The 71,906-nt window shown below is 43.9% G+C and overlaps 5 protein-coding genes and 2 long non-coding RNA genes across 8 annotated transcripts; 4 read left to right on the top strand and 3 right to left on the bottom strand.

The window, feature by feature from the left end:
* Positions 1-5,003: 5,003 nt before the first annotated feature.
* adamts15b (ADAM metallopeptidase with thrombospondin type 1 motif, 15b) lies at positions 5,004-13,479 on the bottom strand. Its single transcript, XM_076975892.1, has 9 exons — positions 13,355-13,479; positions 10,821-12,086; positions 10,216-10,348; positions 9,518-9,685; positions 8,014-8,297; positions 7,491-7,668; positions 7,167-7,342; positions 6,544-6,719; positions 5,004-6,441 (listed from the first exon to the last, which is right to left on the bottom strand). Exons 2-9 carry the CDS (start codon positions 11,757-11,759, stop codon positions 5,667-5,669), a joined length of 2,829 nt encoding a protein of 942 aa, XP_076832007.1. The 5' UTR covers positions 11,760-12,086; positions 13,355-13,479; the 3' UTR covers positions 5,004-5,666.
* Positions 13,480-13,703: 224 nt separating this feature from the next.
* Positions 13,704-20,840, top strand: LOC143477322 (A disintegrin and metalloproteinase with thrombospondin motifs 8). The gene is made up of 9 exons (XM_076975893.1): positions 13,704-14,378; positions 15,061-15,300; positions 15,685-15,817; positions 15,991-16,158; positions 16,571-16,863; positions 17,855-18,041; positions 18,378-18,550; positions 18,699-18,874; positions 18,995-20,840. The coding sequence occupies exons 1-9, from the start codon at positions 13,704-13,706 to the stop codon at positions 19,707-19,709; spliced, it is 2,760 nt and encodes a 919-aa protein (XP_076832008.1). The 3' UTR covers positions 19,710-20,840.
* A 7,224-nt stretch (positions 20,841-28,064) lies between these two features.
* pou2af2 (POU class 2 homeobox associating factor 2) lies at positions 28,065-38,253 on the top strand. Its single transcript, XM_076977164.1, has 5 exons — positions 28,065-28,217; positions 30,330-30,430; positions 35,925-35,964; positions 36,219-36,508; positions 36,902-38,253. The coding sequence occupies exons 1-5, from the start codon at positions 28,208-28,210 to the stop codon at positions 37,295-37,297; spliced, it is 837 nt and encodes a 278-aa protein (XP_076833279.1). The 5' UTR covers positions 28,065-28,207; the 3' UTR covers positions 37,298-38,253.
* Positions 38,254-40,842: 2,589 nt separating this feature from the next.
* LOC143477302 (uncharacterized) lies at positions 40,843-44,254 on the bottom strand. Its single transcript, XR_013121540.1, has 3 exons — positions 44,105-44,254; positions 43,707-43,865; positions 40,843-41,695 (listed from the first exon to the last, which is right to left on the bottom strand). It is a non-coding gene; the product is annotated as an uncharacterized LOC143477302 (long non-coding RNA).
* A 68-nt stretch (positions 44,255-44,322) lies between these two features.
* Positions 44,323-45,297, top strand: linc.pou2af1 (lnc RNA pou2af1). The gene is made up of 2 exons (XM_076975867.1): positions 44,323-44,570; positions 44,732-45,297. The coding sequence occupies exons 1-2, from the start codon at positions 44,427-44,429 to the stop codon at positions 45,053-45,055; spliced, it is 468 nt and encodes a 155-aa protein (XP_076831982.1). The 5' UTR covers positions 44,323-44,426; the 3' UTR covers positions 45,056-45,297.
* A 284-nt stretch (positions 45,298-45,581) lies between these two features.
* On the top strand, positions 45,582-59,682 carry LOC143477303 (uncharacterized). Its single transcript, XR_013121541.1, has 3 exons — positions 45,582-45,661; positions 57,960-58,046; positions 59,396-59,682. It is a non-coding gene; the product is annotated as an uncharacterized LOC143477303 (long non-coding RNA).
* Positions 58,063-68,715, bottom strand: pou2af1 (POU class 2 homeobox associating factor 1). Of its 2 annotated transcripts, none has more exons than XM_076975865.1 (5): positions 68,556-68,715; positions 64,903-65,037; positions 59,259-59,295; positions 58,870-59,159; positions 58,063-58,755 (listed from the first exon to the last, which is right to left on the bottom strand). In XM_076975865.1, exons 2-5 carry the CDS (start codon positions 65,032-65,034, stop codon positions 58,435-58,437), a joined length of 780 nt encoding a protein of 259 aa, XP_076831980.1. In that variant the 5' UTR covers positions 65,035-65,037; positions 68,556-68,715; the 3' UTR covers positions 58,063-58,434. The 2 variants fall into 2 exon arrangements, with proteins under 2 accessions (XP_076831980.1, XP_076831981.1); XM_076975866.1 differs by having other exon boundaries at positions 64,903-65,018; positions 68,556-68,705.
* Positions 68,716-71,906: the final 3,191 nt, after the last annotated feature.

The raw sequence follows: 71,906 nt of genomic DNA, 5'->3' as shown, positions 1-71,906 counted from the left end.
CAGACCACAGAGCTTCTGGTGACATCTTCATGTCAGCCTTTCGCTTGGTCTCAAGGTTCTTACCCACTGGGCATCTCATCTACTTTGAGACGTTCCCCTGCTCAACCTTAACCTGCTTCTTGGGGAGTCTACAGGCTTCATTATTATGGGAGACCTTTTTAACACAAGTGACCCTTCCAGCAGCTCTGCCTGGGGCCGTAAGACTGGCCCCTCTGAGCTGCCCTTCAGAACACTACACCTGGTGCTGCCATCCAGAATAAAGAGAATCATCTTTCTTCTCTACCATCTCCAAGACTATGGAGAGCCATCTTCATGCTTGGCTTTTGAATTCCATGGTGGTCTAGACAAAGAATTAGGGGATGACAAAGAGGTGAGAGGCTGCCCTCCCTACACGGGGGCCACGTGAAGTCTCCTGCAGCTTCAGAGGGGCGGGTGGAGTTCAGTGTGGGGGGCTTCAGTCTCCACAGCAACACAGCATTGAGGAAAAGTTACAAAAACGAATTAGTTTCTAATAGTATATGTGAAAATTAAGCATTCTGAGTTAATACACAAACTTGTATAAGTGAACATATTGTTCTTATAGTGGGCCGGTATGAGTAGGGCAGTGCATCCAAAACATGTCCTTAATTTACACAAAAGACACACACACACACACACACACACACACACACACACACACACACACACACACACACACACACACACACACACACATCAATCAAAATGTATTTAAACGTCCTTTGGTTCTTCTGATAGCACTGTGGTCGTTACGCCAGTCATCTTGATGTTTTGTTGGGGTGTCTGACTAAAGAGAGGACTGGGTCAGTATTGGAGCACAATGGGTTTGAAGCCCCAGAAAAAAATGCAGTGAGCAGGGTTGGACCCCCATGTGCCTGCTGGGGGGAGAGAGTGGGCGTGTCCTTCTGCTGGGGGGAGAGAGTGGGCGTGTCCTTCACAAAGGCTGAGAGGAGGTGAACCGGCTTATGTGGCTCTCAGTGGCCGTCCGGATTTATAACAGAGGAGAAAAGGTTGATGGGGTTTCCAGGTTATAAGCCACTATTCATTTTATTCAGTCTACCTTGTGTGTTGCTTCACATCTTTAGTAATGAACACTTTTACAAGACTGATTAGGACAAGAACATTCAACCATGGTGTCCGCAGTGGGACTCGTATGTCCAAGTGTTCATTCCATATTTTAAATGATTGAGTTATTGTTTGAATGTTCTCATGCAATCAAAATATTGGATGCTTCATCTGTGTTGCAGTCATAGCCTCATCCTGTGTGTGGTGTGTGGTTTGAGTTAACAGAGCTGACCTCATCCTGTGTGTGGTTTGTGGTTTGAGTTAACAGAGCTGACCTCATCCTGTGTGTGGTGTGTGGTTTGAGTTAACAGAGCTGACCTCATCCTGTGTGTGGTGTGTGGTTTGAGTTAACAGAGCTGACTTCATCCTGTGTGTGGTGTGTGGTTTGAGTTAACAGAGCTGACCTCATCCTGTGTGTGGTGTGTGGTTTGAGTTAACAGAGCTGACTTCATCCTGTGTGTGGTGTGGGGTTTGAGTTAACAGAGCTGAACTCGTCCTGTGTGTGGTGTGTTGTTTGAGTTAACAGAGCTGACCTCATCCTGTGTGTGGTGTGTGGTTTGAGTTAACAGAGCTGACCTCATCCTGTGTGTGGTGTGTGGTTTGAGTTAACAGAGCTGACTTCATCCTGTGTGTGGTGTGTGGTTTGAGTTAACAGAGCTGACCTCATCCTGTGTGTGGTGTGTGGTTTGAGTTAACAGAGCTGACCTCATCCTGTGTGTGTGGTGTGTGGTTTGAGTTAACAGAGCTGACTTCATCCTGTGTGTGGTGTGTGGTTTAAGTTAACAGAGCTGACCTCATCCTGTGTGTGGTATGTGGTTTGAGTTAACAGAGCTGACTTCATCCTGTGTGTGGTGTGTGGTTTGAGTTAACAGAGCTGACCTCATCCTGTGTGTGGTGTGTGGTTTGAGTTAACAGAGCTGACCTCATCCTGTGTGTGGTTTGAGTTAACAGAGCTGACCTCATCCTGTGTGTGGTGTGTGGTTTGAGTTAACAGAGCTTACGTCATCCTGTGTGTGGTTTGAGTTAACAGAGCTGACCTCATCCTGTGTGTGGTGTGTGGTTTGAGTTAACAGAGCTGACCTCATCCTGTGTGTGGTGTGTGGTTTGAGTTAACAGAGCTGACTTCATCCTGTGTGTGGTGTGTGGTTTGAGTTAACAGAGCTGACTTCATCCTGTGTGTGGTTTGAGTTAACAGAGCTGACTTCATCCTGTGTGTGGTGTGTGGTTTGAGTTAACAGAGCTGACTTCATCCTGTGTGTGGTGTGTGGTTTGAGTTAACAGAGCTGACTTCATCCTGTGTGTGGTTTGAGTTAACAGAGCTGACTTCATCCTGTGTGTGGTGTGTGGTTTGAGTTAACAGAGCTGACCTCATCCTGTGTGTGGTTTGAGTTAACAGAGCTGACCTCATCCTGTGTGTAGTGTGTGGTTTGAGTTAACAGAGCTGACCTCATCCTGTGTGTGGTTTGAGTTAACAGAGCTGACCTCATCCTGTGTGTGGTTTGAGTTAACAGAGCTGACCTCATCCTGTGTGTGGTGTGTGGTTTGAGTTAACAGAGCTGACCTCATCCTGTGTGTGGTTTGAGTTAACAGAGCTGACCTCATCCTGTGTGTGGTGTGTGGTTTGAGTTAACAGAGCTGACCTCATCCTGTGTGTGGTGGCGATGACCCAACGAATGCCCTGCCCTTTCCCAGTGCTGTGCCAGTTTAATGTCACCAGACAAGAGTTTTGTTACCATGCACTCGAATGATCAGAATTCAGAGTTTGCGGCTGTGGTTTACATTGCATCTTGTATTCTTGTAAAAATGTTACTTTAGAAAGACCAGCATTTTGCACTGGGATTTTGTCGATTATTTTAACTTGGTAAATTGGACAACTGACGTTGGACCTCCTAAAGCACAGAATTAACAGGCGGCTTAAAACTGTCAGAAGGAAACTTTATTAGAAAAGTACTGAGTCTCCTACCGACAGGGTTGTGTGGAGATCTGGATCACTACCACACCCGCCACCACTCTGAAGAGATGATATGCCTTAAAAAGCTTTATGTGAAAACCCTAAATATCTCAGAACAGAGTCCTTAACACTTTCCCATCTAGTATGTGTCTAAAAATGTGTTTTCTGTTTTGGTTTTGTAATTATTTATGACTGCGTATCTTCTGATTTCTGAATGCATGTGCTGATTTTTAAGTACTAGGAAGGGTCCAGCTCTCCTGGACAATACGAAGGTCATACAGCGTGCGGTAGACAGCCGCACCTAACCCTAACCCTATTAGGGCAGACAGAATGGTTGTGTCAGCAGAACTGTAGTGTGACTAGCTGAGGTCTCTTCTGATTGTCAAGGGGTTTCGTGCCCTCTGGTCAGACTCATGACCTAATCCTAGACAGCCACTGGGACACACGGCACCTTACGTTCAAGTTCTATGATTTAAATGTCCGTTTATTTATGTGCAGTGAGGTGAATGTATACACAGTATACAAAGGAAATCAGCAACAAAGCTTAAGTGCATCTTGCTGTATGAACGAGACAGACTGAAAAGACAGATTATTAGCAGAAGTGATGACTAAGTCTTAACTAAGCTAGACAGCAAATATCATGTCATCTACAGCAGAGGACCGCTCCTGCACACACACAACAGACACACTACTCAGTGATAGAAAGACTCTCTGACTTGGCAAACCACCTCATCATGAGTGTAGCTACTGTGAGATTGGGTCAAATAAAGAAAATTATAAACATATGTAATGTTTGAAAAAATGTCTATACAATATTGTTTTGCCATGTAGTCGTATAGAGGAGATATACAGTCACAGGATAGAGAATAAAGAATAGAGAATAAAGACAATTCTGCCTCTTAACTTCACTCAATTTCATTGTGATGAGGAGCAACACTCACCAGAACTCCTGTCACCTGTCAGCCCCACACCTGTCAGCCCCACACCACACCTGTCAGTCCCACACCTGTCAGCCCCACACCACACCTGTCAGTCCCACACCACACCTGTCAGCCCCACACCACACCTGTCAGCCCCACACCTGTCAGTCCCACACCTGTCAGCCCCACACCTGTCAGCCCCACACCACACCTGTCAGCCCCACACCTGTCAGCTCCACACCTGTCAGCCCCACACCACACCTGTCAGCCCCACACCTGTCAGTCCCACACCTGTCAGCTCCACACCTGTCAGCCCCACACCACACCTGTCAGCCCCACACCTGTCAGCTCCACACCTGTCAGCCCCACACCACACCTGTCAGCCCCACATCACACCTGTCAGCTCCACACCTGTCAGCCCCACACCACACCTGTCAGCCCCACACCTGTCAGCCCCACATCACACCTGTCAGTCCCACACCACACCTGTCAGCCCCACACCTGTCAGCCCCACATCACACCTGTCAGCCCCACACCTGTCAGCCCCACACCTGTCAGCCCCACACCACACCTGTCAGTCCCACACCACACCTGTCAGCCCCACACCTGTCAGCCCCACATCACACCTGTCAGCCCCACATCACACCTGTCAGCCCCACACCTGTCAGCCCCACACCACACCTGTTTTAGCTGCTTCTAAGTGGTGTAAGAGCTCGATGGTGACTCACAGGGAGAGGGATCATGGTACACAACTTATCACATCTATTTTTTCATAGCCAACTTTGAATGTCAGGGAGTCAATGAGAATTATAATGTGTGCTTTTAAATTTCAGTAAGCTTAAATATAATAACAAATATTTCTTTTTTTGCTTGAAAAAAAAGAAGGTACAACCATATAATTATGTGAAACTAATGTTGCTTTGAAAATACAAAAATATTCTGTAGTGCAAGTACAATACCCTATATTTGACATACCATTGGCTTCACATTTATTTGATAGAAATTACATGAATTCAAATCTATATATATATCTAACCCTTCACCAACCCTAAAGAAGATAACGTATGTGTAATATGGATTTCTGTATTGTTTTTTTTTCAGTAAAATGGTATTTTTATCACATGAACTATGTTGCTTTAATTTTAGCATATCTTGAATACTGAAGTTGAGTTATTTTTGAGGTAGCCTGTGTGTGACTTCAACTAATCACATAAATCATACCAGACCAGTTCCTCTGATTCTCCAATCACATCCCTAGACCAGTTCCTCTGATTCTCCAATCATATCCCTAGATCAGTTCCTCTGATTCTCCAATCATATCCCTAGACCAGTTCCTCTGATTCTCCAATCATATCCCTAGATCAGCTCCTCTGATTCTCCAATCATATCCCTAGACCAGTTCCTCTGATTCTCCAATCACATCCCTAGACCAGTTCCTCTGATTCTCCAATCACATCCCTAGACCAGTTCCTCTGATTCTCCAATCACATCCCTAGACCAGTTCCTCTGATTCTCCAATCACATCCCTAGACCAGTTCCTCTGATTCTCCAATCACATGCTTGTCCTGACCCATTTGTCACTTGGCTTGTGTTGTGAAGATGAGGCACTTTGAGTCACCCATGCAAATCAAGATCGAGTTTCAACTGGAAAAAACGGGTCCCATCATATGTGTCTGCAACACCTGAAGGTTTTCCTAGAGAGTCACACCAAATCACCAGCAGGGCTGGACGTGGCAGAGGTCTAGTTCCTGGGGCTTCCTCCTGCCAGAGCACTGATGTCTGGGAAGGAGCAGGCCACTGGTGGAGACACAGCGCAGAAGCCTTCTTCTGAAGCCCTTACCGCAGCTTTTTGAACAAGCAGACCACTCGCCAGTGCTCCACACGGGGCAGGGGTCGCCACACACCCTAACCACACTGGGCTTCTGAACACGGTCACAGTATGTGGAGACCCTCCCTTCTGAATCCAGGCAGTGGATGAGTCTTTTCTGGAAGCCGTTTCCACAGCTCACAGAACACTCTTCCCAGTCACCGGTCACCCACTGACAGGAGGGCTTCTGATAGGCTGGTTTCTTTGGCTCCATCTTTCTCCCTCCTACCAGGATGCTGTTCTGATCATGGATCCTCTCTGCCTTCTTCTGGACCTTCTCCTCCTTGCTGTTCTTGGTCAGGTAGTAGAAGTAGCGTACACGAGGAGGTGTCATTTTGCCCACGGACAGAACTTCGACCGTCAGGGGCTCCTGCAGTGGCCGGGCAGCCTGAAGGATCTCCACCGCGGTGGACGACCCACTGTAGCGGAGTAGACCACCCTTCACCACGATGTCTCTCTCCACAGCTGACACCACGTAGTTCCCGTTGAGGAGATACTCTCCATGGGCATTCTTAACGGCTAGGTAATTGTCGTCATTTACCAAACCCCGGTAGCCACGCTGTCTGATGTCCATATTTGAGGCTCCAACAGGTAAGCTCACCACAAAGTTGTATCCATGTCTGAAAAACAACATTTCAGGTCAGAAATAAAGTATCTATATTTTATTTTTCAGTTGAATCCTTCAAAACTCTCACTGCAGCGATGCCAAGAATGGTACTTACATGGGTTTAGTGAACACCCCAGAGACCTTCTTGCAGTTCTGGTTGTCTCCTCCACAGACTCCACATTTGTCAAACTTCATGTTGGACCTCAGCTTGCTATCACAGCCTGCCTTGACGCATTTTCCCTGAACGCAGATGGCTGAAGTGTCGGGTGAACAAAGTGTTCCATCCACAACCTGTTCACCCAGATAAAACACAGTGTCACGCACTCTCAACTACAGTCTCTAATGGACTTACAGCTCACCAGCTGAGAGCAGCCTAGCAGTCACATACACAACTAAAAGCTGTTTAGTTATACAAAGCAATTTTTTTTCTGAAGGTAGTAGCTCGAACATAACACACCAACTACTCAACTTGACTGCATTTCAAAGCTACTATCACAGCCTGTGATTGGTACATTCTGAGCTGGTTGTATAAACACTTGCGTCTGATGAACTACAGCTGTGTAAAACTCCCCCTCTCTCCTCCACAGTCCTGATGTCCTCCAGCTTGGCTTCATGTCTGATCCACACATTCATGTCTGATCCACACTGACATCTCACTGCAGTCACTCATTTCCTGTGAAACATGGTTGGTTTCTATGTCATTTCAGGCAGAGTGCACAGACATTGTGGATTCCACACCTTCGGCGCAAGCATGTAGAAGTATCCAGTGCCATTGGCTCTGCAGATAAGCTTGCACCTGTCCTTCAGGGAGATGCCGGAGTATTTAGGTACCCAGGTCACCGAGGAACTGAGCCTGTTGGTGTTGAGACTGATGCCGTTGAAACGCTCACACTGCTCCTCGCGAAAGCTTTTTCCTGCCAACAGTGGTACAACTTCACATATGCACACATTCAAACTCCCTGTCACGAATCTGAACTCACATGAAGTCATTAGCCCTCTGTCATGTGACGTGTCTGTCATGTGACGTGTCTGTCATGTGACAGAGGTCTAGGGTCAGCTGACCTGAGGCCGTGCAGGAGTCCAGGTGACAGGAGCGAAACTTCACGCGCTGCCCTCCGCAGTAATTACCCCCGTTCTCAGGGGCAGGGCTGTTGCACTCCCGTTTGGCCAGCTGAACTCCCCCTCCACATGTTCGTGAACACGAGCCATATGCCCCCCACTTACCCCACTGGCCATCTATCTGTGAAAACACAGGAAATCACAGCCAGCTCATCCTGTCTGGTCTAAAACCGTTCATGCTGTTGAGAACAGACATTAGCTGATCCGTATCGCTGCAATACTTCATTGCTTACACTCTTTACCTTTTTATTTGATTTGATAATGTTTGATTTATTGATGTATTTAACAATATATATATATATATATATATATATATATATATATATATATATATATATATATATATATATATATATATATATATATATATGTATATATGTATATGCAGAGTTCAGCAAGTACACTTTTGGGTGTATAAGAGGCCCATATTGAGTTGCAGGCACTCAGGTGACATTATCTCTCTCACCTTGGCTGTGCTGATGATGCTTCTGTCCACACAAGTCCCTCGATGACATGTCTTCTTGTTGGAACAGCTGGTGCCATCGGCCCAGGGGAAGTGGCGGGTCTGGCACACCAGGTGTCCTCTGGCCTGCCCTGTGCACCACAGCTTGGCGCAGGCCTGCATATAAGGGCAGGGCTTGGACCCCGAGCCGAAGGCCAGCTGGCATTGCCGGCTGAGGCTGTACACCGATCCTGGAGGGTCTTTTGGTAGAGCCAGCAGCTTCTGGGGCTCGTCCAACAGACAGTCACCTTATAGAAATAAACCAGGTTGTGTTATTACATATTACATTATAGTTATCACATATAAGAAACTCTGCCTTTTAGTGAATGACAATAAACTCTGTCTTTGATAGTGGATACTATCTCTGCCTGGGGTTTTATTCTGCGGGAGTATCTGATCTTTAGTTTTTAGGGGCAGTCATGGTCTGGCACTTAGGGAACTGTTCTTGTGACCGCAGGGTCGCGGGTTTGATTCCCAGAGCCCAGGTCATGACTGCTCCCTGTGCATCGGCTCTAGGGCTGCCTGGTGTGTCACGTTCACTAGTGTGTGTGTGTGTGTGTGTGTGTGTGTGTGTGTGTGTGTGTGTGTGTGTGTGTGTGTGTGTGTGTGTGTGTGTGTTCTCACTGCACAGATGGGTAAATGCAGAGGACAAATTCTGATTGTGAGTCACAATTGCCAATACTGGCAAATTAACTAAACTAATTTAGTCTTTTAGGCATGAATTTGCACACATGATGTAACATTCACAAGCTATTGTAGATTGTAGTGTTTGATTGTATATTGTAATGTTTGATTATAGATTGTAGTGTTTGATTATAGATTGTAATGTTTCATTATAGATTGTAGTGTTTGACTATAGATTGTAATGTTTGATTATAGATTGTAGTGTTTGACTGTAGATTGTAATGTTTGATTATAGATTGTAGTGTTTGATTATAGATTGTAATGTTTGATTATAGATTGTAGTGTTTGACTGTAGATTGTAATGTTTGATTATAGATTGTAGTGTTTGATTGTAGATTATAATGTTTGATTATAGATTGTAGTGTTTGACTGTAGATTGTAATGTTTGATTATAGATTGTAGTGTTTGATTGTAGATTGTAATGTTTGATTATAGGTTATAGTGTTTGATTGTAGCCATTGATTGTTTCCCAGTGGAATAACTACACATCGGTCTCCAATAGCAACAGTGCACATATGCTGTATAGGTCCATGGTTGAGTGTGGCATTCAGAAATAGTTTTGATGAAAACAATTATCAAAACGCAGCACCCTCGTCATGCACTCCTGGGGAGTGTTTCAGGGCAGATGCACTCCTGGGGAGTGTTTCAGGACAGATACACTCCTGGGAAGTGTGTCAGGCCAGATACACTCCTGGGGAGTGTTTCAGGACAGCTTGCATGTCAACACAGACACCCACGACCCGTGTGGTGGGATTTCTGATAACGGTAGGTTGTCCACACTGACCGTGGCCGCTGTCCAGGAAGTCTGTGATGATGGCAGCACTACACACAGACCAGGGACTGGTGCGGTCCACCTGGACGAGGGTGGGGGACATCATGTGATTGTCCTTCAGTTTCCCGAACACCTCTTCACACGCCTTCACATTGTCATGTGGCATGTTGAGGACATGGCCTGGACAAGAGACAAGAGACAAGAGACCATCTTTGGGATGAGTGAAGTCTTGATAGTCTTTCTGTTTTCTGTGTTGACTTTTCTTTTCAGGAAGATGTTTGTATGTTTATATATGCTGTAGTTAAGACAGAACTTTGAGAACGACTGTTATTGTTTTTGTCATTACCAACAAGCCCTTGACCGTGCATGTTTCTGTAGCTACTGGGACCTTGTTTGAGAAACCAGCATTTAACAGATCAAATCAGTGGCAGTGAGTTCAAGAATGAAGATGACACTGCTTCACTGATTCAGAAGATCTCCCATTCAGAAGATCTCCCATTCCTCCAGAACGTTTTATTTTACTGCATCAAGTTTAGGGGGTCTGAGAGCTCAAAGATCAATTTAAGGTCAAGATTTGTCACTTCTACCCATGTGGTCGATGTATGGGATATTTCACCTCCATCCCTATCAGCAGTTAGAAACCATGGGTCTCATTCCATCTCTGCTCATATGAGTGTGTTAAAGTCGCTCTTATACGGCAGTAAGCTCACCTAGCTCATGTGCCGTGGTGAAGGCTGAGGGTAGACCATCATCCTCGATGACCGAACAGCTTCTTCTGGGATCACACACGGTCCCAACATCTGCCATGCCCAGAGTTTCACAGGTGGTGGCTCCACACAGGTCCTGGAGGGTAAGAGCTGGACCGTAAACTCTGAGACAGGCAGTAAGAAGGGTCTCTCTGCTGATGGTTAGTGACAGGAATCTTCATCATATTATTAAAGAAAACCTTATTTGGTGGATATGATCAAAGTTTGCAACCACCAACGCATATATGAGGTTATGTTTCTAACTTTTAAAAATATCTTTCTTATTTTGAGAGGATCGTAAACTGACTTGTTTTTTAGACCAAGCAAACTCTTACTTATGTTTAGATTTTATTTATTTGATGGTATGTTAAAGTGTGTTTATTTTTATGTGTATAATTTAGAGATTATTTGTCGTTTTCATTGCTAATTCCTTATCGAGATGCTGGTATGACTGGCCAGTGCACCTGACATACAAGTTGTGGACTTGTATGGGAATGCAATCTCCTCACTCATGGAAACAGATAACAGTAAAGAGACATCTCAGACTACAGTGTCATAACCCTCCTTACCTGTTTAGTGAATAAAATAGCTGTATCCCAGTGTTCGGGGTGTTTGTCGGTGATTTTATTTAATTTCTTTTGCCATGCGCAGAAGGTACGCAGTGTCAGCGCGGCGTTGCTGGAGATTTTCGGACCTTCTTCGGGTTCATCGATCACCAGGATCTTCACCACCACAATGTGCATGATGTTCAGGATGCTGGGGTGTTTGTACAGCTGTGCAGCTATGGACATAAGAGTCAGAAGGTAATGCTCGAGGTCGTCACCATGGAACTTCACCATGGATCCGTCGGCAACGATCAAGACCTCAATATATCTTGGCAAAGACGCAAATCTTTTAGGTCTCGTGTTGACGTTCAGCGCACGCTGTGTCTGTCGTTTTGTGTGTCCCGTCAGATGCGGGTGTTTCTCCAGGGACTCTACAGCACCGCGGTTAACATCGGAAGATACTCCGCATCGGGAAACTGAGTTCTCGGGATGAATTACGTGCCTTCGCCGACGTATGATGTGCGTCTTTTCTGCACTCGTCTTAAGTCCCTCTGCCGTTTCGTTCCCTCTGTGCCAGAAAAGATAATCCGTCCCGCTGTGAAAGAAGGCTCCTTGGACCCCCCTGCACAGGCTGATGGTTGCATAGGACGACGCGTCGGAATTCACGTCCCCAGAGTAAAAGCATCGTCGTAGATCAGAGCCTGAAGTAGTTGTTGTGGAGAAGTGGTTTACATGTATAACATCAGGTGCAAGAAAACCGGAGTCAGGTAAGACATTTAAGTAGAAGTCCTGATTAAAAGCGCTTATTCTAAATACAACGCGATCTGGTCTGGAGCCCCAACTCTGATATGGCGCGTTTTCATCGTCAAGTTGCACAGGTTTACAAAAATCTATTTCCATGCAGAGGTATAAATGAGTAAAAAGCGGGAGATTCAAAAGGAAAAACATAAAACCGACGGACATTGTTATTCCTTCAGAGCGCTACTCCAAAATTATAAATGAAAATGTAGTAATAATACGCATTACTTTATAGCCGTGCACAGATGTTGCAGCTCCATAAATAATCCATGGTGTATTAACCCGTGAAGACACGTCCGTCCTCTGTCAATGTTATTCTTCTGTGCCATATCTAAACATTGCAAATAGTAATGGGAGTTTTGGGAGCTGGACGCTCATTGGATGTAGCTCGTGGTCCATTTGAAGCTGTGGCCGCTTGTCGCGTCCCGAACATCAAGCCCGTGTTCGCTGGAGCATCAGGGTGAGGTGTTCAGGTCATGGGAGTGGCGATGACTAAAAACATTAAAACATGTATTATCGGTGTGTGTGTGTGTGTGAGAGAGAGAGAGAGAGAGAGAGAGAGAGAGAGAGAGAGAGAGAGAGAGAGAGAGAGAGAGAGAGAGAGAGGGGGGGGCTGTCGGATTCAGTAAACCAAAATTCAAATCACTTTACCAAATTTGCAGAAAACATTTGGTATGATATAGTTCATAATCTTGATAAATTGTTGCGAATCAATGCGTGTGACTCATTTAAACTCCTCAAACGCTCATTCTCAAAGTCTTGACGTATCAGGAATGATCCAAAGTGCGTTAGGCAGCCTCACACATTCACACAAGTGTCACCTGGTGTTTGACATGTGTTGCGGTTCTAGATATGAAATGGGTAAAAACATTACATTAAAATAGTTTATTTGTTTAATTGATAAATTGTAACTAAAGTTACCAGGTAAATTAGGGCTAATTAGAAACAATCGAAACAGCAGCTTTAAATCACTTAAGCTGGGCGTACACTGTGCGATTTTTGGCCCATTTTCAGCCGATTTTTCACTCGTGCGACTCTTTTTCGATCGGGCCGAGTTTCGGCTCAATCGCGTGTCTTGCATCGTATAGTTTACACAGGTAAACGAGGAGCGATTCACACTTCACGACCAACTCCCGATCAGAAATCGCAGCGTCGCAAGAATATCAAACATGTTTGAAATTCAAATCGCTCCTCGTGAGATCGCATGAGAGCGTCGGGTCGTATAGTGTGAGTATATGAATCGTGAGCTGTGAATTTTTAAACCCTGCGATTTAGTCGTACAGTTTGAGCTGGAGCTGAGTACACGATTTAAAATATCGTACAGTGTACGCCTAGCTTTAAGTTGAATACTGCGCTCAAAATTGTGCAGTGGGTGAGCTGTAAAACACAATACTGCCACCTTGTGGAGGTCTGTTACTTCTGCACGAATTGCACTGCCCATTTTAAACCTCCAGCTTAAATTCCAGGATGATCCGTACGAATCTGCAGTTCCTTTTGACTATGATTTTACATATAGACTATTCAATGTACACATGAGCTGACTGTAATGCATCTGAGTCGCTCCATCTAGTGGGAGGCCTAGTAATATTATCCAAGCAGATAGCGGCTTTGAACAACACTGAAACATTGCTGTTGAAGAGTAACTTCTAGACGGCCTAATAATAGCTCCTCCACTTGCCAAATGATGGCTGTTTTGGAAGAGGGAATGCCCCCGCTTTTCATTGGACCAGCGGGATCCAGATACTTTTTTCATCACTTACAAGTGGGAGGAGAGACAAAATAGCGCAAAGCCCTCAATGCTCAGGAGTCCGAAGGTATAAATACCGCCGTCGTCGTCGTCAGACTGTAATATCGCAGCGTTTGAAGAGCGTGAAGGTTGCCACAGATCTTGGGGTTTATCTTCACCTGCACGCGCAGTAACCCGAAGACACGTGCACGGAGGTGCAGGGCGCGCGTGCGGTGACGAGGGCGCGCGCTGCGTGACTTTATTCTCTTCAGCTTCGTCGTGCCGAATTCATCGCGACTGGCAAACCGTTAAAACCCCCCGCTGGATTATATTATTCTCATTCACAAAGTGGATCCGTAATAAATATATACTTGAAGATAAAAATGTGCTCGTGGTTGAGTTTTGTGTTAGCTGGGTGTCTGTTCAACGTGTGTGTGTCTCGGGTGTTTGAAGCGGAGGAAGTTGTGCCCGTTCGGGTGTCGAAGGGCGGCAGATATTTACGCGTCAGTCTCACGGCCTTCGGTCGGGATTTTACCCTGAATGTAAGTCCAGACAGCAGCTTCATCTCTCCCACCCTGAAAGTGTATCGCATCAAGGCGGAGGACGTGTCCACCACGGACGGACAGGTGTCCACCAGCGACCCGACAGAGCTCCACAACACCGCCAATAAACCCGCACGGGGCTGCTTCTTTACCGGAACCGTTGGGTCCAGAAAGGACTCGGTCGTCGCTCTCAGCCTGTGTCATGGCATTTGGGGATCATTTATTTTAGACGGTGAAGAGTTTCAGATTGAACCAAAACGTCTCGGCTCGGAAATAAACGATAGTGCCACCGACCAGCTGCATCTCGTCAAAAGAAAAACGATGAAAAAAACACTTATAGAAACAAAGAAGTCGTTTGGGCGAACAGAGGATGCAACTTCCCAGTTCTCCGGTAACGGGGAGCGGCTGAGCCCAGCGGGCCGCCGGCACCGCCGCTTCGTGTCCGCGCCGAGATTCGTGGAGACGCTGGTGGTCGCGGACGCGTCCATGGCGAGAGTCCACGGAGACGAGATCAAGGCGAGTGGAGGACGTTCAAATAGTTTGTAATAAGACAAACGGCCAGTGGATATAAACACTTATTTTCTTAAATAAGTGCGATTGAATTGTATGATGAAGGTTAAGAGATATTTGGTATCACTTTATGAATGTGCAGGACAGTTCAGTCCGTCCAGATTTACACACGGACCTTGTGGTTTATAACGGAACACGAATAATAGGCGTGCGCGTGCAAACACGCCACATTTGGACAGAGGAAAACAAGTTGTTTTTCTGGTTTTCTGTGAACTGGCAGTCACAGAAATGCATGTACTAATGTCCTCCCCGTTGTGTATTGTCCAACAGTAATCTGCTATAACGTTAGTGTGGGACAAATCTGACCTCACGTGTCACTGACAGTCTAGCTGCAACGCTTGGCTCGCGCAGTGTGGCTCGCTTAGGGGGTTACAGGAATTCAGCAAACAACTCCCCAGTGTAATTAATGCATCTGGTTATTGTAACAGGTCCAACTCTGGATGGCTTTGTCTGGGTTTTATTTTGTTCTGAAATAGCTATCGTGTTTTCATAATTATGTCAGCTATGCAGCTAATAATCTGAACTTCAGTATAATGGCTCTTTAGGGGTTTACATGGTAGGGGATTTTGGACCAAACTGGGCCGTCTAAGAGTAATAATAATACGTATGATCTGTTCCCTTCCACCAGGTGTACGTGTTGACCTTGATGTCTGTGGCTGCTCAGATTTTCAAACACTCCAGCATCAAGAACTCTCTGAACTTGGTGGTGGTGAAGATGCTGATTATTGAGGAAGACGAGCTGGGACCATCTGTCTCCAGCAATGGACACTTGTCTCTACGCAACTTCTGCTCCTGGCAACAGCTCTTTAACCCGGCCAGCCAGCGGCACCCAGAGCATTACGACACCGCTCTGCTCCTCACCCGACAGGTGAGGGGGCAAATGTGCCTGTTTCTACCCTGGACTAGAGGTCCTTCAGCAGAAATGCTCTCTGTGTAGAATTGCAGCTGTGATGGTCTCACATAAGGTGCACACGCACGAGTGTGATTCATTATACGCACCTTGTCCAGCTTATGATCTAAATCATGTGGGGCCGAATGTCTCCTGACATCTGTGAGCTGTGCAAGAGGGCGAAAGGCATGTTGTTCATACGCCACTGTTAAACTACATCACTCCATATGCCTGCTGTCTTCCAGACATATTTATTTGCTGCAGTTTATGGCAGAAACACTGACTAAGTTATCTCACTCTCTTCATTATGTGGACGGACAACAGCTCCTAACAGGTCCAGTGTTTGTTTATCTCTGCTCCAAGGACATCTGTGTCCATCAGAGCTGTGACACGTTAGGAGTGGCGGACGTGGGTACGATGTGTGACCCCAGAAGGAGTTGCTCCGTAATCGAGGACAACGGACTGCAGGCGTCCTTCACGATTGCCCATGAGCTAGGTGTGTGCGCGCTCACACACTTCCTGCTAACAGATGTGCCGTGCTTGCGTTCACCCGTCTGCTGTGTCGCACTAACGCGGTGTCGCACTAACGCGGTGTCGCACTAACGCGGTGTCGCACTAACGCGGTGTCGCACTAACGCGGTGTCGCACTAACGCGGTGTCGTTTGACAGGTCACGTGTTGAGTATGCCTCACGACGACTCCAAGAACTGCAACAGGCACGTGGGACACGGACATCAGCACCACATCATGGCTCCTGTGTTTGCCGGCTTCAATAAGTCCTCCCCCTGGTCCCCCTGCAGTGCTTACTTCATCACAGAGTTCTTGGACAGCGGGCATGGTACACTCCCCATTCCCACGACACCCTGCAGCAGGAAACTGCACATGTTAAACTATCTCAAATACCTTCTGTGCAAAGTAGTTGAAAAGTTCACTTTTCTTTGCAAGAACAGTTCCTTCTGTTTTTAGCATATGACCATCAGCATAATAAACCATGCTAGTGGAAATCTGTTATATAATTATTGACTTAAAATAATAAAACAAATGCCTTAGTAGTGCTGATTTGATACGTTTCCCACTTTAAGTCCTGTAGTGTTTGTGGCCCACGTGCCTCAGGATTTCGTTTGGATTTCACCTCTCAGCTCACTTGCACAGATGTGCATTCCTGCAGGCCTCCCGAAAGCGGCCAGAACGGCTCAACACTCCCCGTCTCACAGTACCGACCTCCCCATCTTCTCTCTCTCATACACCAGGAGACTGTCTGCTGGATGCCCCTGAGAACGCGCTGCCCTTGCCCGTGGACTCGCCCGGTCTGACGTACAGCCTGGACCACCAGTGCCAGCAGGCCTTCGGGGAGGTCTTCACGTCCTGCACCAACCACTCCGCCGAGGAGGTGTGTGCCCAGCTGTGGTGTCAGCGGTCAGATCAGGCCGTGTGCACCACCAGGAACGGAAGTCTGCCCTGGGCGGACGGTACGCCCTGCGGCCCGGACCGCACCTGCCTGAGCGGTGTGTGCACCGCGTCTGATGAGGTCATGAAGCTTAAGGTGAAATGATCACATTGGAAATTACACAGAACATCATTTAATCAGCATATTTATCATTTACTGGTTAGTCCAATACATTTCTGTTCTTAGTATAGAGACTAGCAGTACCTTATATCTTGTATTGTATGGCTGGTCAATACTGCTTTGACATTTTTTGTGAAAGCTACTGATGAAAACAAATCAATAGGATGCTGCATACAGCAGGACAGTAATAATCACGTCCCAGTTTAACCAGACTGTAATAATCACGTCCCAGTTTAACCAGACTGTAATAATCACGTCCCAGTTTAACCAGTACAGTAATAATCACATCCCAGTTTAACCAGACTGTAATAATCACGTCACAGTTTAACCAGACTGTAATAATCATGTCCCAGTTAAACCAGTACAGTAATAATCACGTCCCAGTTTAACCAGACTGTAATAATCACATCACAGTTTAACCAGACTGTAATAATCATGTCCCAGTTTAACCAGTACAGTAATAATCACGTCCCAGTTTAACCAGACTGTAATAATCACGTCCCAGTTTAACCAGACTGTAATAATCACGTCCCAATTTAACCAGACTGTAATAATCACGTCCCAGTTTAACCAGACTGTAATAATCACGTCCCAATTTAACCAGACTTTAATAATCACGTCCCAGTTTAAGCAGACTGTAATAATCACGTCCCAGCTTAACCAGACTGTAATAATCGAGCCCCAGTTTAAGCAGACTGTAATAATCACGTCCCAGTTTAAGCAGACTGTAATAATCACGTCCCAGTTTAACCAGACTGTAATAATCGAGCCCCAGTTTAACCAGACTGTAATAATCATGCCCCAGCTTAACCAGACTGTAATAATCGAGCCCCAGTTTAACCAGACTGTAATAATCATGTCCCAGTTTAACCAGACTGTAATAATCGAGCCCCAGTTTAACTAGGACTGTAATAATAATTTCCCAGTTTAACCAGTTTAACATTGTTCTGGATCTCTGCCTCCACAGGTGCCTGTGGATGGAGGGTGGGGGGAGTGGGGGGCGTGGCAGGGCTGCTCTCGCTCCTGTGGAGGAGGTGTGATGTTCTCCTACAGGGAGTGTGATCGGCCAGCTCCTCACAGCGGAGGGCGGTACTGTGAGGGACAGAGGGTGCAGTACCAATCCTGCAACACACAGGACTGTGAGAGTAGCCACGGTGAGGTACTACACACAGCAGGGTTTCCCAGTGGTGGGTTCCCCTGAACACGGGCCTGCAGAACCCCAGCAGGATGCTTACACTAAGAGTAGATGTAGTGTTTCACCGCACTCAACACACAAGACTCACCTCATCACCTAAATAAAGTCCTGAACTTAAAATGGATGTATTAGAGAACAGAAAACAGCACAGGGAGATTTTCAATGGGGGGGGGGAAAGAACATTAGAACTGTTACTGAACTCTGACCTGGTTTATTATCACAGCTTTGACCGTCACAGTTTTGCTGTTCATGTTGGACTCTTCTCATTTCTACATCATCTACTGGCTGGTTACAGGGAAGAGCTTCAGAGAAGAACAGTGTGAAAAGTATAACAACCCCAATCATCATGATATCCATGGAAAAGTCAAGCAGTGGATACCAAAATATGCTGGAGTGTCTCCTCGGGACAGGTGCAGACTCTTCTGCAGGGCAAGAGGGAGCAGTGAATTTAAAGTATTTCAAGCTAAGGTAAACTTTCAGTTATTAACTATAGCTAAGCTTTCAGTTAATAGTTTCATGACACCTGAAAATTACTTGACAGATACTAATAAATAAAGGCGTTTTTGATGTTGGCCTCAGGTCTTGGATTGATTTTAAATGTGCGTATCTACTGTAGGTAATTGATGGGACAAGATGCAGTCCAGATACCACGTCAGTGTGTGTCCAAGGACAGTGCATCAAAGCTGGCTGTGACCAGCAGATCGGCTCCAGCAAGAAACGTGATAAGTGTGGTGTGTGTGACGGGGATGGCCTGACCTGTAGGAAGATATCTGGGTCCTACAACAAAGTCATGTGAGTCTCCATAATGACATTCAATGGAAAAACTTTTATTTCTGTGCCAGAAATTGGTGTTATTACAAGTCAGAATATGTTCAGGCTTTAATGACTGTGATATTAAACCTTCTTCTTCAGACAAGGATACAGTGATGTTGTCACCATTCCTGTTGGTGCCACCAACATCGACATCAAGCAGCGGAGTCACAGGGCCATGAGACATGATGGAAACTACCTGGCCGTCAAAAGGGAGAACGGCGAATATCTACTGAACGGGAACTTCTCCGTGTCCACAGTGGAGCACGACGTTCCGGTGCGGGGCGCCGTGCTGAAGTACAGCGGCTCCGACACCAGCCTGGAGAGGGTCCAGAGCTTCCAGGGTCTCGGTGAAGCCATCACGGTCCAGCTGCTGTCTACGGCCGGAGAAACCAGCCCGCCCAAGGTCAAGTACACCTTCTTCATCCCCAAAGGGGTTTCCTTCGGGAAACCCAAAGACAGCAAGGCGTGGGTCCACGCGATCCACCCTTTCGGCGTGCCACGGTGGGTCCTGGGGGACTGGTCGGAGTGTTCGAGGAGCTGTGGCTCGGGCTGGTCCAGGAGGAGTGTGGATTGCAGGGACGATGCGGGCTTCTACTCGAACACCTGCGACAAGGGCCTGCGGCCGACGGACATCAGGGCCTGTGCCGACCTGCCGTGCCCGGTGTGGCAGACGGGCCCCTGGTCCTCTGGGGGGCAGCGCCACACCCCCCTCTGCACTGATTATACTGGGAAGGTGGTTGAAGAAGAAAAATGTGACCCTACCAAACGGCCCAAGCCGCTGTCTGATGAATGTACGCACCAAGAGTGCCCGTAAGCTCTTCAAAAACATGAACAAGAAACATCCAGTAATGAGCTACTAACCGTCCTGACAGAGCTTTAAAGTAAAGCAAAATGAACTCAGTTTTAGGATTAAACTAACCCAGTCTGAGTGGCATGGCTTGGGTCTGTTTAAATGAAGCTTTGTCTTCCAAAGTGATCTAACCAGCATGTATTTATAACCACTATCTGTGTTTCTAGTATAAATCTACCTCAAATAGGGATATCATCTTTACATCAGCCACACCATCTGTTCAGTTCAGTGAAGCTGTCGGTCAAAAACTCATGAACAATTCATTTACTCATCTGATGTTTTTAAACTGCAGGCATTACTGTACTTGAGATGCATAATACATAACTCAATTTTTACAGTATCTTTAAATGAAATGTATACATGCATACGATTCCATAATTCTAAATATTATTATTTTATTCATAAGAAAAAAATATTTATTTTATATAAACTTATATCATTCCATGTTACAGAATGAATTCACATTTCCCCTTAATGTCAAGGTGCTAATGATTTCATTATGGATGTACTGATATTTTGCATTTCGTCACTTGTACACTTTATGATACAAATTCTTCCAGTTTTTGGTCGTTATTACAGGGGGCAACTTTCATTTACTGTACTGCCTGGTTTCATTTGTGACCCCACCGTGCGTAAACATAGTTTAGCTAGTAAGACTATTGCGACTTGCTGTGAAAATAGTGAGAAAATAGTGAGAAAGAAAAATAAACCGGCCTGGTTGGACTCGGGCTCCTTTGAGATCTATTTGAGACATGATGCATTTCCTGAGCATCTGAATAATTGTAGATGTAAACATAATCAGCTCTTTAAAAACCCACATGAGACAAAACTGGCGAACACCTTCAGCATATGACGTAACCATGTGTTCTCATTCCACACATCTACATCACATGTACATGTATCACATGTACAGTATAACATCACAGGCCACCCACGATATCCCTTCAGTGAAGGACCATTCTGTTCCTTTCTAATAGCTTCTAATAAAAATATTTATTTTTTTAAGGTTTATATATTTAGAACAGACATGAAAGGTTTTCAGACGCTGCTGTTCTTGGATTTGTCTTTTTTGTCCTAAGCGATGTGGACTGAAACGCTGAGTGTCATGGGGGGGGGGGGGGGGGGGGTACGTGGGGGGGGGCCTCTGGATTCATGCTCACTGGAACTTCCACTTCTGTAGTAGTTTGAAGTTGCTTGTTGTTCAGTGCCGGAGTCTGTTTGGTGTTTAATGTTTGGATATGTTCCTGTATATGTGGCTATGGACCCTAGGATGACTGTGTCTGCCTGTGTTTTGACTCTGCTGGTTGTAATGATTTCAATGGAAAATGCCCAAATAAAGCTTACTCATAGACAGGCAGCGTCTCTTCTCTGGGCCCGCTCACACCACACAGATAACATCCGTCTCTTTAAGAGTGGACTTCTGTTATGCTTTCAGTTTTTGGGAAATGCGAAGTGTGTAAAAGCTGTTGTATGATGGAAAGTTGCACGTCTCTGTGGAACCGTGGCTGAGAGACAGATGTACTCCATCCTGGGGGGGGGGGGGGGGGGGGGGGGAGGGGGGGGTTGAATCATTTGGCCCTCGCTGAGATGCATCTGTAAAGACTTATATAACGTGTTACTTTATTTTATGTCCTAGTCATTGTTTCTTAAGAAGGATATTTTTCATATAATACCTTGTGCTGGGGAGCTATTGAAGGCATGCAAGAGACATGCACGAGATGTTTGAGACAGTGCACCACTGTTAAAATGAGGGGCCCCTTTTTGTGATGTTTCCATTTAAGTCCAGTTTGAAGTGCTCATGGGTAGCCATGGACGTCCTGAACTCTAAGATTTATTCTGTGCTAAATGCTAAACTGGCACATGTTGTATAAAAGCCCCACAGAGATGATGAGTCATTGAAAACTTTTAAAGCTCAAAACTCAAATGTCTTTGCTCACACTTTTATCATTACTGATTTTTTATATATATGCAAGATTCCAGAAGTCCTAACGGATAATGGATGGATTATTAATAATGAATAATTAATCAAATATTTTGAAGTAGCAAATTCAGAATTACAGGTCTAAAAATGCTTTTCTAAAGGTCAGATTCACACACTAATATTAACTGGGTCTGTAGATATTAATTTATTTCAAAACTGCCGTTAAAGGTGGAGAAGGCAAACACAGATATTCACACATTAAATGTTTGGCTTCAGTGATCAGCTCAAAGCGTAGGAACACAGGACTGGTCATCTGCTGAAGATTACAAATGTCTTCCTCTTCTCTGTGAATGTCTAGCTCTCGTACCTCTTGGATCTTTGGTGATACTGTATTCACTAATGCTGTAGTGATCAGATCTTTGGTGGTGCTGTATTCACTAATGCTGTAGTGATCAGATCTTTGGTGGTGCTGTATTCACTAATGCTGTAGTGATCAGATCTTTGGTGGTGCTGTATTCACTAATGCTGTAGTGATCAGATCTTTGGTGGTGCTGTATTCACTAATGCTGTAGTGATCAGATCTTTGGTGGTGCTGTATTCACTAATGCTGTAGTGATCAGATCTTTGGTGGTGCTGTATTCACTAATGCTGTAGTGATCAGATCTTTGGTGATACTGTATTTACTAATGCTGTAGTGATCAGATCTTTGGTGGTACTGTATTCACTAATGCTGTAGTGATCAGATCTTTGGTGGTGCTGTATTCACTAATGCTGTAGTGATCAGATCTTTGGTGGTGCTGTATTCACTAATGCTGTAGTGATCAGATATTTAGTGGTGCTGTATTCACCCCACTCTGTTGTAGGTGGCTAGTGCCTCTTCTGGTGTAGCAGTAACTAACATGAGCACTGAGGTAAGGTATAATGAAGTATAATGAGGTATAATGAGGTATAATGAGGTAAGGTATAATGAGGTATAATGATGTATAATGAGGTATAATGAAGTAAGGTATAATGAGGTAAGGTATAATGAGGTATAATGAGGTATAATGAGGTAAGGTATAATGAGGTAAGGTATAATGAAGTAAGGTATAGTGAGGTAAGGTATAATAAGGTATAATGAGGTATAATGAAGTAAGGTATAATGAGGTAAGGTATAATGAAATAAGGTATAATGAGGTATAATGAGGTAAGGTATAATGAACTAAGGTATAGTGAGGTAAGGTATAATGAGGTATAATGAGGTAAGGTATAATGAGTTATAATGAGGTATAATGAGGTAAGGTATAATGAGGTATAATGAAGTATAATGAGGTAAGGTATAATGAAGTATAATGAGGTATAATGAGGTAAGGTATAATGAGGTATAATGAGGTAAGGTATAATGAGGTATAATGAGGTACGGTATGAGGTATAATGAGGTAAGGTATAATGAGGTATAATGAGGTATAATGAAGTATAATGAGGTATAATGAGGTAAGGTATAATGAGGTAAGGTATAGTGAGGTAAGGTATAATGAGGTATAATGAGGTAAGGTATAGTGAGGTAAGGTAAGCACTCTATTGCCTGGGGAGGAACACATGTATCTTTGTGTCGTACAGCGATGTGGAATCTGCAATGAGGTTGTCTTTGGATTTCAGCACAAAACAGCTATGAAACAAAACTGATCCCAGACCCAACATGTATTCTGTAATCACAGATCTAGAGTTTGTTCCATTCTGTCATAGCAGACATTTTCCAAGGCACCAACTGGAAACTGGAAAATTCAACTCTGTACCAATGACATTAAAAACACTGACAACTGTGATGTTGTCCTGGTTCGTGTGTCAGACAATTTGCATCAAATTATTCTAGCAAGCTGGTGTGAAGATATTCCTATTCCCTCAGGGATAAGATTCTGAAAGAGAAATGTGTATTTATGTAACTGTGTATTTTAGTGTGGCAGTTTATAATAAGCTGTGTTTTCTCTAAAACACGGAACAGACGGCTGGACGTGTCTGGAAACCTGAGGGCAGCTTGTGCTTGTCACGGCACGGGCGCCCCCTGCTGGCCGCCTCCGTGTGCAGCGGCAGTAGTTCACGTGGTTCTGTTGTGTTCGTCCCTCAGGTGGGCGGGGCCTATCAGGTTCACCGACACCTGTTGTGTTCGTCCCTCCGGTGGGCGGGGCCTATCAGGATCACCGACACCTGAGTGTGGTTTGTCTGTCTATATTTGTCTTTGTAGCAGTTGACTGCTTGTTATATTGTAGTCTTAATTTGGATTGTGTCACGGGTTTTCAGTTAGTGCACGTTATTAATTCAATCCTGTGTGATCGTTAACTTTTATTTACACTCTCTCCCCCCTCAGAATAATGTCTCGTGGTGTTTGAGTGAGACTGTGTTGTGCCTCGCCGTTCTTTTCCGTTTGTACATGTTTGGGCACTGTGTGTGTGTGTGTGTGTGTGTGTGTGTGTGTAAGTGACGACCATGAGTGGAGCTGGCGAGTTCGTTAATTTAATATTAATCCCCCCAACGAGGGGCTTCCCCTGAAAATGTTTTATGGATGGGTTATGAGGATGTAGGTAGGGTTCAGCCCTGAGATGAGGGGAAGGTTTAGGGAGGCGGACAGCCGCTCCCCGGGGAGGTAGCGGGCGAAGTGGGCAGGTGCCTGCTGCTGTGAGGGTCCTGTGACTGGGGGGGGTGGTTGTTTTGTAGAAGGCCCAATCGGTGCAGGACTCCACCCAGGGAGGGGTGAGCTGGCGTCTGTTTTTGTGTGTTGCAGCTTTGGGACTGCAGGAAGAGTCACTGTCCTCCCAACTCTGTGTGTGTGTGGTGCTGCCGCATGGCTGAGTGGACGTGTGTGTCTTGGTGGGAGTGTCACGGTGCGGGCGCCCCCTGCTGGCTGCCTTCGTTTGCAGCAGCAGAGTTTTGGGTTGTGCACATTATCCATTAAATCCTCCTTTTCCCCCTCAGACTGGTGTGATTTGCTTCCTTGTATTTGCACTCTGTCGCCATGTGTTCAAATTCTGAAAGCAGTTCTGAAATTAACTTTGCAGTAGGACAGAATCACGTCTTGGTCTGTCATGGGGGGGGGGGGGGGGGGGGGTTAGAATGTGTCCCCCTGCTGAGATGTACCTCATACAAGACCAGGATGTAGGACATCTGGAGATGAAGTCATGAGATGGCTGGACTGCTGAAAGCAGCTCAGGACGAGCACTGCAGTAGCAATCTGACTAAAACACTCTGATGGCCACTTCAGTTAGTTAAAATGAAACCGTTTAGACAGTTACCCCACAGGACGAGTTCCTCATGTGGTAATATACAATTTCTTTATTACATGTACTGGAGTCTACACTATGTTTACAGCATACTTGTCGATTTACTGTATCTGCTTTGCAGTGTAATAAGCTGTGATGTAGTGAATGTAAGTAGAGGCCAAGATATTCTGAGAATTTGTAGGAACTCCTTCAACTGAAAAGCCTTATGAGCATAACACACACAGAAGAGACTAAGGCAGAAGCAGCCGATGTCCGATCACTGCTGAGGAGCGACAGGTTTCTTGTGCAGATGTTCGAGTGATGATTCATACAGCTGCTGCTTCTTGCTGTAACGTAATATGTACAGCACCATGTGTTGTTTCCTGTAGTGGAACCATGCTTCCTGAACTTGATGGCCTGTTCCGTCAGAAGCCAGTGCATGGTTGGGAGATTATCATGGAGATCCGTGCCCAGATTACCTTCACAATCGGACCCTGTGAAGCAATGAACTCCATCTGAGAGCTCTGACCTGGGACACATAGAAGATCAGATACAGGAGTTAAATTTCCCTGCCAGACAACACAAACAGCTCGGAGGAGAACATTTCAGCATGCCGTATGAAACGTTCTGTAAAGACGGCAGTCTCCTTCTTTGGTGTTACAATGATTAAAATGTGAATGGCCCATGTAATGGTCTGTCTGGGTCCATTGTGGTGGTATGTGTTCTTTCACACTTCCAGGTTGTCAGCGTTTAGTTTAGGGATTAGGCCTGCAAACCCTCCAGGAGCTGCTGTAGATATTGTGTAAAGTTCCACATCATCCACGCCTTACATAACATGGCTGTCTGACCCTGGGAGGCAGGCCAGGACTCTGTCTTGTTCAGGTTTAAAAATATTCTCTTTCCATCCTCCGTCCCTCAAAGGAGTTTTTCAGTAAGTTAATGAGAGTTTCCACACACAAGCTTGTGGAGAAGGGAGTCATGCCTCTGTTTGACCTGCTACCCTGTTTGATATCGCAGATCTATATGCTGTTATAATGTCTGAAACTGAAATCTTTTTAAAAAGTGAATCTTGATGTCATAAAAGGTCAGAGTGAAAGAAAGGCCAGGATACTGAGAAGTGCATCGCTGCTTTCTATGGTACTGCAACCCATCGTGAGTGATTTCACCTTCTGTTTTAGGGAGGACGACACAGGACGTCTCCCCAATATGGAGCCAAGGAATGTGTACGGCGTGTTCCCTGCTGATAGTGAGAGGAGTGTTGCGTCTCACAGAGACGAGGGGGAGGCCATGTTGCTGTGATCTCCTAGAAGGTCCATTGCCAAGTCTGTTGTCAAAATTGCAGGAAACCAGGCTTTCTGCTTCTTCTCCAAACACTTAATCATTTAAAGTCTCTTTAAGTTCCTTAAAATTATGCTTTTAATCATTTTGATAGTGTTTACTAATTTTATTTCTTTGATGTTCATGCTTAAGAGAGTTAGATTTATTGGAGGGGAAGTTTAGGACCACGTTTACGAGCTTGTTTGGGGATGAAGACTGCAGCTGTTGTGTTTGGTGTGTTGGAGCATTAAGGGAAAGTTACCGTTGTTGTAAAATGTGCAATACCGTCCTTACTGTTTGTGAAGGAAGACGAATTTTCAAAACAAAAATGCTTGATGAAATTAGGAATTTCTCAATATATTCTTGTAAGCCACAGAGTGAACGCCTAGTGGTTTCACAAAGTACTGTCACTATTCATTTAATACGTTTTTGGAAACGAACGGGCAGAAGTGGAACCCCTTCCCACTTACATTAAAATAAATCTACGAATCCCCACTAGAGGTCACTATGGTACAATTTAATATCGCCTTCGTTTTCTTTTTACTGATCTATAAATCATTTACAGTAACGTCAGACAATTTGTCATGAACAACGACCCTGAAGGTATGAGTTTATCCTGACACAAGGAAAGGTAGAAACTGAAATTCAATCAGAATAGTTTATAGGTGCTGTAGTGATTGACGTGAATGAAATGCTGGAGTAAAACCTGATACTCTACTGCTTATTTGATCCAATTTAACTGCAAGGGTTGGCTATGATCCAGGCTGTAAAAGCTACACATGATGTGTGTATACACATACATACACACATCATGATAAACCAACATTTTATCATGTTGTGTGTATACACAATTGCTACAGTGATCAACACTGTAAATATCATACATTTATTTTAGGCTTGAATAAAACTGAGCTCAGTGTAATCAGTGTAAAATGTCATAATGAAATGTTAAACTCTAATGAGGTATTAGAATTTAATGCACATTGTTAATGCACATGCCAGTACAATCTGGGATTTACAAGATTACGAACCACTGGTCACAATCATATCCATACGAATAGTTTTTTCAAGCAATCTTTGCTCACAATAATCATATAAAGTGTTAGGTTGGTGTTGTGAGCACTGTCCCCCTTCCTCAAGTTTAAATGAAACCTGTGACATTGTTCAGATCTCAGAATAAACGTTACTGCAGATACCCAGATGTCAGATTAGCCTCGGGAACCTGACCATGTTGTAATGGTTTCATAGTCAACATACTGTGGCATTTTAATGTGAGTAATCTGTACTATGATACAATATAATATAATAAAGTCAGAGAAGAGCATTTCATTCCCACATTAGCAGAGCAGGCTGAATCCAGCCTGCGAAGGAATGAATCATCCCTGATCATTTAGCATTTCACTTTAGGACAAAAGCATGAATTAAGATTAAACGTAAAAAACTTTTCACCGAGTATACACTTTAAATACATTGTCTTTTAAAAAGATGGTTGAGTGTCACACCAGTCCAGGTTTGTTCTAAGTTTGGGGACTTCTGCAAAAGACAAAGACATTTAAAATCCTACATGCTAAGTGTTTTGGAGCCGTATACCATAATGAATTACTTGATAAATAAACAAAAACAGCAAAAACAACCAATGGATCCAAGAGCAGGTGAAGTTTGAGCATTGAGGTTCCTGGTCATTCACATTCTGTCCTCTAATCTAGAACATGGATGCAAATACTGAGAAAACCTCCCGGTAAACATTTGCATTTAAACAAATGGATGATGGTCACTTCAAAACTACCAGTAAACTCACTAAGTGTGGAAGAGCTCCTCGTAGGTATAGTAACATCTCATGACCTTCAGAGCTGATCTTACATGTAGTGACATCTATTGACTTTGGTACGATGCTTATATTGGGTTGGAGTTTGGGGTTAGACACCACCGCCTCTTTGGAATAGGGGACTGGTCCTCTCACCTGTCTCCGTCCAAACCTACACACCTGGAACATGGAAACTGGTAAGCTCAGGTCTTTAATACTCAACAACAGCTACTGACATGAGTGAGTTACAAGAATATTACTGCTATGATGCAAAACATGAGTTAGGGTGCATGTTAGGATGCTGTGTGAGGATGTTAGGATAATGTGCTATTGCAAGATGTTAGGATGTTAGGATAATGCGTTACTAAGATGTTAATGTAATGTTAAGGTGCTGTGTTAGGATGTTCTGATATTATATAGCTAAGTTATGTACAGCTAAACTGAACAACTGTGTGAGTCTGTCATTCCAACTTTTGAAGTTGTTTCCTGGACTATATGTTTTTGTATTATATTAACTTACTACTTTGAAGTCTTTGACGTTGCAAATTGCCCTAAAAGTAAATGCAGAAACAGAGCTTCACTTGTTCAATAATTTTACTGTAATGTGTTTGTCACTTTACAGAAATCTGTTTTTATAATTGCACGTTGCACAATTGAAACGGTCTTATTAAACATCTGAGGCATGTGGCACCCGTCAGCATGAGCCGTAGGTCATTCCTAAATCTTGGGTCTTTTACATAATGCTACTTTGCTTTTTGCATGCAATTTCCTGAATCAGGACATTTCAAATTGCAAATGCGACACTACGTGCTAACGAGGAATGTTATTTATACTGATTCATAAGGAGAGACACAATGTTAATTATTTATAGAAACATTTCAAAACAGGTTTTGCTACATAAACAGAGAAAATGAAAATGTTGTGAATCTTCTTAACAAATCTTCTAACTCTTTGATTGGTCCTCATCCCCTTAAATGGATTACACATGAATCGCATTTTGTGGTCATCAGGGATGGGTGCTCAATCCTAGTCCAGTCCTAGTCCTAGTCCTAGTCCCAGTCCCAGTCCTTAGTGCCTAGTGTCCAACCGCAGTCCTAGTGGGTGCTGGCAGACAGCATACATCAGTCACTGAGAGTGACAAATATCATTACCCCATGTACCTGGACCCAGAATGCCCTCTGGTCTCCTGAAAGGGCTTTAAATGCAAACTTGACTTTTCAAATGAAAGCACAGCCAGTACAGATCAGAAGATCAGAAGATCAGAAGAAGCACATCTCATCATAATGTTCTCTTCCAGGTGCTGCAGACTCATTCATCTTCTCCCATACAGCCAAATTAAATATTCAGCTGTAAAATGAAATCACTGGTTTCAATCGGTGGTCTGTGGCCCCTAGTGGTCGGTGACATGCTATCCAGTTTAACTACTGAAATTACTATAGTAACGCACACACACACACACACACACACACACACACACAACACACACACACACACACACACACAAATGCTATAGCTTAGTCTGAATGGTGGTTTCTGGGGCAGAACCAGTTGAAAACCCCTGAAATACATAACACTTCTGATCTGATGGAAATATAGACACATCACAGACTGGCAGTAGTGGCCTAAGCAAAGAGGCCTAGGTCCGTACCCCCCCCCCCCCCCCCCCCCCCCCCCCACCCTTCTCCCAATGAGTAACATGGGTTCAGTTTTAGAGGTGCTGATTCTCATCCCGCCTGTTTCGCTACCTCCACCTCAGTGACTCCTACCACACATGGGTGATGTGGCATTTAGTGAAATGTGTGTGACTGACGTTTAAGTGTGTGTGACTGACGTTTAAGTGTGTGTGACTGACGTTTAAGTGTGTGTGAATGACGTTTAAGTGTGTGTGAATGACGTGACTGGCGGTGGATCTATAGTAATGCAGCTGTGAGTGAATAATTTGGAGTTTGAAATGGCAAAAGAAACACAACAGACCATCCACGTCCTCCCAAAGCCACTGTAGACACTCCAACATGTTTGTCTTTAGCTCTCCACTCTGTCAACGTGAGTCAACGTGAAAAACTGAAACAGTCCTAATGCATCATTCAGTGAGACAACGTAACGAAAGACATTTGTATTACAATAGTACATTGATTAAGGACACGTTTATTACACACGGTACTGTTTGCGATTGTAAAGCTGCTTTATAACAACATGTGTTGTAAAAAGCGCTATATATATATATATATATATATAAATTAGACTTTGACTTTTACTCATAAAAGTCCTCCTGTAAAGTTATGATTAATAATCCTTTTTTCCCTCACTAGGTTACTCCAAACGCATTTACCAGGGGGTGAGAGTCAAGCACACGGTCAAAGACCTGCTGGCAGAGAAGAGGTCGCAGCAAACCAGCGTGCAACGTTTACCAGTGAGTAACACGTCCACGCGCCCCCTGACCCCCCCGATCCCCCCTGACCCCCCCGATCCCCCATGACCCCCCCGACCCCCCCTGACCCCCCCGATCCCCCACCCATGTAGTTCATTCCTTCACTCCTTCTTTCATGCATGCAAACATCCAGAAGCAGCCGGTGTAGCTATCTGCAGACATTTACGTGTGGGCTTTGTGCTGTATTTACCCATCAGCTTATGGTTTTATTCTAATGATTCGGGGCCTTTTGGGCTCTGATATATGACGTTTTTACAGCATCGTTCCTTTTCTCTTTCCCGTGTGTTGATGTAAAGCCCATCCGCAAATACCTAAACATACACGGTACGCAGCTGAAAGACTTCTGGCAATCACACAAAGATTCACAATGAAGCCGGTAACAATGGCTTCAATGGTTCTGGCCAGCGTCCCCAGGGCTGTGGGGGGAGGCAGCCGTTGGCTTCTGTGGTCAGCCAATGCAAAGTCAGTCTCTGGCACACCTGCCCAATGTGACTGTTCTCCTAGCAGACCACAGACAAGTCCCACATTGTTCCACCAGACAAGTCTGTATGAGGCCTGTAGACATCGTGCTTCACTAGCTGTGAGAGACTTTCATGGCTAAGTCCTTCACATTGTTGTACATGGATGTCTCTTCTGTTTGCATTGCCATCTTAACCCGGGGGGCATTCATGTAGTGTAAGAAAAGAAGGACAAAATACACATACAGAAAATAAACTGCGAATGGCAAATACATAATCCTGCATAGGCATGAATAAATATCTGCCCATTGATTTTGAATCTTAAGGTGAATCCGTGGAAACAAAAAGTAAAATATGATGTTACTTTTCAAATGTAGATTGTGAAAATTGTGTCAATATCTCCAATGGAAAAGACATTTTCGTATCTTTTGGATAATTTTTCAAACTTATTATTTTTATAATGTTTAGCTTTATTTAGTAACATAAAAACAATGTACAATAAATGTACAATAACCATACTAATCCATCTATGACAGGAAATCACTTATTTAAGCATGTAGATTCAGGTAGTCCATCAGTCTGCTCACAGAAACACAGCCGTGCCGTAGGTGAAACGCTGTTGTTAGGAACAACCTGAACCAGCAGTCACCACAGAAGCAGTTTCAGTAGCGTCTGTGTTTGCAGACTTACAGTGATTTGACCCAGACAGCAGGTGCATGAAGACAGAAGGATTCAGATCCAAGCACAAAACCAGGAAGATGATCGTTAGGCTTTCAACCTGTTTAACAGAAACAGCACAAAACCTCTAAACACTGCAGTCAACCAACATGGCCACACAGGATTCTTTCAGGATGTGTTAACTACAGTAAATAAGTAGAATATTGCATTACTTGTGTATCTTGATCTTGCATCGTTGGGTTTTCCTGCTCCTGAAACCAGAGGGTCACTGAAGACAAAGAGACAGAGAAGCATCTAAATGTTTTATGGGATTATAATAAAATGCATGTTTTAAGAAAATAGATAAATATAGAAGCAATAAACACTGCAGGAAAAGCTGGAAAGTGAAGCTGAAATCATAGCCTTTAATAACCTGGTATATGAATAAACATCCCACCTCTGAACAACAACACCAAACTCCCAGCACAGCTGGTCTGTTTGGGAAGACCATTTGCATGTCCATGTCTTCTTGATCAGTGTATTGTCTTATTGTTGAATATGTCCAGTGTCCTAAAGAGGGACCTACTTACTCAAGCAGAAGAGTGTTGCATGTGCATGTAGGCGTGGTGCTCAGGTCCTTTACCCATAATGCTTCCTCATGACTCTGTGCATTTCCAGACAACACTAGTTCAGAAACACACCAGTGCCCAGTGTGACGCCGACACTATTAGTGAAAACACACCAGTGCCCAGTGTGACGCCGACACTATTAGTGAAAACACACCAGTGCCCAGTGTGACGCCGACACTATTAGTGAAAACACACCAGTGCCCAGTGTGACGCCGACACTATTAGTGAAAACACACCAGTGCCCAGTGTGACGCCGACACTATTAGTGAAAACACACCAGTGCCCAGTGTGACGCCGACACTATTAGTGAAAAAACACCAGTGTGCTGAAGACATATGTGGAGGTGTTGGAGAGGGGAGATGTTGGAGAGTGTTGTGGAGGTGTTGGAGATGTGTGTGGAGATGTTGGAGAGGGTTGTGGAGGTGTTGGAGATGTGTGTGGAGGTGTTGGAGAGGGGAGGTGTTGGAGATGTGTGTGGAGGTGTTGGAGAGGGGAGATGTTGGAGAGGGTTGTGGAGGTGTTGGAGAGGGGAGATGTTGGAGAGGGTTGTGGAGGTGCTGGAGATGTGTGTGGAGGTGCTGAAGACATATGTGGAGGTGTTGGAGAGGGTTGTGGAGGTGCTGGAGATGTGTGTGGAGGTGCTGAAGACATATGTGGAGGTGTTGGAGAGGGTTGTGGAGATGTTGGAGAGGGGAGATGTTGGAGAGGGTTGTGGAGGTGTTGGAGAGGGGAGATGTTGGAGAGGGTTGTGGAGGTGCTGGAGAGGGGAGATGTTGGAGAGGGTTGTGGAGGTGCTGGAGATGTGTGTGGAGGTGCTGAAGACATATGTGGAGATGTTGGAGAGGGTTGTGGAGATGTTGGAGGTGGGAGGTCTGCACCCCAGTGAGACACTGCTGACCCTCCCTGCTGTTACTCCTAATTAGCTACACCCTCAGGTGTTGGGTGGAGTGACAGGTACCACCGTGTAATGAACACCTACTGAGCTTGTTTACATTCACGTGGGTGATTTTCTGTGATCCTGACTCCCACAGAGCCCCCACAGGGCTGGGCCGCCTTGAGCTGAAAAATGTCTTCATTTGTGAATTTGCACGGAGGATAAAGAGGCTGTCATGTGGTGTATGATGGGTGCAGCCCTGCTGCTGTAGGACGTGTCATACACTGCATCCCTGCATTAGTTAAGCTAACAGACTCAGAAGTTCTCTCCCCTCTGTGAACATCACTCTGAAGCACACAACCATTCTCCTGCCTCACGGGCATGTTCAGCTCATCCTTGTGCTTGAATACATTTTATCAGTTGTTATTTCAATTGACTGTAGTAATCTTAGAGTCTTTAGTGTTTGATGGAAATGACTATTCATTTTCTAATAACGCCCTTCCAGTGGCTTTACATTTTACGCGCTTGTCATGATAAAGAAAGATTCAAAATTCAGATGAGAAGCACCGCATTAGTGTGACGGTCCGCCCGACTCCTTCCTCGCGCTGGCGTCCGTGTCCACGCGTGCCCACGTCTGTGTGTGTTCGTCTGTGTGTATCACCTGTCTCTCGTCCGTTATTTATTACACTCAACTCTCGTTATCATCAGTGTTCAGTCCCTTACGTCTTACTTACCGTAGTGTCGTTAATGAAAGTTACATGTGTAAAAGACGCTCTCTGCTCGGCATCCTGTGTCCTCACGCCGTTACAATCGTCTAAAGGGCAAAGCTCCTACCTTTAGCTGCAACTACACAATGTACAGTCAATCATATAAACAGATTATAAACGGCGTACTGAATTATAAAAGCAGAGCCAGATGTGTAGGGCAGGGCAGGATCTCTGTCGATACTGAATAAGAATCTAATCAAAATCAGTTTTGCCGATATAAAAAATTCATCGCAATTCTGTTTTTAAACCACACCTGTTCACACCTGTTCACACCTGTGTGTAAACCACACTGAACTGTGGAGGTATTTGGTTACAGAGCTCTCACTAATTTACCACAAACTCTTCATCATTAAGACTTCATGAAGATTCTTCATCATTTAATGTCCTGCATTTTTTGCTTTTCACAAATCAATTCAATTAAAAATTAAAGATAAAATCAGATAATACATTAGAATATGTTTTCAAAAAGGAATAATTGTATACAAAATGCATCCAATCACTTCAACTAAAAACATTTGAATCTAATGTTTAATGTCGAAAAGTTTTGCAAATCTTTGTGAAGCTTGTAGGCAGCTAGAGAACGAATGTTCCATGGATCCTGATTCTTAGTTCGTTGACATGATAAAAGTTTATTCGGCCACACATGCAACACTTGTAAACAATGGGAAAACTCCAGTAAGAAAGGAGATGAGTGTTTGCAGTGTAGTCAGGGGGATGTAGGCAGGATAGCAGCTCCATGCAGGACAGCAGGTCCGTACAGGACAGCAGGTCCATGCAGGACAGCAGGTCCATACAGGACAGCAGCTCCATGCAGGACAGCAGGTCTGTGCAGGACAGCAGCTCCATGCAGGACAGCAGGTCCATGCAGGACAGCAGGTCTGTGCAGGACAGCAGGTCCGTACAGGACAGAAGCTCCATGCAGGACAGCAGGTCTGTGCAGGACAGCAGCTCCATGCAGGACAGCAGGTCCATGCAGGACAGCAGGTCTGTGCAGGACAGCAGGTCCGTACAGGACAGCAGGTCCGTACAGGACAGCAGCTCCATGCAGGACAGCAGGTCCATGCAGGACAGCAGGTCCATGCAGGACAGCAGGTCCGTGTCCGTGCAGGACAGCAGGTCCGTGCAGGACAGCAGCTCCATGCAGGACAGCAGCTCCATGCAGGACAGCAGGTCCTCTGAGGCCTCATCATCCTCCTCGTGCTCTGCTGGTTTTTCTGGGGTTCATGATCTTTCTCATCTCTGAGCACACGATCTCCAGCGGTCCTGTTTCCCTGTCCTGCCTCCAGAGATGCACTCAGCCAGAAACAGAGACTTATGGGGAAGTCTTAGGATGAACAAATGACATTCAAATTCAGGCCTCAGAATTAGCTTACCTTCCAGTCCGTGTTCCACTCTTTCATGTTTGTGATATGCAAATGAGTAAGAAGTGTCCTCTGTTCTCTCTGGAGGCGACAAGCACTTTGTTGACATCATTTCCTTTATGGGCTGTTGCCTGTTAAATTTAAGTCATGCTTGTGACACTTCACAATTTACAAACTTCAGATTGTTTCTCTCCATTTGTAAGAGTCTTTGCTGCCAGTTGAACACATTTTATTAGACACACTCCCAATGCTGTGCAGCATAAAACCAGTAAAACCAGTTATACATTGGGAGCTCATTACTGGTGCTGAGTTCCAGTAATGGTCATTTCTTTAAGTCAAAGTCAAAGTGAACTTTATTGTCATTCAGACTTTACAACAGAGTGCATAGCTGATCGAGATTGTGTTTCTCCAAACTCCAATGTGCATGTGTACAATGTGTATATACACACACACACACACACACACACACACACACACACACACACACACACACACACACATATATATATGTATATATATATATATATATATATATATATATATATATATATATATATATATATATATAAAGATTCGTATCAGATTACAAAGAACATTCAACCAGTAATTACAGACAAAGTACCAACCACAGATACAATTACTGATTGTTTATAAGAGGTTAAAAGAATGAGGCGGTGTGGTCAGACCACATCTCTGTCACACCCTGACTTCTCTATTCCTTCATCTTCAGGGGGTCTCAGCTCCTCAAAGCACATTCGTCCAAATGACAGGTGAGACCTGATCTCCTAACAAGCCTATTAACCCCCCGTGGACACACGGTGATTACAGTATAGATAAATAATACAGTGGGCTTTTATGGACAAATTAGAGGCTATAGCTACTTGCTGTGACAGGCATTTATGGAAAAACACATTACTTTTACTACTGTTGATTTAGCCACAACGATACAATTATTTTTCATTTCAAAGGTGCACATAATGTAAAAGCTAGATTAGCGATAATCCAGGAGGAATGTTTTACTCAGGTTCCCATGTGCTGCCTGGATACTACAGCGTGAGGAAGCAGCTCATTTCTGAAGGAGATTTCTGCCCTCCCAGCAAACAGCTCCCAACCGACGGGCATCCGTCACGGCTGGTGTCGTGTGACCCAGTGCCCGTGTCTGGCTACCAGTCCCTCATGGATGGATACTACTCTGAGTCCTTCAGTGACTACCGCACTCCCACCCTGCCGGGTGGAGGAAGCACCATCTTTTCATCCTCCACCTTGTCCACCTTGCTGCCCTCTTTCCCCGGAGACACCTCCAACTTTGTGCTGGTAAAGTCCTTTACAACAATGTGCGCATTAAGACAATGATTGTGTCAGGAATTTCCAATTTGCATGAAAAACAAACCCATTCTCCTCTTTACTATATTCGCTTTATATGATATCACTGTTCAGTTTTATAATAATAATTTCAAAAATCTGGTCTTTTGTTTTCTTTATTTGTAACTGAGGAGTGATTAAAAACTAGTTTTCTTTTTCCATTTAACCTGCATTCGTTTTGTTCCACCAGACAAACGTCAACAGCACTCTGTCAGTGTTCTTATTTCTCCTTACAAAGAGATAATCAACCCGTTATTACCAGCTAAATGGCCACTTTCTTCTCTGATAAGATCCTCCACCTGCTCCTCTGGCCAGAAGTCTGAGTCTTGTTTGTGTGTCCTGCAGAGGGATTACTGGGAGACGACTGCCACAGACGCAGTGGAAGGCTTGTGCACAGACACCATGGTCCCCACAGTTACGAGCTCACTGGCTGGAACAGAACCATCCAGCCCAGACCAGTACCGGATCTCCTCCAGGGGATTGGCTGTTCCCTGCTCTCAGTTCTACCCACTGCACCCACTGGATGACGGGCACTACTCATCTCCCATCCAGCCTGCGCCCGCTGGCGTCACGTACCCCGTGTACATGCCGCTCTCCACCGAGCCCTCAGCAAAAGCACCGGCTCCGTCTTCCACCGAGTCCGAGAACGTGCTGCCTCTCCTGAATGACATACTCCTGTGGACCAAGGAGGATGCAGTCGGTGGGCCCTGGTCCCAGTACGACATGAGGAGAGCTTTCTGATGTTTTTACAACAATCAGCTCTGGACACGTCTGATCAGACAGATGCAGCTAGAGCCCTTATGTCTAGCAGACATAATACACACATCACACCCTCAGCAGCTGATTCAGTACAAACTCCTCTGTTCTAACTCTGGTATACTCCTAACTTTGTTCTAACTCTGGTATACTCCTAACTCTGTTCTAACTCTGGTATACTCCTAACTCTGTTCTAACTCTGGTATACTCCTGCCTGTCCTTTTGCACCTGCTCATTTATACTGTGCGTCTCGCACCATTCGGGCTGCTGGCTCTAACCTTTTACCCGTCACACAGACTCCACTCACGACCCTGGACTGCAGTGTTGATACTCATCATCTCTGGAACCATCTCCACACACACACACACACACAAACACACACACACACACACACACACACACACACACACACACACACACACACACACACACACACACACCCACACACACACACACACACACTCTTCTCTCTCCACACACACACTCTTCTCTCCACACACACACTCTTCTCTCCACACACACACACACTCTTCTCTCCACACACACACTCTTTTCTCTCCACACACACACACTCTTCTCTCCACACACACACTCTTCTCTCCACACACACACACACTCTTCTCTCCACACACACACACTCTTCTCTCCACACACACACTCTTCTCTCCACACACACACACACTCTTCTCTCCACACACACACTCTTCTCTCCGCACACACACTCTTCTCCCACACACACACTCTTCTCTCCACACACACACTCTTCTCTCCATGCTCTCTCTTCTTTGTCCTAGTTTTTCCTCCTTCAATTATCAAGTGTCTGAGTTTATGAAAAGTGCTATAGAAACTTTATTTATTGTTACTACTTATGCTGTCCTTCTTGGCCAAGATCTAATACAGGAGTAGAAGACATTCCATTTGGACATTTTTAGCTTCCCCTGCAAAATTAAATTTATATTTTATAGCCTAATGATATATTGCGGTTATATTATCAAGCTTATTGGATTGTTCTTTGCAATCTCATGTAGTTTTTCTTTTTTTTTTAAAGAAATTATTAAATATATTGATGTGTAAATGTATCTGTGGTTTTACAGTTTTTGACGACTGCTAACGTGCGTTTGTCCACAGTGAACACAACATCAGTTTTCAGTGGCTATACTATTAGTTCAATTCATGTTGTTATGGCACAAAATGCAGTCATTTTACATGTTTTTATAATGCATAAATTTTCTATACACACAGGGTTATCCAGTAACAAAATTCTGGATCATTTTTGCCTTATTTACAATTGCTTGCACACAGCATGTCAAAAATGAAAACCTAAGGTTCAAAACCTTAAATATCGTATAAAATGCAAAGTTCTGCAAAAACAAAGGCAGCTGAAAAGCTATTACTGTAATACATATTTTTTGCACATATAGATCAATGAAATAAAATGACGTACAGTAATGTACCGGGTCAGAGAGGAGCAAATATAACAATTTGTCCTGCAATCTCAAGTGCTGGTTTGGTCCTTCACAAATGCCAGATTGGTCCCTATAACAGTGACCTCCTTCTATAGTTTTTGAATGAATTCTACCAACAACTGGTTCCAGAAGCAGAAAGGGAACAGGTGGGAGGAAACACGAGGACATTTGTGATGGGACAATGTAGCAGTAAAAATAACAGTAATATATAACCTTTACTGCAAAACTGTTACTGACTCCTTTTTTGTCTAATCTACATTCCATATAGTACCTAACAGTAAATATCACTCATTGTGTAGACAGTATGTTGCCAAAAATGCACACATTTGAAAAAAAAGTCCAAATGAAGCGGATTACAGTAAAAATGAACTGACTAAGAAAACAACAGATGTTACTGTTAAATGTCTGTTGTTTGCTGGGAGAGGGTAAAATATTACATGTAATACTGTTTCTGTATTGCCATCAAATGATAGTTTTTTTACAGTGGTTGTACAGTGATTGACTATGTTCATCTCGAAAAAAGAATATGTGCTAGTGTTTGAAAGAATGATTGGATACTGAACCAGGTTTGCTGTGTTTTAACAAAGTTGTTTGCATTGTGAAATGCAGAGTTGTTATTTAGTTAAGAAAATGCGCTTTTGAACACGATATTAACTATTTGGCTATTTGTGTGAGGTCAATGTGTTGCTGTGTTTAGAGTTTTGACAATGTATCGCAAGTATTGGGAAACGCACGTTAGCAGTCGTCAAAAACTGTAAATGCCTCTGTACAGTGCTGGATCGAAGGTGAAATGAGGTTAATTCTAGACAATTAAACCATCTCTCCAATGAAACAGCTCTCAATTTCAGTATGAAATCAGAACATTTCTTATTTGCACCTAAGTTTGCACGTATGTTAAATGTAACAAGGTTTTACTTAAAGCCAAAATATTTCCTAGCCTGGTTACCTGGTTGAAACTGAGTAGCACTATATTTTATAGCGCATTTGCACGGTAAGTAAAGTAGGCTGTTTTTTGGCCACTTTACCGGTAAGTCGCTGTTACTCGATGTTGGTCTGCAGGTCCCCTTTAAAACGCGCGGTGGCGTCATTATGTTAAACACAGTCACCGCAAAAAAAGCTCCGAGATACTGCAAGAACAGTGGAAAACGCATAAACGTATATGCTTATTTGGTAATGAGAGGTCTGACTTGTCATTTTTGTTTCCGGGGAAGTACCAACACGATAAATGCTTTAGGCCTTAGAACACAAGCATCCTGAGTCAATCAAGTCAAAGTAACATGAAATAAAACTGATCTTCAAATGACATTTACTTATTTTCTATTGATTCAAAACAACACACGGATTTCACATAAAATTAACTGAGATTAGAGCCCTGCATAGTGCCTATATTACTTTATTATATATAAGGCGCGCACACACACACGTAGGCCTATATGTATATTATATATATATATGTGTGTGTATGTGCCTTATGTATATATATATATATATATATATATATATATATATATATATATATATATATATATATATATATATATATATATATATATATATATGTGCCTTACGTGTGCTATATATATATATATATATATATATATATATATATATATATATATATATATATATATATATATATATATATATATGTATATATATGTGTGTGCCTTACGTGTGCCTTATATATAAGGCATATATAAGGGCCATACGGCCCATACACACACACACACACACACACACACATACATATATATATATATATATATATATATATATATATATATATATATATATATATATATATATATATATATATATATATATATATATATATATATATACACACACATACACGTGCCTTACTTATTACGTTATATGTGTATGTAGCCTGCAGTAAGGGTTTTAGGTAAAATAATAAATGTTAATTTTCCTTTCAATAGGAAAAATTACAATGAACCGTATGCAAACTTAATTAGATATAAAATGGCTCTCGTGTGTCGCGTAAAATGTTTTTACCATTCACTCATGTTTTGGGAGGTCAATATCAAGATTAAAACGCAGATCTGGTCAGCCGAATAATAAGGATCAATTTTACTAAATATTACAACAAGAGTACAATTTGTTTGAATATGATACATAAGGTTAGTAATGGTTATTGTGAAATAGTGCTCGACTAGTGCCTGGCCTGCTCTAAGCGACGTGTACAGTATTTGAGCACAAGCGCTCTGATGGCAAACATGGCTGCTACCATATGCCACGCCCACCATTCCTATATTACTGAAAAAGAGTTAAAAACCAGGCCAAATTATATTATATTCACGTTTTTTACATGGTTTTCAATTGCACAGTATATTCTTGATATAATATGTTACGTGGAATTTCATTTTACACTCCTTCTTTGTTGAGAAGTGGAAAGAGAGCTTCACAGGAATGATCCTGCCACCAATGTCAAAAGGATGATAAAATGTTAAAAATATATTTTTGTTTTTGGTCAAAGTATGAAATGGCATGATATTCTATTAAAAGAGATGTTAATATATGCACTACAATAGCGAAATTCACTAAGAAATAAGTATTTTAGCGAAGTCTTTGAATATTCAAATTGAAAGTATCGCGCAATCAAATCATTGTCAAATCATTGAGTTCTTGGGGATTTAAATAGTAGGGATGAGGGCATAAAAACCCAAACTAATACATCCCTAGGTATATTACTATATAATTGTATATGGTGAGAGTGTTGTGAGAGTTCTTTATTGAGACTTTGTGATACTTTTATGAATAATTCGTTCTTGCCCATACAACAGAGCCAAGAACAGATATTAGGTGTTTCATTGTGGTTCTTTTTCCTCTTCAAGCCAATATGTCCGGTGAGTGAATATTCTTTTCCTTTTTCAGATTTGTTCTCGCCTTGAGTGACCTGAAAAACATAGAAAATAGATATTGATTATAAACGATGATATATCAGGAACGATTTATCAGTTGGCTAAGCGTGTAGCCTGCCTCTGGGTGCTTCAGAAACAGACACATCCATTTTCGAGAGCTAACGTTCAAACTTAGAAAAGTATTTTTGTACGTTTTAAGGAGAACTGATACTGCGTGTAGGATAATGACAATTGGGCTGTGGGGATCAGCATATTCAGTTAAAAAATCGTTTGTTTTAAATACATTTGTAAGCCCACAACACGTTGCCTTAATTTACTTGTGCACTTCTGACTAAAAGTGTCAGTTCTTAGTCTGATATAATTGGGTCGGGGTGTTCGTTTATTAAAAATGATTATCTGAATATGCGCCAGTCTTCTGATCGCAGGTTAATCAGAACATTTTCAACTTAAGTCAAAGGTTTTGTGGTCTCAGTGAGTCTTATGAACAGTTCTGATACATCTGAGTGTTGAGCGACCCGTCCACACGCAGCTGTCGCAATCTCGTCCACATCAGTGCCAACTCGCCACTCCTGGAACCGCTACACCTCAGCTGCTTCTATAACCTCCACCATTGCGTGGCGTTGTTTTAGTAATACACATTTTCCTTTTTTTCAGTCGTGCGGATTTTTATATATCATTTCAACTATCAAGAAACCGCCCACGAGTTCAATCTCGACTGCACAAACGAGTTAAAATACAAGACGTATTTGGACCGCATTAACGTCGTAGGTGTAACAGGTTCTGTGTGGGTTTTTTAAGCACCTACAGCACATTTCGATCGTGTGCAGTATTTACAGAGATTTTAGTCGTCCTGGGTGAATTTTCTCCATAGATATGTTACATTTTTTCACGTTTAACCAAAGGAAACCGGTATACTGTTTTATTAACCGGGCAAGAATAAACTGGTTTAGTTTTGCCCCGCGTGCTGACGCCGACTTTGGCAACACGACCGAACCGGCACACTAGAAGTTTCACGGATTTCACACTTTTCAGCCTATTTCAGATGCATTTACATTGCGCGCCAAAGTGTTTTATGGGCTACTTACTTTCGTGTTTTGATGAGATTTTTACAGATATTGGTTCCGATTTCTGCAGCGATCCATTTTTACAGGAATGTGATGTTGCCGTTTCCTGGGTTACGAGCAGCGCGACCCTAAACGCGCGTGTACGCGTTAAGACCTCCGCGCGTTCGAGTAGATTATTATTATTATCCGATCTTAAATGCAACTTACTTATCTTACATTGCAGACTAGGAGCAGCGAGCTATTCTGCATAGTAATTCGGTGTAGAAGCGCTTTGTACCTAACAGACAATAAGAAGTCCCTGCATTTCTCCGTCCTGTTGTAATGCGAAACGCTCGCTGGCGGCTACACAGGAAACTGGTTTCTGCATGAATACGACACTGAGCAGCACTTTCGCAACAAAGTATTGTTTAGCACCTTTTTGTCTTTAACACACAATATCGTTTTTGTTGTAATGTCACGAGAGCAAAACGTCGAATCCAAAATGTAAAAATTCGATAAAACATACATTAATTAAATCATTAACAATTTAACAAATAAATAATCATTCATGTCTTTAATAAATATTGCAATTATGTGTACATTTACCCCCTAGACAAACCTAAAGTGTACCAGGGAGTTCGGGTGAAGACTACTGTAAAAGAATTACTCCAGAAACGCAGAGCGCTTCAGGCCGCGGAATCAAGAGTAAGACAGTTTTATTATTTTATTCCCGCACGGTCACATTTCTAACTCCTCATGCACATTACACACAGACATAAACGGACAGTTTATAGCTTCACATAATTATAACAATGAGTAAGAGTGCCACGCCCCATTCGGGGGGGGCAGGCCCATGAATGAATGAGCTTAACTGACATTTACTTATAAGTGTTATAGGCATTATCAGTGTTAAAAGTCAGACCACTAATAACTCTCCCTCTCTCTCTCTCTCTCTCTCTCTCTCTCTCTCTCTCTCTCTCTCTCTCTCTCTCTCTCCACTCACCTATTCCCTCTCATCTTATTGACGGTTCTTGTCCATAAAGAAGTCTCAGGCCACAGTGTCCCCTCATGATGTCTGTCCTCCTGTCCCGTTGTCTGGTAGGTTTATCAACGAATTCACTTCCCGAGAGTAGAAGATCTTTGCAGCCCATCAGCCCAACGTCTTTGTATAAAATAAAACATTACAAAACAAAACATTAACGCTCGTATGAGCTTAATATTGTTACACAGACATTTTCTATAACTTTTGCTAAAAGAAAATACATTTTTAAAGAACAATTTCCACGGATATTGGAATTACGTAAATTACGTAAATATAATTGATAAATAGCTACTCCTGATCAAAAACTCTTATAAATAGAGCTGAGTACCATTCAAAGCAAAATGTGATTACACACTTACTAAACCCAAAATGAAATTAATTTCATCAGTCACGCAGAACAGTATTACACCTCAGTTTAAAAAAGGATACCAAACACTATACAAAGTTCCTTAAAATCTGTATGGACTCCTTTTATAAACTTCTATTCAAATGTGATTTAGCTGTTGGCTGTTGGACTCGTGACATCATCTCAAGTCTTTACAAGCCCAATTTAAATAGCCTCCTATACGTATCTATTTTCTCTCTATTTTTCTAGCGGCCCATCTAGATCTTTGTTCTGGGAGGTCGGCGCAAGCCTCTTATTTCCAGCCTCGACAGATTTCTGACAATGTACATATTTCGATGGAAGACACATTTGATAATCAACTTCTGATGAACCTGATCCCATCCGAGGACGTCGGGGGCGGCATGGCGTGTCTCGCCGCCTCTGCGCAGTGGCAGCATGGATGTATCCCCCCGTGTACGGATTATTACAATAACAGCTTTGTACGTATTATTTCTAATACATCCCTAAACTGATGCTTTGACTGTAACCTTTAAGCTGTGTTTGATTTTAAACGATGCTGTTTCATCGTTTTATATCATTATGCTGATCATATTTCTTATATTAGTTTCATGACGTCTGAATAATGTACTTTCTTTTTCAGGCGTCAAGTTCACCAACGCACTCCTTCAATCTGCCCAGCCCGGTCGATTACAACAGCTACTCTCCCCCCGACTCTCACTCCTCGTCCTCTTCGTGCTACAACTCTCCCACACGGATGGACATGAACTGCAGTTTTGTTCCAGAGAACAGCCAGTACCTGCACTGCGACCTGCAGCGCTGCTCCTGCGTGTCCAACTGGGCCGGAATGCAGGACGCGGTGCCGGTCTCACAGTACTCGCTTCACAGTGCCGCAGACTGCTATTACTCCTGCGGTGAAGACGCTTACAGGAGGGACTTCTCCAGCTCAGAACTGTGTTACCTATAAGACCACTGTGTCTGATCATTGTACAGTGTCATGAACCATTTCATTTTGTTTTGATTAAACGTTCATCTCATAGTAGTTTAAGCAAAATCTAGAAGTCATGAGTAACTTGGTCATACGCTTAGTAATAACCCCTGGCCTGGCAAGAATACGGCAATAATTTGACAGAATCTGAAGCGTTTGTTAATATCAGTGACGAACAGATCATTTGTTTTTTTTTCTCAATAAAATGCTATTTTTCATAATGCTGTGATTTAGTTGGGAGGTGGTGGCTGGTGAGTTTAGTCCCAGTGAAACTCTCTTCACTTTACAACATGATAATGTAGGACGAATAGAAATGAGCTCACAACTCGTTTCATTGAATTAAGTTAATAATTCACCAATTCCTACGACTGATGTAAAGTATATAATTAATAATAGTTAATAATTCGCCTTTTGATTTGAACACTACGCTACTTGCGTCACGCATCCCTAACGACCTGCTCGAGATCACACATCAAAATGTTTCAGGTCTGCAGATATTGAGTAAGAACGAGTAGTGCAGGTATGAAAGTCTTCTGCAAACTTCCTTTTGCTTCAGGACACGACACATTTAATGCGCACTGTAAGGTAACCTAACCCTTTTTATATTAACCCTGGTCTAATAATTTTCCCACTGGAAACAAATATGTTAATGGATTCTTTTTTAATTATGTCCAAAATCATAAGTGCGAATCTGTCGTAAAACGCAGAGTCGGTATGTTCCAGCACAATTACTAAACGGTTCACCGATGAGTGTACGTATTAACTCAGGGGAAAGACAATATTTTACAGTAAAGCAAAGGGGCGTGTCCTGTGTGTCAAAGGGGCGTGTCCTGTGTGCAGGTAGAAAGGCACCCGCGTGCTTCCACGGAATTCATCTTTATGGATCAGGGCTCAAAGTCCTCATCCATCCAGACTTCTAAAGCATTAGTCACACAGTAGAGTTCATATGCGTCTCAGAGATGTATAGATATTTGCAACCTGGAATGTTGATTAGCATCTGCCGCGTTGATGTCAAACTGGATACAAATGAAGCCTCTAAGAATGCAGCACTGTAGGCCATTTGCTGTGTAATGACATGCATGTGGGCCCATGAGTGGCACGTGCGTCCTGCGCGTGAAACCGGCGCGAGACAGTCGCGCTAATTACGATAATTACGGTCTGCGTTAGTTCAGGTATCAACAATCATTAGTCTCAACCTCATCCCTTATTATTCCAGGGGCTGGTAGTGACACAGCCGTCACCTCGGCACGTTCTGGCGCTTTTGGGAGGAAATATGTAGATTATGTTCTCGTTAACGTAAGCAGCCAGATATCAGTGATTTCTCCTGTTCAAACCTGGTAAATATTCTGAAACATGATCCCGTAAAGTATCCCACTGAAGATATCACACAGCATGGAAAAACCCTTTCAGTTTTCTTTTACACAGTCAAACCGCCCGTTTTAAAGTAACCTATACAAGGTTAAATATTATTCAGTTTAACTTTGTATGAGTTAATTCACCACTTTTTCTTTTTCCTTTATTTTTTTTACAACGATCCTTCTCCACGGGACGAACACATGTGCGTTAAGGGCCACCAGTAACGGTAGTGTAAACTGATTCCTGAATATTTTGTTTTAGTTTTTAGTTTGTCTCTCACATTTCCAGGTGCATTGTCGTAGTATTTCTTTGCCATTTTGTAAAGAATATTTTCTTGTAGTTTTATATACAGACTGTGCGCGTCTAAACCTAATAGAGACGTCTTATTTCAGAGCATTTAATACGACGGCCATGTGCCACTCGGATGTGTACACCGGCCTTAGGCCACTCATCATTTATGCTTTTCCTCTGAAGCTCCCCTGCGGCCGCGCATTAGCGCACGTGGGTAAGATTGAGGACAGTGCCATTAATGATTGTTAGTAGAATTACTGAAATTTGCGTTAAGCTTTACTCGAGTTATCTATTTTTCCAGTCTCTGACGTTTAATACCTATAATTATAGGCTATTAATGTAGGCTTATGTATATCCCGTAGTCTCGGCTGAATGTGTTTCTAATGCGAGGTAAGTATGCACTTTGCTAAAATGAATTATTTAAGTGTGAAATTCGTGTGGTTAATTTTAACTTGCACTAAATACAAGGTCCCACCATTAGCTCAGCGTAGAACTCTGGGGCCCTACTGCACAATGCAGGTGGATGGTGTGTTTACATCTTTTAAATGTTGTTTTATTTCCATCCTCCTCTCAGTGCTTGACCTGTGGGCTCTTTCCTACACCACTAGTTTACATATTGTGTACAAGTGAGACCATTTCTACCTGTGGTGCAGCCGTAAAGCACATGACACCATTAGAAAATAGTCTGTCTGGGTCTCAGATGGAATGACGAGATTGTCCTCAGAGACTAAGGGGATCATGGTAACTTGTGACCTGAAGGACATGAACGGTATTGTTCCAGGGTCCTGATAACAGATAACAATGTTTTGAAGCAAACACGTGTCTTTGTAAGGAACCAGAGAGATTCCTCTGATAATTTCAATATGGTTTAAAAGTGACAGTCACCTTGTCAACAGCATCAAATGTTTTAGTAATCCCATGGATTATTGTAATTTTGAATGCTGCTAGTATCTCCATATACCCTAGGCCAGTGTCCAGGTCCTCAGTGTCCATGAAGCACAGCAGGGATATATACCAGTGGATATATACCAGTGGATATATACCAGTGGCCATTAACTGTTCAGATGCAGCTAAAAACCACTTGGGCCACCCACTAGACTGGGTTATTCTAGTGGCAATCAGACATAGACCATTAGACTATATGATAAATGTGTGTGTTTATTATATATATAGTGTCATGGTATGGTGGCCCCTTGCTGACCGCCTCCGTCAACAGTGGCAGTGTTTGTTTGTGTTGTTGTGTGTTTGTGTTGTTGTGGGTACGCCCCTCGGGTGGGTGGGATTCAGTCTCCACCTGATTGTCTTTGTCTATTTTTGTTGTATGTTTGTAGCAGCCTGTGATTATGTCTTATTTTGACCATCATGATATTTATGTCTGAGCACCTTTTTGTTTCATGTGTGAGCATATGAGTGTGTAAGTGTGTAAGATTGTGATTGTGTGTGTGAGTGTGGTGGGTGTGTTTGCACATGCGTATATGTGTTTCTGCATGAGTGGTGAGGATTTGTATAAATACCATACATATGCATACATGTGTGTGTGTGTGTGTGTGTGTGTGTGTGTGTGTGTGTGTGTGTGTGTGTGTGTGTGTGTGTGTGTGTGTGTTTGGACATATGCAAATATATAGCTTCTAATCTCCTATACATGGATTTTCTGGATTTTTGACATGAGCTGTCAAATATTTCAATGATCACAAAGAATGAAAGAGGCTAACAGTAATTAACATAATTAGTTGATTGCATTTGCACACAACACAAGACCGGCGTAGGAATTTGTTCTTTTTTACAAAGACTTTATAAGAGGTCTACGTTTACCTCTAAAAACTGGCTTAATGCAATTCCTGCTACCATCAGAGATAATTAAGATGCTTTATATATCTTGTCTGACATTGTCATAAAACTGTTCGCTAGGACAGCACAAGCACTGACGAGATAAGACGCTTCAACATTAAAGTGAAGTACACTGTCCATCTTTATAAACATCAGTTACTTTAAACATTGCAAACCAATGCACCATTACTTTTCCTTGTTTGTTAACAATGCAAAATCTAAAAAGACTTCTCATTTATTACATTGCTATTTATTATTATTATTTATTTATTTATTTATTATTATTATAAGGTGTGGTAGAAATCGGACCTATTTCTATATTATATTATTACTAATTTGTTACAGTAAAAACAGCCTCTTTAGATCTATTGCTCAAATCATAAACAAAATAAATAACTTTTAAGATACTTAACATTTTTACAGTCATTGTTTATTCTTCTGTGTCATGTCATGCAAAAAAAAGTATTTGTGACAGAGGTCAACTACTGTGCTCATACACAGGAGACAAGCCAGAGCTTGACTTTGCTTTGCTTAGAGCTATTGCATTTCTCACCCAAAGTTACATTTTTCTCACAGACTTTTTGCCAGAATGGATTGGCCTGAACCTGTTTGAGTGCAGTGGGAAAAAACTGGTTGCTCATTTCATCCTGAATCCATGCTGTTCTCTTTAAATGGGCGCTAATGATTATTATTAAGTAAAGCTATATAATTTAGTGAAATAAAATAAAAATACGATTATTTATGTGTTATTTATTCTGGGTAAACAATGACTTATCCATGTTTCATCAGCACAGTATTCTAGGTAATTATATTACTAATATTATAGTATTGTAGATAACTATATTACTATAGTACTATAGGTAATTATATTACTACTATTATAATATTGTAGATAACTATATTACTATTATTAAAGAATTGTGGAGAATCAGCAGTATCAGAACTAAATTTGTTCTGCTGACCTTTAAAATATGCCTTTGTTTTCTTTTTTATTAATTGTGTTTATTTACTGCACATTTTTTGCAGATTGTTGATAATCGTACAGGCCTGTAACCAGGGGCGAGGCTAGGGTATTTTTAGTGGTGCTAGAGCACCACCGTGAAGTTGCTCAGCACCCCCTGGCTCAACACATTTTTAAAATATTATATTATGCAAAAACCTTGCTCTGCACCTGCGCAATACTTTGGTATTGTGCCTCTGTGAGCACTGGGGGCTGGGCACCCCTAAAGACCAGATCCTAAAATCGCCCCTGCCTGTAACATATTTTAAAACTAATTATACTAGATAATTTGTCTTTTTGACCAAATCTGAGAAAAGTTCTCAAAAAAAAAAGGAAAAAAGGAAAAAAAGAAAAAATCTCCTAACAGCTCGTTGCTGTGAAACCCCAGCAGAACATGTGAGGACCTGGAGGAGTAGAACCAGTGTGCAGACCACAGACCTCACAGCTACCAGAGACCACAGACCTCACAGCTACCAGAGACCACAGACCTCACAGCTACCAGAGACCACAGACCTCACAGCTACCAGAGACCACAGACCTCACAGCTACCAGAGACCACAGACCTCACAGCTACCAGAGACCACAGACCTCACAGCTACCAGAGACCACAGACATCACAGCTACCAGAGACCACAGACCTCACAGCTACCAGAGACCACAGACATCACAGCTACCAGAGACCACAGACCTCACAGCTACCAGAGACCACAGACCTCACAGCTACCAGAGACCACAGACCTCACAGCTACCAGAGACCACAGACCTCACAGCTACCAGAGACCACAGACCTCACAGCTACCAGAGACCACAGACCTCACAGCTACTAGAGACCACAGACCTCACAGCTACCAGAGACCACAGACCTCACAGCTACCAGAGACCACAGACCTCATAGCTCCTAGAAACCACAGACCTCATAGCTCCTAGAAACCACAGACCTCACAGCTCCCAGAGACCACAGACCTCACAGCTCACACAGACCACAGACCTCATAGCTCCTAGAAACCACAGACCTCACAGCTCCCAGAGACCACAGACCTCACAGCTACCAGAGACCACAGACCTCACAGCTCCTAGAAACCACAGACCTCACAGCTCACACAGACCACAGACCTCACAGCTACCAGAGACCAGAGACCTCACAGCTACCAGAGACCACAGACCTCATAGCTCCTAGAAACCACAGACCTCACAGCTACCAGAGACCACAGACCTCACAGCTACCAGAGACAACAGACCTCACAGCTACTAGAGACCACAGACCTCATAGCTCACACAGACCACAGACCTCACAGCTCCCGAAGACCACAGACCTCACAGCTCTCAGGGACCACAGACCTCACAGCTCCCGAAGACCACAGACCTCACAGCTCTCAGGGACCACAGACCTCACAGCTTACACAGACCACAGACCTCACAGCTCCCAGAGACTACAGACCTCACAGCTACCAGAGACTACAGACCTCACAGCTACCAGAGACTACAGACCTCACAGCTCCCAGAGACTACAGACCTCACAGCTACCAGAGACTACAGACCTCACAGCTCACACAGACCACAGAGTTCACAGGTCACATGGTATTTCAGTGGCCCTTATTACAGATAATCTTATCACACTGAGGATTTACACTACACTCATGTCACCTTAAAAAGTTAAAAAGAATCATATACACACTACATTTTATACTAACCACAGAGCTTCACGCTCCTATCAAATACTCAATTTACAGATTACAGATAACCTACTGGCTGGGGGTTTCCCACTATCTCTATAAACCAGACAGACAGGTTTGTTTCTTCAGAGGAATACAAAAACACCAAAACACAAAAGCCACCGTGATGACCTCCGTGACCTTCATTTCTAGGTTGTTCAATGAAACCACGTCCCCAACATTAAATCAATAAAAGCGCTTTAGTAGTAGCTGTTGCACCACACTTGTTGAACTAAGGAGGAGCCACTGGCCTGAATAATTTCAACACCACATGCCAACGCCGCCCTGCACACTTTATCACTCTGAAACATCAGACTGCATTCTCCTTCATCCAGCGCTCAACCCACTACAGGATGGGTTTCAAAAGAATAAAATGCCACATAACATTGCTTAACTTAGTCCACATAACATTGCCTTACTAAGTGAAATTATTCCACTGCTGTGATAATATTGATACCAGGGAAGTTTTTTAACATGAAGTCTACAGGTTCTAGATGGGACATTGAATTCCACAACACTCTTATCAATTGAGCTCCAGGGTCACTGTGTCCAGGTCATCAAACACTTCTTTTTGTAGTTTTTTCTTAATTTCTTAAAGGAGCACTTTTTAGTTTAGGGGCATGAACACAAAACTTTAGAAAGAAATTGACCAGTAAGTGGTGGCATTCAGTATTGTTTACAGTTTAAAATGTAGCATTGTCTGTCAGAATAATCAGACTTTTATTTCACAAGATACTGGATTATAATCTTCCCATATCTCATCTGACATAAGTTTACGTTTTTGTAACCTTTGTAATGTGATATATCGGTGATGCTTGAGTGTGGTCCTACTTTAAACTCTCTTAAACAGGACTAGTTCGTCCCACCTGAGGTGGTTTAGCACGGGCAGTGTGTGTTTTAAGATGATTTACTACAAATATTCAAGTGTGTTAGCTTATGTGGCAACTTTTGAGTTGAAATTTGAGTTTTAAATTCATAGTCCTTTGATGTGTTGACACTGAGTGCATGCTGCAGCTCCGAGCGCCCTCCAGCACTGCCTTTCTGTGTGAGCTCTTGGCAAGAACACGCAGTTCCTCCCGTTCAGACAGCATGTGTGTGGACTTGCTCGGTTCCTGTTGGCCATGTGCTCAGGGAAGGACCAGGGAAGCACATCTCGGCGGTGGCAGACACTAGATAGAGTCACACCATCCACACCAAGCCATGCTGAAAGCAGGTGTTTCAACACGCCACCTGCACATTATTACTCTTTATTATCACCACCCTCCCCCAGTCGATCCTCAGGACGCACTTTCACGCCTAAAAGAATAATACGGGTTTACAACCGCAGAGGAGAGAGCGAATGTGTAACTGCAGGAAATCATGGTTAGAAATATATAAACAAACAAACATGTCAATGTTTGAACTTAAATTCCAAGATTGGAGTAAAAAGAAAGTTACAAATAAAATGCAACGTAAAATCCTGTAACGAGACGGGATTATCGTAGCTGTGAGGGTTGCTTTTTGTGCAAGATTAACTTGAGGTTGTTGATGTAGAGTTGGTGCGGATTTGAAAACGCTGTTTTCCCCTGACCTGCCTTTACCGCCGCATCTGGAGGTCTGTAGTGGACTTTGAACATGCAGATGGGATGTGGCAGTTAAAAATTGATCGTAAATTCTTAACTGTAGGCCTGAAAGTAAAGTTATTGGGCACTGCCGGAGAAACAAGCAATACCTTGTTGAACAACAGAGTAGTGTCTCTCTGTGGTTTTGAGTAAAAGTCCTTTGATATTGTAATTATAGAAACCAGATATATGGTACTTTCTTGGAAAGTACTATATTGTCTTGGAATTAATGCGATGCAGTGGCATGCAGCCAATTGACAGGATTATACCAGCTTAGTTTCCCATCATACAGGAAAGTTGTATTGTGTGTTGATGTGTTAGACCAGTACCCTGTTGACTCCTCAAACAGGACGCTGAACCGCACATGCAGCCTGTAAGAGGCAGAATCGTCTAGTCCAGTCTAGACTTGTTGTTATAGACAAGAACAACATGCTACGACTGACCCGTGCTTTCAGTCATTTTCTTTTCTTTCAGACTTTTCCTGAAATTCAAAGTAATGTCACGCTCAAAACGATCTTGAATGGGAAGTGAAACAGAACACAATTTATTTAAAACTTTTTGAAATCCTTAAAATGTATAACTAATTAACTAATCATTTTTTATTTGAGTGACAACGACAGAGCAGGTGCGGGACAGTTGACAAGTCCATGAGGTTTGTGGAGTGAAACACAGGAGCCTCCAGGTAAAGACCATGACTGAAGATAACCAGAGAGTGTACACTCCCCCTACCCCCCTACCCCCCTACCCCCCTACCCCCTACCCCCTTCCTCGAGGGCAGGGCCGTAACTAGGACTTCCAAAATACAGAGCTCACCAGTCATAGCCACACCCGTGTTATTTATTACTCCAGTTCAGTAAGTCTGTAGAGGGTGGATGAAATGGGGAAAGAGAGAGAGAAAGAGAGGGGGGAGGGTGCAGAGATGGAGAGAGAGGTTGAGAGAGGGAGAAAGAGGGAGAGACAGAGGGAGGGAGAGGAAGAGATGGACACCACTTTGGGGTGAATAGAGCAAAGAGAAAAGAGAAAAGACCTCAGTGTCAGACCTCAGTGTCATCCTCCGATACCATGAATCTCATCACTAACTGTAATGTTGCAATGAATAAACGCCTCCAGTTATTATTATTTCAGTTACCTATTCTGGTCAAAAGCATTTCTGCAGAGCAACACCCAACACCCACTTCATACCGCAGAAACAGGTGGTGGCTGGCAATGCAATGTAAACGCAAAAGGATTTTAGGATAAAAACCCTTTTCTACATTCTACAAAGTATCTACAAAGTGTTGTTGTTGGGGACAGGCCCTGTGTTCAGATTATCTTCAGATTATCCCTGAAGATATTTTACCTTTCCATCTGATTATTTCTTCTTCTGCAGTGTTTGATTGAAGTCTTCTTGGGTCCATGGTAATGGTTGGTCTTCCCTTTTCTTAGTCTGCTAAGGCCAGCAAGCATTGCTGTACAAATACATGTACTGTATACTGTATTAATACATAAATACATGTATTCTATACTGATCCTCCATGAAGGCAAATTTGCTGTTGTTTTAGTGTGACTTGTTGATATAACTGGTTTGCAATGACCTCAGTGCACAGGGTTTCAATGACCTTAGCCTCTGTAGGCACTCAGTGTATCAACACTGATAGACTACATTACAATTTGCTTATGACAACTGGTATGATAATTGTGTCAAATTGTTGTTCTACAAAAGGTTGTTCTACAACCTGGTGGCTTTTCTGAGAAAGGCTGGAGTGTTGCTTCTGTTTCTATTTCCTGCAGAACACAGTGTACAGGGCCAAATGTCAATTCTGGACCCCCTCCAGGTATCAGACAATAGTGCCATTCCTCTTCCCCTGTATATTGCTGACATCTGACGGTGCAGGCATGGTCCTGTCCTCTTGCGCAACATGGCCATGAAACAGCCTTCTCTCTGTGGGAGATGATAAGGACAACACTGTGATCTCCCCAGCAACCATGAAGCTCCTCACTATTGGAACATCTGCATATCCATGAACCACCACAATGTTTGGGTTGTGGCTTCAGCAATGTGCAAAAATGGATGAAGCTTCTGCATTCTCTGTCAGACCCTCCCCATCCCAGTCGTGGTCCATCATACCGTTGGCCTTGCAACAAGGATGTAAACACACTTCTTTGGTTGTGAAACAGTCACATGTGCACTGGATGGAGTACGCGCCACTCAAGTGGACAAAATCCCCCCAAATCCTGTTAGACCTGCAACATAATGCATGCAAACTGACTGCTTCATCCCACTAATATCTCACAGTGTCTCACTTGGGAAGGTGTTGCTCTCCCGTTTCCCTCTCTTTGAACAGTCCTGTTCCATCTCTCCTTTCCCCCTTTTCTCTTATTCTACCCTCTCGTCTTGCTCTTTTATGAAGCCTCTGGTTCTAACACTTCTGACCTTCTGACCTGCGCTTTGCCCCCTACAGACTCTCCGTCCTCTGGAGTAAATGCTGGAAAAACAGCCTTTTTCTTATTTTGTCTGCGATTTGAGGCCATAATCTGCAAACAGGCTTGGATTAGAATAAATTCCATGTCTTTTGTTAGCTAATGTAAACCACGTTCCCATTGTTACCCCAGCAAGTACGCAGTAGTAATAGTCACCGTTTTCTTTTTGGAACAATTGTTCGTAGTTTGAGCTTTGAGAAACCTCACATTGACTAGGTTGTGCATACATCAAAACAACATGGTCAAATGCACCCTGCAGAAGATTGTGATAATTCTCAGTCAGCACTGCCTTTTAATTAATTGAGTAATAAAATAAAATGTAATTTAATTAAGTAATTTGCCTACAAAAAATGCAGAATCCTGAGGTTATGACCCAGGTGTCCCGAGGATATGACCCAGGTGTCCTGAGGTTATGACCCAGGTGTCCCGAGGATATGACCCAGGTGTCCCGAGGATATGACCCAGGTGTCCTGAGGATATGACCCAGGTGTCCCGAGGATATGACCCAGGTGTCCTGAGGATATGACCCAGGTGTCCTGAGGATATGACCCAGGTGTCCTGAGGATATGACCCAGGTGTCCCGAGGATATGACCCAGGTGTCCCGAGGATATGACCCAGGTGTCCCGAGGATATGACCCAGGTGTCCTGAGGATATGACCCAGGTGTCCTGAGGATATGACCCAGGTGTCCTGAGGTTATGACCCAGGTGTCCCGAGGATATGACCCAGGTGTCCTGAGGTTATGACCCAGGTGTCCTGAGGATATGACCCAGGTGTCCTGAGGTTATGACCCAGGTGTCCCGAGGATATGACCCAGGTGTCCTGAGGATATGACCCAGGTGTCCTGAGGTTATGACCCAGGTGTCCTGAGGATATGACCCAGGTGTCCTGAGGATATGACCCAGGTGTCCTGAGGTTATGACCCAGGTGTCCTGAGGTTATGACCCAGGTGTCCTGAGGATATGACCCAGGTGTCCTGAGGATATGACCCAGGTGTCCCGAGGATATGACCCAGGTGTCCCGAGGATATGACCCAGGTGTCCTGAGGATATGACCCAGGTGTCCTGAGGATATGACCCAGGTGTCCCGAGGATATGACCCAGGTGTCCCGAGGATATGACCCAGGTGTCCTGAGGATATGACCCAGGTGTCCTGAGGATATGACCCAGGTGTCCTGAGGATATGACCCAGGTGTCCTGAGGATATGACCCAGGTGTCCCGAGGATATGACCCAGGTGTCCTGAGGATATGACCCAGGTGTCCTGAGGATATGACCCAGGTGTCCTGAGGTTATGACCCAGGTGTCCCGAGGATATGACCCAGGTGTCCTGAGGTTATGACCCAGGTGTCCTGAGGATATGACCCAGGTGTCCTGAGGTTATGACCCAGGTGTCCTGAGGATATGACCCAGGTGTCCTGAGGTTATGACCCAGGTGTCCCGAGGATATGACCCAGGTGTCCTGAGGTTATGACCCAGGTGTCCTGAGGATATGACCCAGGTGTCCTGAGGTTATGACCCAGGTGTCCTGAGGTTATGACCCAGGTGTCCTGAGGATATGACCCAGGTGTCCCGAGGATATGACCCAGGTGTCCCGAGGATATGACCCAGGTGTCCCGAGGATATGACCCAGGTGTCCTGAGGATATGACCCAGGTGTCCTGAGGATATGACCCAGGTGTCCCGAGGATATGACCCAGGTGTCCTGAGGATATGACCCAGGTGTCCCGAGGATATGACCCAGGTGTCCTGAGGATATGACCCAGGTGTCCTGAGGATATGACCCAGGTGTCCTGAGGATATGACCCAGGTGTCCCGAGGATATGACCCAGGTGTCCCGAGGATATGACCCAGGTGTCCTGAGGATATGACCCAGGTGTCCTGAGGATATGACCCAGGTGTCCCGAGGATATGACCCAGGTGTCCTGAGGATATGACCCAGGTGTCCCGAGGATATGACCCAGGTGTCCTGAGGATATGACCCAGGTGTCCTGAGGATATGACCCAGGTGTCCTGAGGTTATGACCCAGGTGTCCCGAGGATATGACCCAGGTGTCCTGAGGTTATGACCCAGGTGTCCTGAGGATATGACCCAGGTGTCCTGAGGTTATGACCCAGGTGTCCTGAGGATATGACCCAGGTGTCCTGAGGTTATGACCCAGGTGTCCCGAGGATATGACCCAGGTGTCCTGAGGTTATGACCCAGGTGTCCTGAGGATATGACCCAGGTGTCCTGAGGATATGACCCAGGTGTCCTGAGGATATGACCCAGGTGTCCTGAGTGGGAGGCTTTCAGAATCCTGCGGGACTAAGAAGGCTGCAATGCCAAGTAAATATGTCACTTTCTTTCTCACATGACAAGACAGAATGGGAGATGTTTGGCTTACATTCTGTTCAGGAAGGGGTGGAGTGAGAAGGGGGGTGGGCAGGGAGGGGCGGAGTGAGAAGGGGGTGGGCGGGGTTTGGAAGGGCTTCTGCAGTTTTCAGTGTTTCGACAAGACAGCTCACAGTAAAAGGAATGTGCTCTGTTTGCATGCTGTATTTGTATCTGACACAAACACACCTATGAAAACAGGAAAATCTCAGACTTTTACGCATATCTTTTCTTTGTTTATATAACATTTGTGTGTTCTTTTTAGCCCAAATAAACGGAACAAGCTGAAATAAACCCTCCACCCGTCTCCAACTGAGAGGTTACGTGAATTCAGCTTTCTACACACAAAAAGGTAAACAGATGCAGAGTTTATGCAAATGAACAAAATGTTTAATAGATGATTTGTGGTATCAGGGCAGAATGCTGCATAACATCACAAACCCGAGCCAGTGAGGAAGTGAGGAAGTGAGGAAGTGAAGAAGTGAGGAAGTGAGGAAGTGAGGAAGTGAAGAAGTGAGGAAGTGAAGAAGTGAGGAAGTGAAGAAGTGAAGAACTGAAGTGAAGAAGTGAGGAAGTGAGGAAGTGAAGAAGTGAGGAAGTGAGGAAGTGAAGAAGTGAGGAAGTGAGGAAGTGAAGAAGTGAAGTGAAGAAGTGAGGAAGTGAGGAAGTGAGGAAGTGAGGAAGTGAAGAAGTCAGGAAGCAGCCACACAACCAAGGCAGAAACGTGAAACAGCAGCGTCCTAAATGTCTGGTGTAAAGAGGGAGGAGCTGCAGGCGTACTCCTCTTTCTCATCCTCTTTTTCTTCCAGAAGCTTCTCCAGAGCTAAGGTTCCCTCTGCAGCCTGTGTGGGCTCCTCCTGCTGGGGCCCAGGGGTGGGTGCGGGCAGGGTCATGGGCAGGGGGACTGGCAGGAGCTGGGGCAAGGGCAGGGTCTGGGGGCAGGAGGAGCGCTGCATTATGGGGCCGGAGAGAGTGGGCAGGGGCTGGGCCCATGGGATGTATGCCAGGGAGCTGTCTGGGACGTCCACCTGAGGCAGGGCCGTACTGGAGGGGCTGATAGTCTGGAACGTGGATGGGAGATAGATGGTGGGAATGGGAGACGGGAGGTTAAGACAACCGGTTGACATTCAGTAGGCAGATTAGAGCAAAGAGTTCACCAAGAGGTCAAGGCTCACCCCGAGGTTGGTGAAGAGAGGCGTTGGAGTCAGCGTGAACACAGATGGGGCGCCCAGCACGGTGTAACTCGAGCACACGGGCTGAACATACATGTCAGTGGTGAGGGGGGGCAGAGCGGAGATGGCTGGCTCGTGGTGGTGGTGCAGGTACTCAGGGGGAGCCCAGTGTCCCAGTGACGGGAGAGGCACCGAGCTGCCGGGCTGGGCCACCCAGCTGGGGCACAGCGCTCCCATCTCCATGGCTGACTCATTTGGGGCACTTGGGCTGGTTCCCAGGAAACCAGTAGAGCCTTCAGAAATGAGTCATAGCATGAGAAAAATGTAGTCCTGAACATGAGAAACATTCAGGTCTGCGGTTTATGAAACTATACCGTTATGAAATGACTCACCAGCATGGCCATATGAAATATTGTTAGGAACCACCACCTGTTGAGAATTCATAGAAACAACAGTTAAACATTTTACATCACGTGCAATGAAATGCCTAATTGATTGAGTGTCATTTGTAAATACAATGAATTCACAGTGATTCCAGCTCTGCAGATGATTCCAGCAGTGCTGACCTGCTAGGACAACAAGAACATGGAACCAGTAACATCACAGTCATGAAACCGATCCAGGGAGAAGACATATTCTGTCATACTAATAAATATGTAAGTTGCTGTGGATAGGAGTGTCAGAGAATGCAGAAGGCCCTCAAGACACAACTGACTGGAGGACCATCTCCATGTTCAAGAGAGGTGGCTATGGATTTTCAGGTGGTTTATAATCCTTTGAACAAACAGGAGCCCTGCTTCAACAAAATCTCCATAATCCATGCCAAAAGAAACATTCCAAGACAAACGACTCATACACACATACACACCGTCCGAGTGCAACTGCATCATTTTGCGTTTAAAACAGGCAAAGCATTAAATCATACTGAAAATGCCTTACAGATGTGAGCTGGTGTTGGGATTGACGGTGGGTGAGGATTCTCCCCCATGGAGGGTTTGGAAGATAGCCAGCAGGAAGACCAGCAGAACCAGTTTGTAACAGTAAAGTGTCAGCGACACTTTGGCTTATTACTGATAATAACTGGACTCACTGTGACACCTTTGATGGACGACACTGTTCTGACAACAGGGAGGAGATTCGGTGCTGCTTTTAAGTTTGTGAGCTCCTTGAGTAGTTTAGATTTTTGTGTAGTTTTACCACGATTCTCTTATTTTATCATCACTGTAATGACATGACGAGCCAGACGCAGATAATCACAGGAGTTTTATTAACAGAGCGACTCTCACAGTCCTCAGTAGACACAGCGGTAATGTGTCCTGGAGTTCTGGAGTCAGGAATCAGTCCACGTAAGTGACCAAACCAAACAAGGGTTGAGTAGACACATGTGCCAAAACAGATACAGATTACGCAGATCAGCATAACGCTTGGAATGCAGAGATAACCCATGACAATACTTCACAAAGTTCAAACACTAACCGAGGGTTTATATAAGACACCTTACAGGTGGGAGTAATCAATAATCAGGAGATGATGATCTAGGAATAACATCACGATTGGATAGTACATCACCCAAAGCATTCTGGGTATTGGAGTCCTGAAAGGAGGGCGTGACAATTACTAGTTTTTGAATATGAAAGGCCAGTTTTACTAACACCCACCATACCACCCACCACTACCATACTACCACCTACCATACCACCACCCACTACCATACTACCACCTACCATACCACCACCCACTACCATACTACCACCTACCATACCACCCACCACTACCATACTACCACCTACCATACCACCCACCACTACCATACTACCACCTACCATACCACCACCCACTACCATACTACCACCTACCATAGTACCACCCACTACCATACTACCACCTATCATACTACCACCCACTACCATACCACCACTCACTACCATACCACCACTAACTACCATACTACCACCTACCATACTACCACCCACTACCATACTACCACCACTAACTACCATACTACCACCTACCATACCACCACCCACTACCATACTACCACCTACCATACTACCACCTACCATACCACCACCCACTACCATACTACCACCTACCATACTACCACCTACCATACCACCACCCACTACCATACCACCACCCACTACCATACTACCACCTACCATACCACCACCCACTACCATACTACCACCTACCATACCACCACCCACTACCATACTACCACCTACCATACCACCACCCACTACCATACTACCACCTACCATACTACCACCCACTACCATACTACCACCTACCATACTACCACCTACCATACTACCACCACTAACTACCATACCACCACTAACTACCATACCACCACCCACTACCATACTACCACCTACCATACTACCACCTACCATACCACCACCCACTACCATACTACCACCACTCACTACCATACCACCACCCACTACCATACTACCACCTACCATACTACCACCCACTACCATACTACCACCACTAACTACCATACTACCACCTACCATACTACCACCCACTACCATACTACCACTACTAACTACCATACTACCACCTACCATACTACCACCCACTACCATACTACCACTACTAACTACCATACTACCACCTACCATACCACCACCCACTACCATACTACCACCACTCACTACCATACTACCACCTACCATACCACCACCCACTACCATACTACCACCACTCACTACCATACCACCACCCACTACCATACTACCACCTACCATACTACCACCCACTACCATACTACCACCACTAACTACCATACTACCACCTACCATACTACCACCCACTACCATACTACCACTACTAACTACCATACTACCACCTACTATACTACCACCACTAACTACCATACTACCACCCACTACCATACTACCACCTACCATAATACCACCCACTACCATACTACCACCACTAACTACCATACTACCACCTACCATACTACCACCCACTACCATACCACCACTTACTACCACACCACCAACTACCATACTACCACTAACTACCATACCACCACTAACTACCATACTACCACCTACCATACCACCACCCACTACCATACCACCACCCACTACCATACTACCACCTACCATACCACCACCCACTACCATACTACCACCTACCATACCACCACCCACTACCATACTACCACCTACCATACCACCACCCACTACCATACTACCACCTACCATACTACCACCCACTACCATACTACCACCTACCATACTACCACCTACCATACTACCACCCACTACCATACTACCACCACTAACTACCATACTACCACTAACTACCATACCACCACCCACTACCATACTACCACCTACCATACTACCACCTACCATACCACCACCCACTACCATACTACCACCACTCACTACCATACCACCACCCACTACCATACTACCACCTACCATACTACCACCACTAACTACCATACTACCACCTACCATACTACCACCCACTACCATACTACCACTACTAACTACCATACTACCACCCACTACCATACTACCACCACCCACTACCATACTACCACTACTAACTACCATACTACCACCTACCATACCACCACCCACTACCATACTACCACCACTCACTACCATACTACCACCTACCATACCACCACCCACTACCATATTACCATCACTCACTACCATACCACCACCCACTACCATACTCCCACCTACCATACTACCACCCACTACCATACTACCACCACTAACTACCATACTACCACCTACCATACTACCACCCACTACCATACCACCACTTACTACCACACCACCAACTACCATACTACCACTAACTACCATACTACCACCTACCATACCCCCATCCACTACCATACTACCACCTACCATACTACCACCCACTACCATACTACCACCTACCATACTACCACCCACCATACTACCACCCACTACCATACCACCACTTACTACCACACCACCAACTACCATACTACCACTAACTACCATACTACCACCTACCATACCCCCATCCACTACCATACTACCACCTACCATACCACCACTCACTACCATACTACCACTACTACCATACTACTACCTACCATACTACCACCCACTACCATACTACCACCTACCATACCACCACTAACTACCATACTACCACCTACCATACTACCACCCACTACCATACTACCACCTACCATACTACCACCCACTACCATACTACCACCTACCATACTACCACCCACTACCATACCACCACTTACTACCACACCACCAACTACCATACTACCACTAACTACCATACTACCACCTACCATACCCCCATCCACTACCATACTACCACCTACCATACTACCACCCACTACCATACTACCACCTACCATACTACCACCCACTACCATACTACCACCTATCATACTACCACCCACTACCATACTACCACCTACCATACTACCACCCACTACCATACTACCACCTACCATACTACCACCCACTACCATACTACCACCACTAACTACCATACTACCACCCACTACCATACTACCACCACTAACTACCATACTACCATCCACTACCATACTACCACCTACCATACCACCACTCACTACCATACCACCACTCACTACCATACTACCACTACTACCATACTACTACCTACCATACTACCACCCACTACCATACTACCACCTACCATACCACCACTAACTACCATACCACCACTCACTACCATGCGATTACCCACTACCATGCTATAAATATGTATCATTGCCACTGTGTTGAGAGTTGTCACTTGCCCAAACATTATCCAGTCAGCAATGCTTTTGTAGTCAGTCCTGACCAGTGAGAGGGGCAGAGGTTGGTTGTCAAGCAGTGCATGTTAGCACATGGGCATCTGGTTGCCACCGTAAGTCTACAAATATATATATAGTGCATCAAATAACATTTCCTGTAGGCGCAGGTGCAGCTGGTCTTGAGTGTATAGCGGAGGTGTGCAGTCATGTGTGGAAGGCATGAGTGAGGTTGTGAAGTCTTTTCTCCAGCTACTGCAGTGGAACTGCATTTGGAACTGCTGTCCAAGCTGTTACAACAACTATTAAGTGAAATGCTTGTGAATAGTTTGTTGTCAGCACAGGTACAAAAGCTTTTCTTGATAAACAAGCTGTGTGCTGTGACATGATTGCACCCTTCCTGACGACGAGAATCCGGGCCTCAGTCAGTGCTGACAGCCTCCTGCTCTTCTTGGCCTGCACGAATCTGATATGACTAGCATCAGGGGAGGGCCTTGCTTGTTGTCAGGTATAATTATGAAGTTGCTAGGCCATCTCCTTGGCAAGACAGCGTCCTGATTTGCATAGGTCCAGTGCCCTGTGGCAGTGTGGGGGAATGGTTTAACTGTCATGGAAAAACACCTGGATTACATAAGGACAAAATCCCCTTGTAGCTCGGCTGTTTGGCAGACGGCTCTCTGACTGAAACCCATGTCCAGAGACCCAGGATCGTTCCAGGGTGTGCAAACACCACAAAAAATGACCCTTTGTCCAAGTCGCTTCTGTATGGGTTCCAGATAATAAAATCAATCTGACACTAAACAAACATTTTTTCTTTATCATTTGAACATATTTCTGTCACCCAGGTAACCTGCAGCATTTCCATCTTCTTTCATATCTTTAAATGCAATGTGAATAAGACAATGGTGGCATGTAGAGACTTGTATTAATAGAAGGGAAGTCTGCAAGCTGCATTAGTGTGTGAGTGTGTGTGTGTGGGTGTGTGTGTGTGTGTAAGAGTGTGAGAATGTGTTTGTGTGTATGTGTAAGAGTATCCATGTCTGTGTATATAAATGTTTCATGTGTGAGTGTGTGTGTGTGAGTGTGTGTGTGTGTGTGTGTGTGAGTGTGTGGTGGGTGTATTTGGTGTATGTGTGTTTCTGCGTGAGTAGTGAGCATTTGTATAAATGTGCATACATATGCATATGTGTGTGTGTGTGTGTGTGTGTGTGCGTGTGTGTGTGCGCTTGTCTTCTCACCGCTGTAGGGGGCGCTGTTTTGGCTGTATTTCCTCTCTTACGACGTAGCAGTTCTTTAACTGGGTCTTTCACCCTCACTCCCTGGTACGGTTTGGATGCAGACTGCTCAGACAGTGCTGTGGAAAAAACCATGAACTGTGTCACAAAAGCAGAGACACAGACCGGCCAGTAGAATAGTTGAGTTGCACAGTGGTCAGTGGCTTGTGACTACAATTACACTTTAAACAAAGCACTGGGTCATGTGTTTACTCAGATTGTGTTTATCTGAGCATTCATTCCTGTGTTAGTTATGGAAGTATGTGATACATGTCAGACCATGAGCTGGGGTTGCATAACCATACAATATTAGTTTTCAAGTTTTACTATCCCATTCTGGAATGAGACGAAATATGTTTTTTAAGATCTCTTTTTTATAACTGTAATGAAAGATTTACTACAGAGCCAAGTAAACTGCTTGCAGAGATAAGAGAGTTCTAAAGAAACCACGTGATTTGTGTGTTTAAGGAGGAGTGATTGCTTAGCAATTTGTAAAATATAAGATATGAATTCCACTTCCTGGCTAAATGAAAGAGTGAAGGAGGTGATTACAAGACCCTCCGTCCGTCTTTCAGTCACTCTAAGAGCTGTTAGCAGCCATATTCACCAGCAGACATCTGGATTTATGTTTCATTAAGGAACAATTCTCTCCAATGATTTGATTCTCAATCACTCTGTGTCAGTTTTTATGGAAAGGCATTTCCTGCAGGAGTGAACCTCCTTGTCTACAACACTAACACGCATCTGAGAAGATCAACACTAGCCTGACTTGTTCAGGGGTGTGCTGGGGTGTTCTGTGGTGTTTATGTGGTGTGCTGGGGTGTTCTGGAGTGTTATGTGGTGTGCTGGAGTGTACTAGGGTGTTATGTGGTGTGTTGGGGTGTTCTGGGTTATTCTGGAGTGTTATGTGGTGTGCTGGGGTGTTATGTGGTGTGCTGCGGTGTGTGAATAGTTGTATTTGCGCTGATTTTAAAGAGAAATTTGGTTCTTGAAAGGTGCTATATAAATATATATATTTATATAAATCAAACATTTCACTCATTCACTCACATATATTCTCCCATATACTTTACTGCATTTGATCTGTTCTGTGAACTATTAGGACTTGCTTTGGTGAAGTAACCAGTTTGTGTGCGTATGTTGCATTCACTGATACTCTCCGAGCACTCATAACTATACTTACAGAGAGACCCTGGTTATTGTGATGGAGAATTTCCATGAGAATCTTACTGCTAACCATATTCACCAAAAAACAAATCAACACAAGTACATGCTGAATGAGTCAGTGTAAGCCTGGCATACTCTACCAGAGAGTATCATACTCTATACTATGCTTTCACTGATCTAACACACCTGACCGTGCTTGGCAGTTAGCCTGTGAGTTGATTAAGGTGTTAAACAGAAGAGTGTTTGAGGCCATGCCAAGCTTGTGTCCAGGAACTTCTGGACTGCCACTTCTGGGAAACCATCAAGTTAAAATGTTGAATATCTGACTACACAACAGAGAGAGTCCTGGACAACCTCTGTCTCCAGCATGTTAGAAGCAATGTTCACCTTAACATGAATGAGAAAATGTCAGTTTAACAGGGAATTACAAATTGTGAACTAATTGTACTTTAACCACTGAGCAGTTCAGAGCTTGAGGTGCCAGAGGGGTCTTCACACTGGGATGTCAGAGAGTCACAGGATCTTCTCACTGGGATGTCAGAGGGTCAGAGGATCTTCACACTGGGATGTCAGAGAGTCAGAGGATCTTCACACTGGGATGTCAGAGGGTCAGAGGATCTTCACACTGGGATGTCAGAGAGTCAGAGGATCTTCTCACTGGGATGTCAGAGGGTCAGAGGATCTTCACACTGGGAAGTCAGAGGGTCAGAGGATCTTCACACTGGGATGTCAGAGGGTCAGAGGATCTTCACACTGGGATGTCAGAGGGTCAGAGGATCTTCACACTGGGATGTCAGAGGGTCAGACGATCTTCATACTGGGCTGTCAGAGGGTCAGAGGATCTTCACACTGGGATGTCAGAAGGTCAGCGGATCTTCAAACTGGCATGTCAGAAGGTCAGAGGATCTTCACACTGGGATGTCAGAGGGTTTTTTATGTCGAACCTTTTCGTATTCCACCTCACTGGTTATGGTCAAATGAAGGATCTTTTCATGCAGGCACGCAGTGGTTGATACAAATTTTAAATGTTTGCTTTCATTAGCGAGGAGTCATGACTGAACTCCAAAGCTTTTCACCCTTCTGTCTTACAGACTCTTATGAGCAATTTGGTAATGTATGAATAGCAGCTGGAGAGATGGATGAGCTTGGTCAGCAAAACATTCTCCATTCCCACATCTCTTCCATCTCCATGACAACCTCCACCCCTCCACCTCTCCTACACCCTCCACCTCTCCCAAACCTTTGCCACCTCTCCACTCCCTAAGCCTTCAGGCCCTCCACCACCCCTGCCTCCACCACCCCTCAAGTCATTACATCCCACTGTGCCCCCCCAGGTCTTACATCTCCTCCCTCATTTCTTTCTGACTTCCATTAACACCTTCCAGACGTTTACATTTTTACTAAACTTCCTCATTGATTTGTGTTGTGTTTTTAACACACACACACACACACACACACACACACACACACACACACACACACACACACACACACACACACACACACACACACAAAATAAAACAAGAACAACTAAACTTCTCTGCATGAAGAGATTGCAGACACAATAGTGAGAGAAAGAGCACAGAGGCACCAGCACATGCAGGGATGGATCTCAGGGGCTCAGAAAGAGGAAGTTCTGCAGATGTGTGGTCGCCTTCTCCTGGCAGGAGGGGGTAATATTGCTCTTTTGCATATCAAGATTAAACCACCAACCCCCACATGAGTTCATGCCTCTAGAAAAACTTTTAAGTCAATATTTCCACTGAATGACATCTCCCGAGCGATAAGCATCATAAGGCAATAAAACAACATACATTAATGAATCTGTCAGCAACATTCAAGCTTCATATATCTTCCACACTTCATCTTAGTTAATAATGCCTTCAAAACAGTGAACGAGAAACACTCGGTCATCTGGGCTGAGACAAAAGGACAAAACAAAAGCCATTTGTTTAACACCATTTGTTTTATGGCGTATGAATAAGGCAAACAAAAACCATTAATAATATGGATTGCTGTTGGACTGGTTGCACCATGGCAGCATGAAAATATGCTTGAAGTAAATATCAGCACTTCTGCTATGGCACTCCACACAGGCAACAACATACCCAAATACACTTTCACATTCCCATTTACATAGTAGATCACAGTGGATCCACTGTGTTCTTTTCTGTTGTCATGCGACCTTTTAAATCTCGAGCATGCCTTTGTGAATCTTAGCACCGTTCCTTAGTCTAGAAAGGCCTCGGCAATTCTCGTCTAATGAATCACAAGATCACACAGTGCTTTCATGTCATGTCGATACACACAAATGTTTAAGAGGATCCAGCGAGTGGTGGTTTGGTCTCCATCTCAAATTTTAAATGTATTTACGTAAAATAAATTTATTTAATGTATTTAAAATGTGCACATTATAATATAAAGGTATATTTTCAAAAATATTTACTTACATTTTCCCATGTGCAACCACTGATATGTAATAGTTTGATATAAATTGAATCATTCAGCAAACTTTTCTGCCTCAGTTCTCCAAAGAACTGTGGCGCTTGAGTGGGTACCCCTATAAAAGCTGCAGTTTCAGGTGATGTCAGTACAATGCAGAACCACTAAGTTTCCCGCCTAATTTAAATTTCACTTGTTAGCTTCTTAAGACGGCTGAGGTCTTTGACTTAGTGGTTGACGGGTTATGACAGAAATCTGCTCTCAAACACGAGTGACTTCAAAGAAGAAAAAAAAACTTGCAAACAATAAAAACACAATGACCATCTTCTGGATATAAATAACATTAACAACAGCTATAAACTCTTTTTGCATTTCAAGACCATTTTTACATGTGCCAGATTAAGCAGGGAGCCTATTGAACTGAAATTAGGCTCCTGTCTTAATGAGTACACAGGGTTTGAGATGTTCCTTTAAAGCAGGCCAATCGGTCAGATCTAAAGGAGGCACAAAGCCACACGGCTACTAGCAACATTTACACCAGTTCAAGCTGCACATTATTGACAGCCCACATGCTGGAGGGCCCAAACTGATATCACACATCATGTCAATCAATACATGTGGCTGTCAGTCATGACGTTCACCAGTGGCACGACGTTCACCAGTGGCACGACGTTCACCAGTGGCACGACGTTCACCAGTGGCACGACGCTCACCAGTGGCACGACGTTCACCAGTGGCACGACGTTCACCAGTGGCACGACTGACAGTGCTGTTGGGAAATCTTATCTCAGCTGGAAAGTTTTATTACAAACACACATATTGACAACTGCACTTCTCAGGCTTAACTGTAAACATATATTTCTACCAAAAACAAAGGAAAAAAGCCAAACATCTTATCTAGATCATAGCTGCACTGCTTGTAAGATACTTGTGTCTTAAAAGAAATGTAAAAAATATGTAAAATGAACACCAGCATTTCAATGACAACATTTATCTCAAATTCCAAATAAACATTTTGTCATTTAGAGGACTAATTTGCATAGCATGACAATTGGTACACAAACACAAAAAAGATGTTGTTTTACAGACCCTGAATAGCATAAAGAAAAAGAGTTTGTGTTCATTTTTTAAACAACACAATTGTGAAAGGAAGAGATTTGAAAAACCCTGATTTACAACCATGTCTTTCATGTCTTACTCCCCAGCAGACTGCTCGAAAAATCAGATCTGGTTCAGGTGATCGGATAATCAGACCCTTGGTAGGTAGAACAACAGATATTGGGATGGACCATAGTGATGTTGCTTTGGAGGGTGGAGGGTTGGAGGTTGAAGGTTTGGAGGGTGGAGGGTTGGAGGGTGGAGGGTGTAGGGTGGAGGGTTGGAGGTTGAAGGTTTGGAGGGTTGGAGGGTTGGAGGGTTGGAGGGTGGAGGGTTGAAGGTTTGGAGGGTTGGAGGGTGTAGGGTTGGAGGTTGAAGGTTTGGAGGGTTGGAGGGTTGGAGGGTGTAGGGTTGGAGGTTGAAGGTTTGGAGGGTTGGAGGGTGGAGGGTGGAGGGTGGAGGGTTGGAGGGTTGGAGGTTGAAGGTTTGGAGGGTGTAGGGTTGGAGGTTGAAGGTTTGGAGGGTTGGAGGGTTGGAGGGTGTAGGGTTGGAGGTTGAAGGTTTGGAGGGTTGGAGGGTGGAGGGTGGAGGGTTGGAGGTTGAAGGTTTGGAGGGTGGAGGGTGTAGGGTTGGAGGTTGAAGGTTTGGAGGGTTGGAGGGTGGAGGGTGGAGGGTTGGAGGTTGAACGCAGCATCTGGCAATCTATATATATATATATGTAGTAGTGAACTAACTAAAATATGCGGTGGGTGTAGTCACAAGGTTTATAACAGGATTTATTCCATGGAAATGCCATGGCCTATTTGTATGTGTTCGTATGTGTGTACATCAGATTGCATCTGTCTCAGTCAGGTGCCTAAATGACATTTGTGAGAGTTTTCAAAGCCAAATGAAACCGCCATGCAAGTCACTGTGTGTAAGTTGGAGAGGAAACATCTGCTCAGCGCTCCACTGCCCATCCAAGCACTTGAGCTGAGGGTTAATATAGCATTGAACAACTGAGACACAGCTTTATATGAACAACACTGTAGTCAACACAAGGCACCGCTAACGCTTCTAGCATAGCAGACAATTTGTGCCATTCGCTACATACAAATTTGATCAGCATTAATCCTACTAATGTTGAGTCAGAAAGACACCTGCCATGAGCAGTCTGACTCATATTACCAGCAGGAATATACAGCTAGCAAAAACAGACACTACTAGCTTAGCAACACAAGATGTAGCCTACTGTAGTTTATCAACGTGTGAACAGACACTACAGGGTTGCCAAGACACACGCATTTGACTGTTTTCACACGCTCTCATGCCACACATCTGATTTCTCACGCCGAAAAAAAAAATCTAATTTATTTACCTCTGATCCATATCTATGATTCAATGAGTTACTAGTTCGCTCTGGCGCCAACCACTGGCGATCGATCGATCGCCATATAATACTTAATAACAATTTACATTTACGTTCCCCCCCCCCCCCCACCCAACAACTTGCGTTCACCACACTACTAACTTAGCAACACAAGATGTACTGTAGTTTATCCATTTATGAACAGACACTACTAACTTAGCAACACAAGATGTACTGTAGTTTATATGTGAACATACCCTACTAGCTTAGCAACACAAGATGTACTGTAGTTTATCCATGTTTGAACAGACACTACTAACTAGCAACACAAGATGTACTGTAGTTTATCCATGTGAACAGACACTATTAGCTTATCAAAACAAGATGTACTGTAGTTTATCTATGTGTGAACAGACACTACTAACTTAGCAACACAAGATGTATAGTTTATCCATGTTTGAACAGACACTACTAACTTAGCAACACAATATGTAGGCCTACTGTAGTTTATCTATGTGTGAACAGTCTCTACTAGCTCTACTAGGGAGTTTTTCCTTGCCACTGTCGCCCTTGGCTTGCTCACTGGGGGCTAGGACTCGGAACTTGTAAAGCTGCTTTGTGACAACAACTGTTGTAAAAAGCGCTATATAAATAAAATTTGATTGATTGATTGATTTTATAAATAAAATGTATTATTATTATTATTATTATTATTATTATTATTATTATTATTATTATTGATTGACTAGCTTAGCAACACAAGATGTACTGTAGTTTATCCATTTGTGAACAGACACTACTAACTTAGCAACACAAGATGTACTGTAGTTTATCCATGTTTGAACAGACACTACTAACTTAGCAACACAAGATGTAGGCTACTGTAGTTTATCTGTGTGAACAGACTCTACTA

This window comes from Brachyhypopomus gauderio, chromosome 16 (assembly GCF_052324685.1).
Source record: "Brachyhypopomus gauderio isolate BG-103 chromosome 16, BGAUD_0.2, whole genome shotgun sequence".
NCBI lineage: Eukaryota > Metazoa > Chordata > Actinopteri > Gymnotiformes > Hypopomidae > Brachyhypopomus > Brachyhypopomus gauderio.
Note: the sequence above shows the minus strand (reverse complement) of the source record. Positions and strands in the feature narration are given on the sequence as shown.

Bases quoted from the DNA above. Each gene is read 5' to 3' on its own strand.
- adamts15b (XM_076975892.1), bottom strand. From the start codon at position 11,759: ATGTCCGTCGGTTTTATGTTTTTCCTTTTGAATCTCCCGCTTTTTACT. The intron at 7,343-7,490 runs GTCAGCTGACCC...CACTGTTGGCAG, and splicing joins GGACTCCTGCACGGCCTCAG to GAAAAAGCTTTCGCGAGGAG. The intron at 6,720-7,166 runs GTGTGGAATCCA...CTGGGTGAACAG, and splicing joins TCTACATGCTTGCGCCGAAG to GTTGTGGATGGAACACTTTG.
- LOC143477322 (XM_076975893.1), top strand. From the start codon at position 13,704: ATGTGCTCGTGGTTGAGTTTTGTGTTAGCTGGGTGTCTGTTCAACGTG. The intron at 15,301-15,684 runs GTGAGGGGGCAA...CTCTGCTCCAAG, and splicing joins CTCTGCTCCTCACCCGACAG to GACATCTGTGTCCATCAGAG. The intron at 16,864-17,854 runs GTGAAATGATCA...CTGCCTCCACAG, and splicing joins ATGAGGTCATGAAGCTTAAG to GTGCCTGTGGATGGAGGGTG.
- pou2af2 (XM_076977164.1), top strand. The intron at 30,431-35,924 runs GTGAGTAACACG...CTTCATCTTCAG, and splicing joins CCAGCGTGCAACGTTTACCA to GGGGTCTCAGCTCCTCAAAG. The intron at 35,965-36,218 runs GTGAGACCTGAT...TGTTTTACTCAG, and splicing joins CACATTCGTCCAAATGACAG to GTTCCCATGTGCTGCCTGGA.
- linc.pou2af1 (XM_076975867.1), top strand. From the start codon at position 44,427: ATGGAAGACACATTTGATAATCAACTTCTGATGAACCTGATCCCATCC. The intron at 44,571-44,731 runs GTACGTATTATT...TTTCTTTTTCAG, and splicing joins ATTATTACAATAACAGCTTT to GCGTCAAGTTCACCAACGCA.
- pou2af1 (XM_076975865.1), bottom strand. From the start codon at position 65,034: ATGGTTTTTTCCACAGCACTGTCTGAGCAGTCTGCATCCAAACCGTAC. The intron at 59,296-64,902 runs GTGAGAAGACAA...AATTCTCAACAG, and splicing joins AAACAGCGCCCCCTACAGCG to GTGGTGGTTCCTAACAATAT. The intron at 58,756-58,869 runs GTGAGCCTTGAC...TCCACGTTCCAG, and splicing joins CTCTCTTCACCAACCTCGGG to ACTATCAGCCCCTCCAGTAC.